Source organism: Gopherus flavomarginatus, unplaced genomic scaffold (genome assembly GCF_025201925.1).
Source record: "Gopherus flavomarginatus isolate rGopFla2 unplaced genomic scaffold, rGopFla2.mat.asm mat_scaffold_143_arrow_ctg1, whole genome shotgun sequence".
In the NCBI taxonomy this organism is placed as follows: domain Eukaryota; kingdom Metazoa; phylum Chordata; order Testudines; family Testudinidae; genus Gopherus; species Gopherus flavomarginatus.
In genome coordinates, this window is record NW_026114699.1 from 79,833 (window position 1) to 149,154 (window position 69,322).

Here is a 69,322-nt window from a genome sequence, read left to right on the forward strand (position 1 = left end):
GCCAGTGGTTCGCTGTGTTACATTCTATTGCACCTCAGGGAGACTGATCTTCATCGCACCGTCCATCGCTGCGCTGTGGGACACTTACCTTAAAGGATCCTGACATCTCCACTGCCAGGCCTGTCCTGGGAGCGTGAGTATGAGTGTGACACCCTCACCCATCCCTTCTTTTGAGCTTAGCTATCAAGCTAATAAATGTGCTGCTTTCTGCCAAACTCTGGGGGGGGGAGGGGCATTATTAGTCCTCTCTAAGCTTACTAACTGACCCACTTTTGGGTAACACAAGCAACATTGTTTGATCTGTTATTGTACCAAAGGGGGAGATGGTTGTCTATAAAGGAGGGTAAAGACTAAATGCCTCTGAGGAGAATGGGATTTGAACCCATGCAGGCAGAGTATAATGAGGTAGCAGTCCATCACCTTAACCACTCGGTCACCTCATCTAAGCTGTCAAAAAAGGGACAGGAGGAGAAATCTAAGGCCGGCAGAGATAGGGACACTAAGGAGTTTTTAAATACTAAGCATAAGCAGGGTCTGAATGAGCTCCCCTCTCTCACCTAGTGAGGAGCTGGGGAAAGACTTCAGGAACAGACCGTGTTTGCATAGACACACCTGCTCTGCCTAGCTATGCAGCATGATGGGGCCGCTTCCCCAAAATGACCAGTTTGGGATGGTCTTGGGTTACAAATCACTTTAGGATTGAGTGGAATGAAATGTTATTCTCCTTCCTGTATGAGTGAAGGGCAGCAGAACATACCTAGTCCGTCCTGATGGAGGGGTAGGTGAGTGAGGAATAGCTTTTATTGGACTGCAGAGAAGTGACTGAGAATGTCACCCTAAACCAGTGGTCCCCAAACATTTCACATTGTGCCCTCTTAGCCATGGCTGTGGCCCCTCGGAAGCCACGGTCAAGAACCGGGGCTGGGAGGAGTGGGGCTGTTGCTTGCTGGGGAGAGGGGTGCGGACAGGGGTAAAGGGGTCGATGCCGGGCTGGGAGCCAGAGTCTCAGGCTGAGGGTGGGGTTGGGGAAGAGCTGTGGCAGAGTGGTGCTCCATCCCTGCCCTCTATGTGGGCTGGCTCAGGTCCTGAGGTGCCCCCATGAATGTTCCTCTGTGTCCCCCTAGGAGTCGCACCCCACATTATGGGGACCACTGAACCCTACTCGCTAAGCCGGGGCTAGTGATGCCAAACCCCCGGGAAAGGGAGAACAAGTGTGGGGGCCCCAGCACCAGAACCATGCCCCTACCTTCTGTCTGTGGCTCTACCCCCTTCCACCCATGGCCCCATCCACTGTCACTTCTGTTCCACCCCTTCCCCCACCAGCCCCACCCTATCACTCCTTTACCCCTGCCCCGCTGTGGCCCTGAGACCAGAGAAGCTCTGTGCCCCTGCTGCAGCCCCCAGGCTGTAGCAGGGAGTGGGAGCTCCTCCAGCCCTGGGGCTGACATAGGGGAGACTTTTCCAGGAGGACCTAACTTGGCCAGGGCCCCTGATCATGGGCCCCACTGTCCCCTTGGCAGTGCAAGGTTTGGGGAGGCTGAGCCCCCTTGTCATAAACAGATAGCTAAGGGTTAATGTTCTTTTACCTATAAAGGGGTAACACCAGTAACCTAAAACACCTGACCAGAGGACCAATCAGGAAACAAGACTTTTTCAAATCTGGGTGGAGGGAAGTTTGTGTGTGAGTTCTTTGTTCTTTGTCTTGTGTCTGTGGCCTCTCGGCTATGAGAGTGATTTTTCTATCTCCTGCCTTTCTAATCTTCTGTTTCCAAGTTGTAAGTACAAAGATAATAAGACAATAAGTTTATATTGTTTTTTTTTTTGTATTTACGTGTGTGTAGTTGCTGGAATGTTTAAATTGTATTCTTTTTCGATAAGGCTGTTTATTCATTTTTTTCTTTTAAGCAAATAACCCTGTATTTGTCACCTTAATACAGAGAGACCATTTTTATGTCCTTTTCTTTCTTTTTATATAAAGCTTTCTTTTTAAGACCTGTTGGATTTTTTCTTTAATGGGGACTCCAGGGAATTGAGTCTGCAGCTCACCAGGGAATTGGTGGGAGGAAGAAGTCAGGGGGAAAATCTCGTTGTGTTAGATTTACTAGCCTGACTTTGCATACCCTCTGGGTAAGGGGGAAGAGAGATTAGCTATCTTGGTACTTCTATTTCCAGGACTGGAAACAGGGAGGGGGGAGTCCCTCTGTTTAGATTCACGGAGCTTGCTTCTGTATATCTCTCCAGGAACCCAGGGAGGGAACACCTGGAGGGGAGGAGGGGGAAGGGAAATGGTTTATTCCCCTTTGTTGTGAGACTCAAGGCATCTGAGTCTGGGGGTCCCCCGGGGAAGGTTTTGGGGAGACCACAGTGAGCCAGGCACTGTATAAATCCCTGGCTGGTGGCAGCTTTACCAGGTCCAAGCTGGTAACTAAGCTTGGAGGTTTTCATGCTAACACCCATATTTTGGACGCTAAGGTCCAAATCTGGGAAAAAATGTTATGACACCCCTCCCCCCTGAGCCTCCATTACGAGCCGCCCAGGCTACCACTGCTCAGTGTGTGGCCAGTCTCTGTGTTTTCTGCTGCTCGTTCTGGGGAGCCTGGCCGGCCTTAGGGGTGGTGCCCCCCAATAGCCGCCCAGGGCTCCAGGGGTCAAAGGGCACCGTGTGGCAGTGCAAAGGTGCTCACTGCTCTCCCCTGCCCCAATGCTCCTCCATGGGTCCATAGAGGTTTGAGGGGAGTAAGGAGCAACCCTATGTGCTCCATGCGTCCTGGTCACTTTTCCCACTTGGGCTGTGCTGTGAGGGGAGCATCAGAAGCTGCTGCTCTCTGCCCTCCCACTATGCAGCCCGGCTGAGGAAAGTGACCTGGATGCAGGGAGCTCGGATGATCTCACTTCTTGCCCCCACAGCCCCTAGGGGTGCCCAGATGAGCAGCGTTCCAGGGAGGAGTGGGGGGCAGCAATGCCAGCTGCTCCATGCACACAGGTCAGTCTCCCCATGTGGGTGCAGGAGGGGGTGCAAGGGTTTCTGTGATGCCTATTTTATCAATATCGTCACTCAATACCAGGCACTCAAATTCACCAGTCTTAATACTTAGATGTTTAGCGTTTGTATTTAAGCACTTCTAAAATGTGTCCCATTTTAGCTGTCTGCTATTACATGATGTAATTGAGGGAGACTCTTTCATTTCACTGTTTCTCATCAGAACCTACCTGTACATTATCATCTTCCATCCTCTCCACCTTACTAGGCTATAGAGAATCCCTGTGAATAGTTTCTCTCCTAACGGATGTCTCTGTCTGAACCCTGTGCTCCTCAGTGCCTGTCGGCTTTCCCCAGCTCTGAGGCTGTGTCTACACCGCGCACCTTACCACGGTGCAGCTGTGCCACTCTAACCATGCCATTGTAAGGTGCGCTGTGTGGCCGTCCTTATTGCTGGGAGAGAGCTTCCCCGGCAACAAAGCCAAACTACCTCCAATGAGGGGCAGGAGCTTCGTCACCGGGAGCACAGCTCCACCTATGAAGCGCTGTTCACACTGCCGCTTTTCATGGCTCAAATTTTGGCATTCGGGGAGTGTTTTTTCTCACCGCAGAGAGACAAAATTTTTAGCAACAAAAGCCGAAATTAAAAAAAACTCCTCTGCAACCTATTTAATTTTACCTTTATACAACCTTTATACTGCCTCCAGTTCTGGTGTCCTCATTTGAAAAAGATGTTGTGAAATTGGAGCTAGGGCAGCAAAGAGCCACCAAATGTTCTGAGGGCTGGAGAAAAATGCCTTCCAGTGAGCTATTGAAAGAGCTCAACCTGTTTAGCTTATCAAAAGAAGATTGAAAGGTGATTTCATTGAAATGTTGAAGTGCCTTAATGGAGAGAAAAGATTGGGTATTTACGGGCTCTTGAATGGAGCAGAGAAAGGCATAACAAGACCCAATGGCTGGAAAGTGAAAAGAGACAAATTCATATTACAACTGAGGCACAATAGTCAACAGCGAGGATGATTCACCACAGGAGCAAGCTACCAAGGAAAGTGGTGGATTCACCATCTCCTGATGTCATTTAATGAAGACTAGATGCCTTTCTGGAATGTGTTTGCCCCCAAAGTAGCTGTTATGTCATACAGGAGGCCTGTGATATGCAGGTTAGACGCTCTAATGGTTTCTTCTGACCATGAAGTCGACTAATTTCTGAAAAACTGAGTGTAGCATTGGGAGCAGCGTCTGATGTTTTCCTGTCTAGCCGGCTTGCTGCCTAGAACGAACGCTCCTTGAGTAGGGTGATCCACAGGAGTAGCTCAAACCTCCAAAGGTCCAGGCCAGGGGCAGGACATTAGCCCAGCAAGGGAGGGGTGTGGTAGTGACATCACAAAGGCCTTTTGCAGGACCTCAGACTATTGGTCAAAGGTGGTGGGGAGGTGGTGACCTCACAGAGAGATGCTGACATCAGCCAGGCAGGACGGGGCGAGGGGCCAGGGAAACCTCAGAGACCTCTGTGGCTTTGCTTCAGCACGTTTCCTTCTCCAGGTCTCTCTTTGAGGACTGAGAGATTATTTGGGGTCATGGACGTGAGCGCCAGGAGGAACCGCTTTCGAGTTTCCTCCTTCCCTTGTAGTGATTTTACTAGAAAACAGCCGTCCCTGTTTAGAAGGTAAGAGCCTCCTGGAGGTTTGAAACCTGTTCAGTCTGATCTATCTGGTGACAAGTGAATTCTAGGCATGGAAAACACGAGCTTAAGGAGGCAGAATTTTATTGCGCACCTGGGATTTTGTCCCTTAGAATCGCTGGGGACATTAGGGTTTGTCCTTTTTGTTTCACCTCTTCCTCCATCCCTCCCTCCTCTTCTTCTCTTGCTTCTTTTGTCCTTTCTCCTGTTCCCTTCCCAACAACAGGATGGAGGTGTGTGTGTGTGTGTTGCAGGGAAGTCCTCTGCAGCTCCCACTATGGAAGGTCCACCCAAAAATGTGGGACTGAAATAGTGCTCGGGCAGTGATCCCCACCGGTGACCTGGGCCATCCTTTGGGCTCTCTGGTGAGAACCCTCAGCCTCCCGTCCTCCGTCTCTACCCTGATTGGTTGAGCAGGGGGTTATTGACAGGGAGGAGACTCAGGTCCTTGTTGTTCTCTTTTAAGATCAAGTAAATAAGTCAGAACCAGTTCTATCTTTGATTAATTTTGCTGCTTCTCTGCATTAATTGTCTCTGAGCAGTTGATGATTCCCTCTAACATTGCAGTTCTCCTCAAATACTTGCTGAATAATTACTGTCACTGTTGTTGGTCTGGAGCTCATCTGAGCGCACAGTATTCAGGTCATTCAATGTCTGAAATTCAAGATCCGATGGTTTGTTTGAAAATCAGGGCTCTTGGGTCCTATTGCCAACACTGCCTCTGACGGGCTGTGTGACCTAAGACAAGTCAATTCTCCTTTCTCAGCCTGAGCTTCTCCCTCTTTCAAGTAGGGATAATAATGATCCGCTCTTACCTACCTCATGGTGGGTGAAGGATGCGGATCCATTTGGGAGTGTCACTAGAAGTAGTGCATAATATGAAGTTTCCCATCATGTTTACTCAGAGCAGATTATGACATAATAGATTAGCTGAAATAGTCTATTTAATTTGTATTTTTTTATTTTGAAATTGTTAATAGTAGCAACGACTTAGCTCAGATTGAAGCATCTTATCTAACGGTTGAGATGTGTCTCCTCTTTGTGTGCGAGGAGACAATTTAACACACTCTGACAAAGAGGAGATGCTTTTGTTTTGCAACAAAATATTTTTGCAAAGATCTTTCATCCCACTTGTTATGATTTTGAGAAACAAACTGGTTTAGTCTAAATGGGATTTTCGGACAGAAACGGTTTGAATGAAATTTTCCCACCATCTCGATTCCTGGGCTCTGGGGTGTTTTCATCTGTTAGAACAGGAGTCAGAACTGGTTGCTTCTCTTTCTGGCTCTGCCATCGCCTTGTTGTGTAGGCCTTGGGTAGGTCACTTCCCTTCTCCCATCTGTCCAATCGGAACAAGAACAGTTCTCGAACTATGGGCAGTTTAGAGCCCAAGTGAGATAAGGGGCGTTAAAGCCTCTGTGAATGAGAAAGGGGAGTTTCACAGTGTTTAGCACCAAGGAATTCTAAAGTTTGCTAAAATGTCTAGTCTGTGGAAACAAGAAATGGTCGGGGCCAAACTTATTAACCACTGCCTTTTTAAAGCCCATTCAAAGATGTGAGTCCCTATCTTTTAGGTACCTGTGGTTCTTTGCCAGCAGCAGAGAAGAGGTTCCTGCCTCCGTTTTTGTGGCCTTAACAAAACCAGGTGTTGTGCCCCAGTTCTTGTCTGAGACCCCTGAAAAAGAACATCTTCCCATCCATGAACAAGACAGGACCTATCTTTCAAAGGGGAACAAAAAGACCTCTGGGACTTACAGACTAGCTAGCCTGACTGCCATAGCTGGAGAGATCCTGCAATACATTCTTAAACACTCAGTTTGTCAGCAGCACCTACAGGATGATTTGGTTCTTATGACTAGTGAGCGTGGAATTGTCAAGAACAAATCATTCCAAACCAATCCTCTTTCCTTCTTTGGCAGGGTTCTGGGCCTGGTAGAGGTGAGTAAACAATAGATGGGATCTAGCTTGGTGTTACTAAAGCTTTTGACACAGTCCCGTAGGACATTCTCAGAAGCAAACGAGGGAAATGTAGTCCAGCTGCAATCAGTGTAATGTGGGTGCAGAGCTGCTTGAAAGCCAAGACTCCAGGAGCCCTTCTCCATGTTTAGCTGCCCAACGGGGAGGGTGAATCTAGTGGGTCTGGCAGGGATCAGTCCGGTGTCAGGTACTATTCTATATTTTCATGAATGATTTGGAAAATGGAGTGGAGAGCATGCTCCTAAAGTTTACAACTGACACCAAGCACTTTGGAGCACAGGATTGAAATTCAAAACACCCTTAACAAATTGGAGACTTGGTCTTCTTGAGCCAAACTCCATGGTTAGGGCTCTCTCTCTGCACTGGGCTGAAGTGAAACCCCAGAGCCAAGCACTCCTCCTGGGCAGTGAGCTCCGACCTTGATTGGTCAGATGCTGCTTAGCACTGTCAGAGCAGCTTTTGCTGGGGGATTCTCCCAGCACTTTCCAATAGCGGGAAAATATGAAATCCCCATTTGACTGCTGGGGACAGAGCCGAGAGTGGGGAGCAACTTGCCCAAAGTCCCCAGGCAAAGGAAAACAACCAGCAGAGGAACCAATAGGAAACCCAGCAATGGAACTCAGGAGTCCTGGGGGTGTGCTATGGTGACCAGATGTCCCAATTTTATAGGGACAGTCCGAATTTTGGGGTCTTTTTCTTATCTAGGATCCTATTACCCCCCACGCCGTCCCGATTTTTCACACTTGCTGTCTGGTCACCCTAGGATGTGCACATGTGTGGGTCCCAGCTGCTCCCTGCCCCCCTCATTGAAGCAGATGTGCAGGGTTACTGCCCTGGGAAGTGCAGGGCACCAGTGGATGTGGGGTTGGCTGGAGGTAGGGTCTGGCTTCAGGCAGGGCAAGGGCTGCGGGGCTGGCTGGCTTCAGGCAGGGGGGTGCATCAGGGGTTGGCTGGAGACAGGGCAGGGAGGATGCGGCTGGTGCAGGCAAAGCAGAAGGTGCAGGGCTGGCTGGAGACAGAGGCTGACTGCCGGCAGGGCAGGGCAGGGGGTGCAGGGCTGGCTGCAGGCAGGCCGTGGGGCAGGGCCGGTGCAAGGAAGTTTCATGCCCTAGGCGAAACTTCCACCTTGCACCCTCCCCCCCCCCGCACCTCTGCCCTGAGGCGCCCCACTCGTGGCAGCTCCCCCCTCCACCCTGAGGCTCCCCTCTTGTGGCAACTCTCCTGCTCTGCCCTGCGGCACCCCCCTCGCCCGAGCTCACCCCTGCTCTGAGCACGAGCACCCCGAGCACGCCATGGCCGCTTCACTTCTCCCACCTCCAAGGCTTGCAGCGCCTAAGCCTGCCAGGCAGTCAAGCACCCTCCTCTGAGCCACAGCAGCCCTGACAGTTGACAATAGAGGCACCTTAACCCCTGAGTTCCTTCAGTGTGTCCCCCTCGGGGGTCCAGCTCCGATCACCAGATACTCGGGGTATGTCTATACCACCTGCCGAATCAGTGGGCAGCGATCGATCCAGCGGGGGTTGATATATCGCGTCTAGTGTAGATGCAATACATTGAGTGCTCTCCCCTCGCCTGCTGTACTCCAGCTCGGTGAGAGGCGCAGGCAGAGTCTACGGGGAGCTGCAGCAGTCAACTCACCGTGACTGTGACATTATAAGTATAATCTGATATCTCATTGAAAGGTGACAGGGCCAGAAAGAGTTAATTAACTCACCTCTCCGACTGACCTGACCCGTGGGTGAACCTTAAAAACTGGTTAACAAGATATGTAAATGAACAGAGCTTTGAAATGCAAGTCTGCAGTGTTAGAGGTAGAAGGGGATGTGTTTGCTCAGGTCTTGTGATGTCAGCAAACAAGTCTTGTCTATTGCTATAGTTTTAATTCAAAGAGCAAAAAAAGAATATTAACATTTATGATGATACTTGAGTGAAATAGTATTATTGTCTGTGTCTCTTTGAAGGTTGTGGTAATCTGTATCTGAACTGTTTGATGGATGTACTAATTGCCAGGATGTTTGGAAGAAGAGTTAAGCCTATTGTTTTCTCAGGCTGAAAGGCTGCTGGAAATGTTTAAGAACCTGGGACACGATCCTTCTTCATCTCAGATCTGCTTTGGGTTTCAAGAGGGGGAAACCTTAAGCCACAAGGATTGAGATCCCCAGTCATTGACTGGAGCCACCCTGAATATGGACATTGGATTATAACCTATGGACTATTTCTAAAAGGACTTTTGGCAACTACAAGCTCATCTCTACTTTGTATCTGAACCTCAAAAATTGAATTCAAGTCTATATGTCTATTAATCTTTTAAGCAACACTCACTCTCTCTCTTTTCTTTTCTAATAAATTTTAGCTTAGTTAATAAGAATTGGCTATAGCATGTATTTTAGGTAAAATCTAAGTTATAATTGAACCTGGTTATGTGGCTGATCCTTTGGGATCGGAAGTATCTTTTCTTTTATATGATGAAGTAAGATTTTCAGGAATCATCATCATATCTAACAGGTGTGTCTGGACGGAGGCCTGAGGCTGGGTACTTTAAGGGAACTGCGTGGTTTAAACTTCTAAGTAACCAGTGAGATACTACAGAAGCTGTTTTGTGCTGGCTTGGTAAATCTAAGTATCGAAATAACCAGCAGCGTTTGGGATTTGTCTGCCCTGTTTTGCTGGCAATTCACTCTGATTGAGTGAGCTGAGCTGGCTCCCGCGGGCAGCACCGTCACACCTACAGCCAGGCTGCAGAGGTCCGGGGGATCTTAGGGGCCTTGGGGTGCACAGATACCTATGTCCAGGCCATAGCGGTCCCTGGGGGGCTTAGAGAGTTTGGGGGGGACACAGATACCAATCTCCATGCTCTAGGGGTCCCATGGGGGCTTAGAGGGTTCGTGGGGGGCACATATTCCTACATCCAGGCTGTAGGGTTACCAGGGGGGCTTAGGGGGTTAGTGGGGGGCAAAGATACCTACGTCCAGGCTGGAGGCATCCTGGGAGTCTTAGGGGATTTGTGGGGGCCACAGACACCTATGTCCAGGCTGTAGGGGTACCAGTGGGTTTTAGGGGTTCGAGTGGGCACAGATACGTATGTCCAGGCTGTATCGTTCCCAGGGGGGGTTAGAGGTTTTGTGAGGGGCACAGATATCTACGTCCAGATTGTAGATGTCCCGGGAGGGGGGGTTAGGGGGGTTGTGGGAGTGGAAATACCTATGTCCAGGCTGTAGGGGTTCCTGGGGGCTTAGAGGGTTTCTGAGGGGCATATATACCTACGTGCACACTGGAGTGTCGCAAGGGGCTTATGGAGTCTATATGGGGTAAAGATGCCAATGTTCTGGCTGTATAGGTCCCTCGGGGGCTTAGGGGGTTTGTGGGGCCACAGATACCTAAGTTCAGGCTGGAGGGATCTCTGAGTGTCTTAGGTATTTGGTGGGAGGCACAGATACCTACGTCCAGGCTGCAGGGGTCTCGGAGGGGCTTAGGGTCTGTCACGGAGTGTGGGGGAGTCCGGTCCTGCACCCCTCTTCCTGGGACTCACAGTGGCTCTCAGCCAGCCAGTAAAACAGAAGGTTTATTGGACAACAGGAGCGAAGGATACAGCAGAGCTTGGAGGCACAAGCAGGACCCCACAATCAAGTCCTTCTAGGGGTTCAGGAAACTTAGTTCCCAGTTTGGGAATCCCTGAATTCCAACCACCCAGACCAAAACCGAAACTGAACTAACCCAACTCCCTCCAGCTGGCCATTTCCTGTGTGCAGCTTCCCGGGCAAAGGTGCTGACCCCTCCCCCCGCCTAGCTCAGGTTACAGGCTGAGCACGTGTCCGGTCCTAAAGTCACCCCCTGCTCTCCCATCACCCACACAGACAGTCCCTACTCCATCACAGCACCGTGTGGCCACACTGGTTAATGCCCAGAACATTTCCTGCATGGAGCAACAGTGACACTGTGTGGCCATGCAGGGAAATGCACAGAGCATTTCCTGGCTGGAGCAACAGTGATTCCATGTGGCCACGCAGGGTAATGCACAGAGCATCACGCCTATGTAGAGGCTGTAGAGATACCTGGGGGGCTTAGGGGTCGTGGGGGGCACAGATAGCTACGTCCAGGCTGGAGACATTCTGGTGGGCATTAGGGGCTTCATGAGGGGCACAAATATCTACGTCAGGGCTGGAGAGGTCCCTGGATGGCTTAGGGGGTTGTGGTGAGCATAGATACATACGTCCAGGCTGTAGTGGTCCCTGGGGGTTTAAGGAGTTGGTAAGGGTCACAGAAACCTACGTACCGGTTGGAGGGGGCCCTGGGGAGCTTAGGGGGTTTGTGTGGCGTACACATAGCTATAACCAGGCTGGTGGGGTCCCTGTGGGTCTTAGAAGGCTGGTGATACCTATGTAGGGACTGGAGAAGTCCTGGGGAGGGCTTTGGGGGTTCCTGGAAGTCACAAATATCTACGTCCAGGCTGGAGGAGTTCTGGGGGTATTAGGGAGTTGTGCGGGGGCACAGATACCTATATCGAGGCTGTAGGGGTCCTGGGGTTGCTTTGGGGCATTTTGGGGTACTGATACCTACTTCCATGCTGTAGGGGTCGCTGGGAGGATCAGTGGGTTCGTGAGGGTGCACAGATATCTACGTCCGGTCTATAGGGATCCTGGGGGGGGGGCTTAGGGGTTTGTAAGGGGCACAGATACATTCATCCAGGCAAGAGGGGTCCTAGGGACCTTAGGGGGTTCATGCTGGGCACAGATACCTGCGTCTAGGCTGGAGGGGTTTTGGGGGTCTTAGGAGGGTTGTGTGGGCACAGATACCTGTGTCGATGCTGGAGGGGTCCTGTCATGTCTTAGCGGATTCGTGGGGTCAGAGATACCTACATCTAGGCTGGAGGGGTTCCGGAGGGATTAGGTGTGTTTGGGGGGGGAACAGATACCTACATCCTGATGGTAGGTGGCCCTGGGTACCTTAGGCAGTTTTTGTCGGTCACAGATACAAACATCCATGCTGTAGGGGTCCCGAGGGACTTTGTGGGGCTCTAGGGGTCACAGATACCTACCTACAGTCTGGAAGGTTCCTGTGGGTATTAAGGGGTGTGTGGGGCATACAGATGCCTACATCTGGGCTTGTGGGTTCCCTGGGGAGCTTAGAGGTTTGTGGAGAGCACAGATACCATTATCCAGGCTAGATGGGTCCTGGTGGGATTAGGGGGTTGTGGGGGGCACAGATACCTATGTAAGCAGAAGCAGGATGAACTCTACCCTCACATCTGGTGGTGAATTATGGCAAGTGTGGAAAAGGATTTCAGGGTCTGATCATGTTTGCATAGACACACCCACCGTGCGTGACATGGCCACGGCAGCCTGGGATGGTTACTTTGGCAGCTATGGTATCCCCAGTTTATTTGTTGTTGGGGTGTGAGATGTGGAGTGTTGTCACCCTGATTGTGTGGATGAGGAACTGTGAAACAGCTTTGAGACAGGGATTCTCACCATCAGTTGAGTGGCACTCACTAGACAAGGGAGTGGGCTCCTTGGATGAGCCAGAAACACCAATTACATCTTTTTCTCTTTTAACAGTTGAACAGTAGAGCTGGTTGTTGAATTTCTTAATAACTGAAGATCCAGGTTCCTGAGCTGAAGTCATTGAAGTGCTGTGTTAAATAGTGGGGGAGTTTGAAACAATATTGCAGAGCAGCTGATGGAGAAGAGCAGTTTGTGGAACACTTGGAATGGCTCACGGAGTGAAGTAAGTTAAGCAGTTTTTGGAGACAGCTGGAGCAGATCACAGGTTGGCTGGTGGAGCAGAGCAGCTGGTGGACTGAGCTGAGCAGTTTGTGGGAAAGGTAGAAGCAGAATCCCACGGAGAGGCAGGGCAGACAGCAGTGGACCACGTAAGGTGCCCCTTTCTACCCAGCCTGGCAGGGGGGAAAACCCGGCAGATAGACTCTTGAACTCTGGGGCTGCGGGACTGTGGGTGATTATGGGGTTGCTGGAGTCTTGAAATATTTGAGGTATTGTACTTTGGAGTCTTGGGGTGATTTGGAGATTGCTAGATTCTAGAGCCCAGAGAAAAGGACACGGCCTAGTTGACGTGTTTTCCAAATTTAATGCTATGTTGTTTATCTCACGTTATTAAACATTTTCTGCTATACCCAGATTCTATGATTGCGAGAGGGGAAGTATTGCCTCTTTGAGGCACCTAGGGGTGTGTATGTAAAATTTTCCCATGTCATTGGGTGAGGGCTCGATCTGGTTTGCATTACGTAATGGGGAAGGGACCCCTATGTATTGAACCCAGTCCTTGCTGCTATCAATTCAGCCTGGCAGACGGGTTCCACCTATGTCCAGGCTGAAGGGGTCCCTGGGGGTTTTAGGGGGTTCCTGGGGGGCACAGAGATCTAGGTCCAGGCTGTAGGGGTCCCTGGGGGGCTCAGGGGTTTGGTGGGGGGCACAGATACCTACGTCCCAGCTGCAGGGGTCCCAGAGAGGCTTAGGGGGTGTCATGGAGTGTGGTGGAATCTGGCCCTGCACCCCTCTTCCAGGGACACACAGTGACTCAGCCAGCCAGTAAAACAGAGGGTTGTTTTGGCCAACAGGAACGAAGGATACAGCAGGGCTTTGGGGCACAACCAGGACCCGTCAGTCGAGTCCTTCTGGGGGTTCAGGAAGCTTAGTTCCCAGTTTGGGATTCTCTGAATTCCAACTACCCAGCTCCAAACCAAAACTGAACTAACTCCCTCCAGCCGACCCCTTCCTGTGTCCAGCTTCCCGGGCAAAGGTGCTCACTCTCTCAGCCCTGCCTAGCTCGAGTTACAGGCTTAGGTCCTGTCCCTCACCGAAAGTCACCCCCTGCTCTCCCATCCCCCACACAGACAGTCCCCACTCCATCACAGTAATGCCCAGAGCATTTTGCGCATGGAGCAACAGTAACACTGTGTGGCCATGCAGGGTAATGCTCAGAGTATTTCCCCGCATGGAGCAACAGTGACACCGTGTGGACACACAGGGTAATGCACAGAGCATTTCCTGCATGGAGCAACAGTGACACCGTTTGGCCACACAGGGTAATGCACAGAGCATTTCCTGCATGGAGCAAGAGTGGCACCGTGTGGCCACGCAGGGTAATACACAGAGCATTTCCTGCATGGAGCAAGAATGGCACCGTGTGGCCACGCAGGGTAATACACAGAGCATTTCCTGCATGGAGCAAGAGTGACACCGTGTGGCCACACAGGGTACTGCACAGAGCATTTCCTGCATGGAGCAACAGTGACACCGTGTGGCCACACAGGGTAATACACAGAGCATTTCCCCGCATGGAGCAACAGTGGCACCGTGTGGACACACAGGGTAATGCACTGAGCATTTCCTGCATGGAGCAACAGTGGCACCGTGTGGCCACGCAGGGTAATGCACAGAGCATTTCCTGCATGGAGCAAGAGTGACACCGTGTGGCCATGCAGGGTAATACACAGAGCATTTCCTGCATGGAGCAACAGTGACACCATGTGGTCACGCAGGGTAATGCACAGATCATTTCCTGCATGAAGCAACAGTGACACCATGTGGTCACGCAGGGTAATGCACAGATCATTTCCTGCATGGAGCAACAGTGGCACCGTGTGGCCACACAGGGTAATGCACAGAGCATTTCCCCGCATGGAGCAACAGTGACACCGTGTGGCCACACAGGGTAATGCACCAATCATTTCGTGCATGGAGCAACAGTGACACCATGTGGTCACGCAGGGTAATGCACAGATCATTTCCTGCATGGAGCAACAGTGACACCATGTGGCCACACAGGGTAATACACAGAGCATTTCCTGCATGGAGCAAGAGTGACACCATGTGGCCACACAGGGTAATGCACAGAGCATGACATCTACTTGGAGGCTGTAGAGATCCCTCGAGGGCTTACGGGGGTTCGTAGGGTCACAGATACCTACATCCAGTATGGGCGGGACCCTGGGAGAGTTAGTGGGGTTGTGAGGGGCATAGGTACTTGTGTCCAGGCTGTAGAGGTCCTGGTGGGGATTAAAGGCTTCCTGGAGGACAGCAATATCTACGTCCAGGCTGAAGGGGTCCCTGGACGCTTAGGGGGTTGTGGTGAGCGCAGTGATCCCTGTGGGTATAGGGACTTGGTGAGGGGCACAGATACCTATGTATGTCCTGGAGGGGTCCCTGGGGGGGGTGCTTTGTGATAGTGTAGGAGACACAGATACCTACATCCAGGCTGGAGGGGTCCCGGGGGGCTTAGGTGGTTTGTGGGGAGGGGCACAGATATGTACATCCAGGCTGGAGAGGTTCCGGAGAGGATTAGGGGTTTTTGCGGATGGCAGAGATACCTATCTCCATACTCTAGGGGTCCCGGGGGGCTTAGGGTTTTTTGGGAGGCACAGATATCTATGTCCAGGTTGGAGTGGTTCCTGGGGGGTTTAGGGAGTTCCTGGGGGGCACAGATACCTAGGTCCATGCTGTAGGGGTCCCTGGGTGGATTAGGGGTTTTCTGGGTGGCAGAGATACCTACGTCTAGGCTGTAGGGGTCCCTGGGAGGCTTAGGGGGTTTGTGGGGGGCAGCGATACCTACTTCCAGGCAATAGGGCTTCCAGGGGGAATTAGTGTGTTGGGGGGGCACAGATACCTAGGTTCAGGCTGGAGGGTTCCCGGGGGGGGGGCTTAGGCCGTTTGTGTTGGGCACAGATATCTGCATCCAGGCTGGAGGGGTACCTGGGGGGGCTAAAGCGGTTTCTGGTGGGCACAGATAACTACCTCCAGGCTGGAGGGGTTTCTCGGCACTTAGAGGTTGTGGGGGGCACAGATACTTCCATCCAGGCTGGAGGGTCCCTGGGGGGCTTAGCGGGTTCATGTGGGGCACAGATACCTAAGTCCAGGCTGGATGGGTCCAGGGGGAGCTTATGGGGTTCAGGGAGCACAGATACTTATCTGTAGGCTATAGGGGTCCCTGGTGGGCTTAGGGGGTTTTGGGGGGGGCCCAGATACCCAAGTCCATGCTGTAGGCGTCCCTACAGGTGCTTATGGGTTCGTGGGGTGCACAGATACTTATGTCCAGTCTGGAGGGGACAGGGGGGGTTGGGGTTTCATGAGGGGCACAGATACGAACCTCCAGGCTGTAGGAGTCCCAGGGAGGCTGTGGGGGTACAGATACCTACATCTAGTCTGGAGGGGTCCTGGGGGTTATAGGGGGTTTGTGGGGGGCACAGATACCTAGGTACAGGCTGTCGGTGTCCCGAGGAGATTAGGCGGTTCACTGGGGGCTCAGATACATCCAGGCTGGATGTGTCCCGAGGAGCTTAGGGGGTTTGTGGGGTGCTCAGACACCTGTGTCCAGGCTGTAGGGATCCGTGGGAGGTTAGAGGTTCGTGGGGGTCACAGATAGGGACTTCCAGGCTGAAGGGGTCGCTGGGACGTTTAGGGGGTTTGTGGGAGTACAGATACCTACGTCCAGGCTAAAGGGGTAATGGGGGTGCTTAGGGAATCGGGGCGGACACAGATACCTACGTCCAGGGTCTAGGGGTCCCGAGGGGATTGGGGGTTGAGGGGGGAACAGATGCCTACGTCCTAGCTGAAGGGGTCCTGGGTGGTTTAGGAGGTTCGTTGGAGTCACAGATATCTAAGTCCAGGCTGTAGGGGTTCCTGGGGCATTCGGGGATTTCTGGGGGTCACAGATACCTACGTTCAGACTGGAAGGGTTCCAGAGGGCTTAGGAGATTTATAGGGGGACAGATACCAACATCCTGGCTGTAGGGGTTCCCATGGGGATTAGGTGGTTTATGGGGGGCACAGATTACTCATAGACTCATAGACTCTAGGACTGGAAGGGACCTCGAGAGGTCATCGAGTCCAGTCCCCTGCCCTCATGGCAGGACCAAATACTGTCTAGACCATCCCTAATAGACATTTATCTAACCTACTCTTAAATATCTCCAGAGATGGAGATTCCACAACTTCCCTAAGCAATCTATTCCAGTGTTTAACTACCCTGACAGTTAGGAACTTCTTCCTAATGTCCAACCTAAATCTCCCTTGCTGCAGTTTAAGCCCATTGCTTCTTGTTCTATCATTGGAGGCTAAGGTGAACAAGTTCTCTCCCTCCTCCTGATGACACCCTTTTAGATACCTGAAAACTGCTATCATGTCCCCTCTCAGTCTTCTCTTTTCCAAACTAAACAAACCCAATTCCTTCAGCCTTCCTTCATAGGTCATGTTCTCAAGACCTTTAATCATTCTTGTTGCTCTTCTCTGGACCCTCTCCAATTTCTCCACATCTTTCTTGAAATGTGGTGCCCAGAACTGGACACAATACTCCAGTTGAGGCCTAACCAGCGCAGAGTAAAGCAGAAGAATGACTTCTCGTGTCTTGTTTACAACACACCTGTTAATGCATCCCAGAATCATGTTTGCTTTTTTTGCAACAGTTTCACACTGTTGACTCATATTAAGCTTGTGGTCCACTATGACCCCTAGATCTCTTTGTGCCATACTCCTTCCTAGACAGTCTCTTCCCATTCTGTATGTGTGAAACTGATTGTTCCTTCCTAAGTGGAGCACTTTGCATTTATCTTTATTGAACTTCATCCTGTTTACCTCAGACCATTTCTCCAACTTGTCCAGATCATTTTGAATTTTGACCCTGTCCTCCAAAGCAGTTGCAATCCCTCCCAGTTTGGTATCATCCGCAAACTTAATAAGCGTACTTTCTATGCCAACATCTAAATCGTTGATGAAGATATTGAACAGAACCGGTCCCAAAACAGAACCCTGCGGAACCCCACTTGTTATACCTTTCCAGCAGGATTGGGAGCCATTAACAACTACTCTCTGAGTACGGTTATCCAGCCAGTTATGCACCCACCTTATAGTAGCCCCATCTAAATTGTACTTTCCTAGCTTATCTATAAGAATATCATGTGAGACCGTATCAAATGCCTTACTAAAGTCTAGGTATATCACATCCACCGCTTCTCCCTTATCCACAAGGCTCGTTATCCTATCAAAGAACGCTATCAGATTAGTTTGACACGATTTGTTCTTTACAAATCCATGCCGGCTATTCCCTATCACCTTACCACCTTCCAAGTATTTGCAGATGATTTCTTTGATTACCTGCTCCATTATCTTCCCTGGCACAGAAGTTAAACTAACTGGTCTGTAGTTTCCTGGGTTGTTTTTATTTCCCTTTTTATAGATGGGCACTATATTTGCCCCCTTCCAGTCTTCTGGAATCTCCCCCGTCTCCCATGATTTCCCAAAGATAATAGCTAGAGGCTCAGATACCTCTTCCATTAACTCCTTGAGTATTCTAGGATGCATTTCATCAGGCCCTGGTGACTTGCAGGCATCTAACTTTTCTAAGTGATTTTTTACTTGCTCTTTTCTTATTTTCTCTTCTAAACCTACCCTCTTCCTGTAAGCATTCACTATACTAGACATTCCTTCAGACTTCTCAGTGAAGACCGAAACAAAGAAGTCATTAAGCATCTCTGCGATTTCCAAGTCTCCCTGGAGTTAGGCCACTGGAGCTGGGGTCAGGGCCCCCACGGGTTGGGCCCCTGGAGCAGGGGTCAGGCAACGCACGGGTTGGGCCCCTGGAGCTGGGGTCAGGGCCCCTACGGATTGGGCGCCTGGATTTGGGGTCAGGACCCACACGAGTGGGGCCACTAGAGCTCGGGTCAGGGCCTACACTAGTTGGAGCCCTGGAGCTGTAGTCAGGGCCCCCACGAGATCGGCACCTGGAGCTGGGGTCAGGGCCCGCACGGGTTGGGCCCCTGGAGTTGCGGTTAGGGCCCAAGCGGGTTGGGCCCCTGCTGATGGGGTCAGGGCCCCCACGGGTTGGGCAACTGGAGCTGTGGTCAGGGCCCCCACGGCTTAGGCCCCTGGAGCTGGGGTCAGGACCCACTCGGGTGGGGCCCCTGGAGCTGGGGTCAGGGCACCCACGAGTTTGGCCCTTGAGGTTGGGGTCAGGGCCCCCACGAGTTCGGTGCCTGGAGCTGGGGTCAGGGCCCGCACTGGTGGGGCCTCTGGAGCTGGGGTCAGTGCCCCCACGGGTGGGGCCCCTGGAACTGGCGTCAGGGCCCCCACGGGTTGAGTTCTTGAGGGTGGCGTCAGGACCCCATGAGTTCGGCGCCTGGAGCTGGGGTCAAGGCCCCCACTGGTTTGGCCTCTGGAGCTGGGGTCATGGCCCACACGGGTTGGGCCCGGGGAGTTGGGGTGAGGGTTCGCACAGGTTGGGCCCTGGAGCTGGGAGGTAAAGGTCTGTTGAAAACTAGGGGCTTTAACTACTCTTCTTCGCTTACCATGGTTCCTGGAAGTTGTAGAGGTAGCTTTGGGTCGTTCAAAAGCGGGGGGTCTGAGCCCCTTTCCCCCCTCCCTGAAAACGAATGCTGTTTTAGGGGTAGACTTTTTGGCCTTTTTTAGTGCCGGCTGGTTTTGTGCAATAAGGGATTTGGATGCGCAGGGCTGTTCAAAATCGCTGTGCTTAATACGCTTGCTTCCAACTGCAGCTGCCCCAAAGGAAATTTCTTGGCGTCTTTAAGCGCGCTCCGCTCCAACATTTCTTATTGAGGAATAACGCTTGATGAGTCTGCCGAGATACATAAACAGAAAGTAAAAAAAAGCCGTGCTAAAAAACAAACAACAACAAAGCTGTTCCTCAAATATATATATTTTAAAAACGTTTTAGCAATAAGGGGGCTAAAATCCGCGTTTAAATACAATGTACAAAATAAAGCGCTCTTATAGTTTACACCACGCTGGGGCGGTACAACGGCACAGTAAAAGCATTAAGGGTTTTCAAGCCCCTAAAATGCACACTATTTCCAACATCAGATTTTTTTATTTTAAAAAACACATATTTAAAAAACAGTTCACACCTTCTTCTGGAATTTCAGGAAAACTATTGGGTGGTTTTGACTTCCATCTTGTTCTAAATTAAAAAAATAAAATTTTTTAAAACATTTTATCTTAAAAATAAATTAATTGTGTAGCATATTAATTACCTTACCAAAGTTTAAAGCTTGTAGCGCGGCATCTGGAATGTCAAGAAAAAAGGCCGCGTCCTATTTAAAAGAAAAAATATTGCCTTTTAACTAAGCATAAAACTGGTGTAATACCTTGGCGACCCACACAAATTAAAGTAAGGTTTCGTACCATGTTGTTGCTCCCCATAACGGTAAAAGTCTTGTATTAGCAATATTTCTTTAACAGGCTTGTTCAGTTTTTTGTTCCTCTATTTATAGGTTTAAACCTGTTTTTAAAAAAAGGTTTTGCCCTCCACCCCCCAAAATTAATATTTAAAAAGGCGTTTCTTTAAAAAAACAGGGTGTGTAAAGGGCACTTTTCTAGGAAAAAAGGCGGGTGTGGCTTGGGGAGTGCCTATATACTTTAGCTTTAATGGCTAAAAATGTTATTTTTTTATAGTAAATGTGTTTAAACAGTTAATAAAAAGCGTTTGTAAATGGTAATGTACCCATTTACACCCTTGTAACCAAAAACTTTTTAAAAACTGCAACCTGTATTTCTTTAATTTGTCTTATGGCCTTAGTTTCTAAAACAAAACTGCTAATTTAAAAATAAACCACGTTAAACTTTTACACAACTTATTTTTCATTGTTAGTAAGTTAAAAAAATTAGGTATTACTTTAAAAACACATTTTAAAACAGTATTTAGCTTTTGTTACAGGGTAAAAAAAAGCCGAAGGCTCTGGCTGTTTAGCTAAGAGCGGAGGGGGAGTTGTCTTAGTTAGTTTTTTAAAAAACGCGGGAAGGTTTTTGGCTACACACCTTAGCTTTTAAACTTTAATGGTTAAAATCTTAGTTTTGATAGTAAATTAGTATGCTTTTTAATACTGTTTTTGGCGTTCTTTTGCTTTAAAAGAAGACCTTGTTATGTTTTGTTCTTTTTATTTTTAATTTACTGACTTACAGAGGCTGTTTTTGCTAACAGCTGCTGCAAAAGCCTGCTGTTTTTACTAAAAAATGGCCCGGGTTAGCCTACAATTAAAAAAAAACAACCTTTTTTTGTTACGACACATTAGTTTTATAACCCTAAACTGTTTTTGCACACTTACATGTTATTAAAACACCTATGCCTAAATAAAGACAATGGGTCTTCAGGTTTCCTTTTCACCTTTATTTGTTAAAAAGTGGGGAAAAAAGCAATCTTCTCTCTAATCCGCAGGTTTACTAAATATGGGGACTATAAACCGCCTGTTACTAAAAAAAAATCTAGGGTGCTTCTGCATAATTTTTTATTACAACACATACAAAAGGGTTGTGTCTTAGGTTTGTCTTTTCGAGTCATTATCCCTTTGCAAAACTTAATGTAACTGTAACTTGTGTTTGTTAAAAAGTTTGGGAAAGAAGTAGCCTTTTTATCTCTGACCCACTGCTCACAGAGGCTTCTTTGCTAACAGGTGCTTTGCCCGACTTTCACATTGTTTTTACTAAAAAAAAACCAAAAAAACCTGTTAGTTTAAAACCTAGGGAAAAACTTTAAAAATGGTGTATTACAAAAAGCTTGTGGTTTTAACTTTTATAAAAACATCTTTGTAAAAGGGCTACTTGGCGGGAAAATGCTGCGGGTCTGTTTCTTTAGATAAGAAAAAACAGATAAAAGGAAGGGGGGAAAGAAGGGGGCGCTGGCTCTTGCTTAAAGTCTTGAGACAATAGGATTGGTTCAGGAAAATGAATTCTATGATGCTGTTGTAAAACCACCTCTGATTGGTCCGATCCAAAGGCGGTGATAACAAGCCTGAGAGGGTTTGTACCAGGAAAGCTGCCTCATTCTACAGAAAGACGGGAAAAGGTAACAATTCTCTCTCTTTCTCTTCAATCCTACCCTGTGCTCTCTATCTTTGCTCTTTGCAAAGTGGACTCTCTCTTCGCTTTTCTTGTCTTGTAACCCGCCCTGATTCTGAATGCTTTTTTACCCTGTGCTTACTAAACAGACTGTGCCTGCTTCTCTCTCTGTCTCATTCTGATTCCGCCATGTGCTCTCTATCTTTGCTCTTTTTTCTTAATCTGCAATGATATTGAATAGTTTAAATACTTTTTTACCCCGTGCTTACCAAACAGGCTTTGCCTTTGTCAATTTTCCTTTTAAACTTCGTTTTTTCTTAACCTACATTGGTATTAATTAGTTTTAATGTGTTTTATTTGCTAGGGTTAAACCAAAAAAGCTACCTCGTTTTACAAAAAGACTGCAAAGGTAAACTTTTTTTAAGTTTACCCTAAGCTTTATTGTGTTTTTCTTAGCCACTTTTTTATAAAGTTTTTATGCTGTGCTTACCAAACAGGCTTTGCCTTTGTCAATTTTTTTCAAACCTAGTTTATAAGTATTTCTTTATACTTTTTGGTTATGTGCTTACAAAACAGGTTTTGCTTCAGTTAATTATCCTTTTAAACTTAGTTTTTAATGTTTTTTCTTAACCTACATTGATATTGACTAGTTTCAATACCTTTTAATCCTGTGCTTACCAAACAGGTTTTGCCTTAGAAAATTCCCTTTATAAACCTAGATTACAATATTATTTAACTTTTTTATTAATCCACCCTGATATTTAATACACTTTTTATTCATGTCAATAAAAGGGCCGTGGAAACCTGTCAAAATTGCATGGTGATGAATACGATCGTGCTCATTACTACTCATGGTTCTCCAGGGCCACGGTTGGGGCCCCCAGGGGTTGGGCCCCTGGAGCTACAGTTGGGGCACCCAGGGGTTAGGCCCCTATTGCTGGGGTTGGGTATCCCAGGGGTTGGGCCCCTGGAGCTACGGTTGTAGCCCCCAGGGGCTGGGCCCCTGAAGCTGGGGTTGGGACCCCCAGGGTTGGGCCCCTGGAGCTGGGGTTCGGACCTCGAGGGGCTGGGCCCCTATTGCTTCGGTTGAGGCCCCGAGGGGTTGGGCCCCTGGAGCTATGGTTGGGGCCCCCAGGGTTGGGCCCCTGGAGCTACGGTTGGAGCCTCAGAGGTTGGGCCCATGGAGCTGGGGTTGGAGCCCCGAGGGGTTGGGCCCCTGGAGCTACGGTTGGGGCCCCAGGTGTTGGGCCCCTGGAGCTGGGGTTGGGGCAACCAGGGGCTGGGCCCCTACTGCTGGGGTTGGGGCCCCAGGGGTTGGGCCCCTGGAGCTACGGTTGGGGCCCCCAGGGCTTGGGCCCCTGAAGCTACGGTTGGGGCCCCAGGGGTTGACCCCTGGAACTGGGAATGGGGCACCCAGGGGGTTGGGCCCCGATTGCTGGGGTTGGGCCCCCAGGGGTTGGGCCCCTGGAGCTACGGTTGGGGCCCCCAGGGGTTGGGCCCCTGGTGCTGGGGTTGGGGCAACCAGGGGCTGGGCCCCTACTGCTGGGGTTGGGGCCCCAGGGGTTGGGCCCCTGGAGCTACTGTTGGGGCCCCCAGGGCTTGGGCCCCTGGAGCTACGTTTGCGCCCCATGGGTTGGAACCCTGGAGCTAGGGTTGGGACTCCCTGGGGCTGGGACCCTGGAGCCACGGTTGGGGCCCCCAGGGGTTCGGTCCCTGGAGCTGGGGTCGGGACGAGCTGGGGTTGGGACCCTGGAGCTACGGTTGGGGCCCCCAGGGGTTCGGTCCCTGGAGCTGGGGTTGAGGGCCCCAGGGTTTGGGCCCCTGGAGCTGGGGTTGTGGCCCCAAGGGGCTGGGCCCCTATTGCTAGGGTTGGGGGAAAAGCGGTTGGGCCCCTGGAGCTGGGGTTGAGGGCCCCAGAGTTTGGGCCCCTGGAGCTACGGTTGGACCTCCAGGGGTTGGGCCCCTGGAACTACGGTTGGGGCCCCAAGAGGTTAGGCCCCTGCAGCTACGGTTGGGGCCCCAGGGGTTGGGCCCCTGCCGCTGGGGTTGAGCCCTCAGGGGTTGGGCCCCTGGAACTACGGTTGGGGACCCCACGGTTTGGGCCCCTGGAGCTGGGGTTAGGGCCCCCAGGGGTTGAGTCCCTGGAACTGGGGTTGGGGCCTCGAGGGGCTGGGCCCGTATTGCTCGGGTTGGAGACCCCAGGTGTTGGGCCCCTGGAGCTGGGGTTGGGTCCCCCAGGAGTTGGGCCCCTGGAGCTACGCTTGGGGCCCCAGGGGCTGGATCGCTATTGCTGGGGTTGGGTCCCCCAGGTGTTGGGCCTCTGGAGCTGGGGTTGGGTCCCCCAGGGGTTGGGCCCCTGGAGCTACGGTTGTGGCCCCCAGGGGTTGAGCCCCTGGAGCTGGGAATGGGGCCCCCAGGGGTTGGGTCCCTGGAACTCGGGTTAAGAGCCCCAGGGTTTGGGCCCCTGGAGCGGGGGTTGGGGCCCCCAGGGGCTGGGCCCCTATTCCTGGGGTTGGGGACCCCAGGGGTTGGGCCCCTAGAGCTGGGGTTGGGGCCCCCAGGGGTTGGGCCCCTGGAGCTATGGTTGGGGCTCCCTGGGGTTGGGCCCCTATTGCTGGGGTTGAGCCCCTCAGGAGCTAGGCCCCTATTGGTGGGGGTTTGGCCCCCAGGGCTTGGGCCCCTGAAGCTACGGTTGGGGCCCCCAGGGCTTGGACCCCTGGAGCTGCGGTTGGGGCCCCAGGGGTTGGAACCCTGGAGCTGGGGTTGGGGCTCCCTGGGGTTGGGCCCCTGGAGCTACGGTTGGGGCCCACAGGGGTTGGGCCCCTGGAGCTGGGGTTGTGGCCTCTAGGGGTTGGGCCCCTGGAGCTACGGTTGTGGCACCAGGGATTGGGCCCCTGGAGCTGGGGTTGGGGCCCCCAGGGGTTGTTCCCCTGGAGTTTGGGTTGAGGCCCCCAGGGGTTGGGCCCCTATTGCTGGGGTTGTGGCCCCCAGGGGTTGGGCCCCTGGAGCTACGGTTGGGGCCCCAAGGGGTTTGGCCGCTGGAGTTGGGGTTGGGGGCCCCAGGGGTTGGGCCCCTGGAGCTACGGTTGGGGTCCCCAGGGGTTGGGTCCCTGGAGCTGGGGTTGGACCCCCCAGGGGTTGGACCCCTATTGCTGTGGTTGGGGCCCCCAGGGGTTGGGCCCCTGGAGCTGGGGTTGGGGCCCCCAGGGGCTGGGCCCCTGGAGATACGGTTCGGTCCCCAGGGGCTGGGCCCCTATTTCTGGGGTTCGGGCCCCAAGGGGTTGGGCCCCTGGAGCTACGGTTGGGGCCTAGAAGCGTTGGGCCCCTATTACTGGGGTTGGGGCATCCAGGGGTTGGGCCCCTGGAGCTACAGTTGGGGTCCAGAGGGATTGAGCCCCTGGAGCTGGGGTTGAGGGCCCCAGGGGTTGGGCCCCTGGAGCTATGGTTTGGGCCCCAGGGGCTGGGTCCCTATTGCTGGGGTTGAGCCCTCAGGGGTTGGGCCCCTGGAGATACGGTTGGGGCCCCGAGGGGTTCGGCCCCTGGAGCTGGGGTTTGGGCCCCCAGGGGTTGGGCCCCTGGAGCTACAGTTCGGGCCCCCACGGGTTGGTCCCCTAGAGCTGGGCTTGGGGCCCCCAGGGGTTGGGCCCCTGGACCTGGGCTTTTGGCCTCGAGAGGCTGGGCCACTATTGCTGGGGTTGGGGCCCCGAGGGGTTGCGCCCCTGAAGCTACGGTTGGGGCCCCCAGGGTTGGGCCCTTGGAGCTACAGTTGGGGACCCAGGGGTTGGGCCCCTGAAGCTGGGTTTGGGGCCCCCAGGGTTTGGGCCCCTGGAGCTGGGGTTCGGGCCCCAGGGGCTGGGCCCTTATTGCTGGGGTTGGGGCCCGTAGGTGTTGGGCCCTTGAAACTGGGGTTGGGGCCCCCAGGGGTTGGGCTCCAGGAGCTATGGTTTGGGCCCCGAGGGGTTGGGCCGCTGGAGCTATGGTTGGGGCCCCCAGGGTTTGGGCCCCTGGAGCTGGGGTGGGGGCCCCCAGGGGCTGGGTCCCTGGAGATACGGTTGGGGCCCCAGGGGCTGGGCCCCTATTTCTGGGGTTGGGGACCCGAGGGGTTGGACCCCTGGAGCTACGGTTGGGGCCCGCAAGCGTTGGGCCCCTATTACTGGGGTTGGGGCCCCGAGGGGTTGGGCCCCTGGAGCTACGGTTGTTATCCCGAGGGGTTCGGCCCCTGGAGTTGGGGTTGAGGGCCCCAGGGGTTGGGCCCCTGAAGCTACGGTTGGGGCCCTCAGGGCATGGGCCCCTGGAGCTATGGTTGGGGCCCCAGGGGTTGGACCTCTGGAGCTGGGGTTGGGACTCTCAGGGGTTGGGACCCTGGAGCTAACGTTGGGGGCCCCCAGGGTTTTGGGCCCCTGGAGCTGGGGGTTGGGGGCCCCCAGGGGTTGGGCCCCTGGAGCTATGGTTGGGGCCCCCAGGGGTTGGGCCCCTGGAGCTACGGTTGAGGCCCCAGGGGTTGGCTCCCTATTGCTGGGGTTGGGGCCCCAGGGGTTGGGCCCATAGAGCTACGGTTTGGGCCCCCAGGGGTTGGGCCCCTACTGCTTGGGTTGGGTCCCAGAGTTATTGCGCCCCTGGAGCTATGTTTGGGGCCCCCAGGGGTTGGGCCCCTGGAGCTGCAGTTGGGGCCCCAGGGGTTGGGCCCCTGGAGCTGGGGTTGGGGCCCCCACGGCTTAGGCCCCTGGAGCTGGGGTCAGGACCCACTCGGGTGGGGCCCCTGGAGCTGGGGGTCAGGGCACCCACGAGTTTGGCCCTTGAGGTTGGGGTCAGGGCCCCCACGAGTTCGGTGCCTGGAGCTGGGGTCAGGGCCCGCACTGGTGGGGCCTCTGGAGCTGGGGTCAGTGCCCCCACGGGTGGGGCCCCTGGAACTGGCGTCAGGGGCCCCCACGGGTTGAGTTCTTGAGGGTGGCGTCAGGACCCCATGAGTTCGGCGCCTGGAGCTGGGGTCAAGGCCCCCACTGGTTTGGCCTCTGGAGCTGGGGTCATGGCCCACACGGGTTGGGCCCGGGGAGTTGGGGTGAGGGTTCGCACAGGTTGGGCCCTGGAGCTGGGAGGTAAAGGTCTGTTGAAAACTAGGGGCTTTAACTACTCTTCTTCGCTTACCATGGTTCCTGGAAGTTGTAGAGGTAGCTTTGGGTCGTTCAAAAGCGGGGGGTCTGAGCCCCTTTCCCCCCTCCCTGAAAACGAATGCTGTTTTAGGGGTAGACTTTTTGGCCTTTTTTAGTGCCGGCTGGTTTTGTGCAATAAGGGATTTGGATGCGCAGGGCTGTTCAAAATCGCTGTGCTTAATACGCTTGCTTCCAACTGCAGCTGCCCCAAAGGAAATTTCTTGGCGTCTTTAAGCGCGCTCCGCTCCAACATTTCTTATTGAAGAATAACGCTTGATGAGTCTGCCGAGATACATAAACAGAAAGTAAAAAAAAGCCGTGCTAAAAAACAAACAACAACAAAGCTGTTCCTCAAATATATATATTTTAAAAACGTTTTAGCAATAAGGGGGCTAAAATCCGCGTTTAAATACAATGTACAAAATAAAGCGCTCTTATTGTTTACACCACGCTGGGGCGGTACAACGGCACAGTAAAAGCGTTAAGGGTTTTCAAGCCCCTAAAATGCACACTATTTCCAACATCAGATTTTTTTATTTTAAAAAACACATATTTAAAAAACAGTTCACACCTTCTTCTGGAATTTCAGGAAAACTATTGGGTGGTTTTGACTTCCATCTTGTTCTAAATTAAAAAAATAAAATTTTTTAAAACATTTTATCTTAAAAATAAATTAATTGTGTAGCATATTAATTACCTTACCAAAGTTTAAAGCTTGTAGCGCGGCATCTGGAATGTCAAGAAAAAAGGCCGCGTCCTATTTAAAAGAAAAAATATTGCCTTTTAACTAAGCATAAAACTGGTGTAATACCTTGGCGACCCACACAAATTAAAGTAAGGTTTCGTACCATGTTGTTGCTCCCCATAACGGTAAAAGTCTTGTATTAGCAATATTTCTTTAACAGGCTTGTTCAGTTTTTGTTCCTCTATTTATAGGTTTAAACCTGTTTTTAAAAAAAGGTTTTGCCCTCCACCCCCCAAAATTAATATTTAAAAAGGCGTTTCTTTAAAAAAACAGGGTGTGTAAAGGGCACTTTTCTAGGAAAAAAGGCGGGTGTGGGTTGGGGAGTGCCTATATACTTTAGCTTTAATGGCTAAAAATGTTATTTTTTATAGTAAATGTGTTTAAACAGTTAATAAAAAGCCTTTTTTAATGGTAATGTACCCATTTACACCCTTTTAAACAAAAACTTCTTAAAAACTGCAACCTGTATTTCTTTAATTTGTTTTATGGCCTAAAACAAAACTGCTAATTTAAAAATAAACCACGTTAAACTTTTACACAACTTATTTTTCATTGTTAGTAAGTTAAAAAAATTAGGTATTACTTTAAAAACACATTTTAAAACAGTATTTAGCTTTTGTTACAGGGTAAAAAAAGCCGAAGGCTCTGGCTGTTTAGCTAAGAGCGGAGGGGGAGTTGTCTTAGTTAGTTTTTTAAAAAACGCGGGAAGGTTTTTGGCTACACACCTTAGCTTTTAAACTTTAATGGTTAAAATCTTAGTTTTGATAGTAAATTAGTATGCTTTTTAATACTGTTTTTGGCGTTCTTTTGCTTTAAAAGAAGACCTTGTTATGTTTTGTTCTTTTATTTTTAATTTACTGACTTACAGAGGCTGTTTTTGCTAACAGCTGCTGCAAAAGCCTGCTGTTTTTACTAAAAAATGGCCCGGGTTAGCCTACAATTAAAAAAAAACAACCTTTTTTTGTTACGACACATTAGTTTTATAACCCTAAACTGTTTTTGCACACTTACATGTTATTAAAACACCTATGCCTAAATAAAGACAATGGGTCTTCAGGTTTCCTTTTCACCTTTATTTGTTAAAAAGTGGGGAAAAAAGCAATCTTCTCTCTAATCCGCAGGTTTACTAAATATGGGGACTATAAACCGCCTGTTACTAAAAAAAAATCTAGGGTGCTTCTGCATAATTTTTTATTACAACACATACAAAAGGGTTGTGTCTTAGGTTTGTCTTTTCGAGTCATTATCCCTTTGCAAAACTTAATGTAACTGTAACTTGTGTTTGTTAAAAAGTTTGGGAAAGAAGTAGCCTTTTTATCTCTGACCCACTGCTCACAGAGGCTTCTTTGCTAACAGGTGCTTTGCCCGACTTTCACATTGTTTTTACTAAAAAAAAACCAAAAAAAACCTGTTAGTTTAAAACCTAGGGAAAAACTTTAAAAATGGTGTATTACAAAAAGCTTGTGGTTTTAACTTTTATAAAAACATCTTTGTAAAAGGGCTACTTGGCGGGAAAATGCTGCGGGTCTGTTTCTTTAGATAAGAAAAAACAGATAAAAGGAAGGGGGGAAAGAAGGGGGCGCTGGCTCTTGCTTAAAGTCTTGAGACAATAGGATTGGTTCAGGAAAATGAATTCTATGATGCTGTTGTAAAACCACCTCTGATTGGTCCGATCCAAAGGCGGTGATAACAAGCCTGAGAGGGTTTGTACCAGGAAAGCTGCCTCATTCTACAGAAAGACGGGAAAAGGTAACAATTCTCTCTCTTTCTTTTCAATCCTACCCTGTGCTCTCTATCTTTGCTCTTTGCAAAGTGGACTCTCTCTTCGCTTTTCTTGTCTTGTAACCCGCCCTGATTCTGAATGCTTTTTTACCCTGTGCTTACTAAACAGACTGTGCCTGCTTCTCTCTCTGTCTCATTCTGATTCCGCCATGTGCTCTCTATCTTTGCTCTTTTTCTTAATCTGCAATGATATTGAATAGTTTAAATACTTTTTTACCCCGTGCTTACCAAACAGGCTTTGCCTTTGTCAATTTTCCTTTTAAACTTCGTTTTTTCTTAACCTACATTGGTATTAATTAGTTTTAATGTGTTTTATTTGCTAGGGTTAAACCAAAAAAGCTACCTCGTTTTACAAAAAGACTGCAAAGGTAAACTTTTTTTAAGTTTACCCTAAGCTTTATTGTGTTTTTCTTAGCCACTTTTTTATAAAGTTTTTATGCTGTGCTTACCAAACAGGCTTTGCCTTTGTCAATTTTTTTCAAACCTAGTTTATAAGTATTTCTTTATACTTTTTGGTTATGTGCTTACAAAACAGGTTTTGCTTCAGTTAATTATCCTTTTAAACTTAGTTTTTAATGTTTTTTCTTAACCTACATTGATATTGACTAGTTTCAATACCTTTTAATCCTGTGCTTACCAAACAGGTTTTGCCTTAGAAAATTCCCTTTATAAACCTAGATTACAATATTATTTAACTTTTTTATTAATCCACCCTGATATTTAATACACTTTTTATTCATGTCAATAAAAGGGCCGTGGAAACCTGTCAAAATTGCATGGTGATGAATACGATCGTGCTCATTACTACTCATGGTTCTCCAGGGCCACGGTTGGGGCCCCCAGGGGTTGGGCCCCTGGAGCTACAGTTGGGGCACCCAGGGGTTAGGCCCCTATTGCTGGGGTTGGGTATCCCAGGGGTTGGGCCCCTGGAGCTACGGTTGTAGCCCCCAGGGGCTGGGCCCCTGAAGCTGGGGTTGGGACCCCCAGGGTTGGGCCCCTGGAGCTGGGGTTCGGACCTCGAGGGGCTGGGCCCCTATTGCTTCGGTTGAGGCCCCGAGGGGTTGGGCCCCTGGAGCTATGGTTGGGGCCCCCAGGGTTGGGCCCCTGGAGCTACGGTTGGAGCCTCAGAGGTTGGGCCCATGGAGCTGGGGTTGGAGCCCCGAGGGGTTGGGCCCCTGGAGCTACGGTTGGGGCCCCAGGTGTTGGGCCCCTGGAGCTGGGGTTGGGGCAACCAGGGGCTGGGCCCCTACTGCTGGGGTTGGGGCCCCAGGGGTTGGGCCCCTGGAGCTACGGTTGGGGCCCCCAGGGCTTGGGCCCCTGAAGCTACGGTTGGGGCCCCAGGGGTTGACCCCTGGAACTGGGAATGGGGCACCCAGGGGTTGGGCCCCGATTGCTGGGGTTGGGCCCCCAGGGGTTGGGCCCCTGGAGCTACGGTTGGGGCCCCCAGGGGTTGGGCCCCTGGAGCTGGGGTTGGGGCAACCAGGGGCTGGGCCCCTACTGCTGGGGTTGGGGCCCCAGGGGTTGGGCCCCTGGAGCTACTGTTGGGGCCCCCAGGGCTTGGGCCCCTGGAGCTACGTTTGCGCCCCATGGGTTGGAACCCTGGAGCTAGGGTTGGGACTCCCTGGGGCTGGGACCCTGGAGCCACGGTTGGGGCCCCCAGGGGTTCGGTCCCTGGAGCTGGGGTCGGGACGAGCTGGGGTTGGGACCCTGGAGCTACGGTTGGGGCCCCCAGGGGTTCGGTCCCTGGAGCTGGGGTTGAGGGCCCCAGGGTTTGGGCCCCTGGAGCTGGGGTTGTGGCCCCAAGGGGCTGGGCCCCTATTGCTAGGGTTGGGGGAAAAGCGGTTGGGCCCCTGGAGCTGGGGTTGAGGGCCCCAGAGTTTGGGCCCCTGGAGCTACGGTTGGACCTCCAGGGGTTGGGCCCCTGGAACTACGGTTGGGGCCCCAAGAGGTTAGGCCCCTGCAGCTACGGTTGGGGCCCCAGGGGTTGGGCCCCTGCCGCTGGGGTTGAGCCCTCAGGGGTTGGGCCCCTGGAGCTACGGTTGGGGACCCCACGGTTTGGGCCCCTGGAGCTGGGGTTAGGGCCCCCAGGGGTTGAGTCCCTGGAACTGGGGTTGGGGCCTCGAGGGGCTGGGCCCGTATTGCTCGGGTTGGAGACCCCAGGTGTTGGGCCCCTGGAGCTGGGGTTGGGTCCCCCAGGAGTTGGGCCCCTGGAGCTACGCTTGGGGCCCCAGGGGCTGGATCGCTATTGCTGGGGTTGGGTCCCCCAGGTGTTGGGCCTCTGGAGCTGGGGTTGGGTCCCCCAGGGGTTGGGCCCCTGGAGCTACGGTTGTGGCCCCCAGGGGTTGAGCCCCTGGAGCTGGGAATGGGGCACCCAGGGGTTGGGTCCCTGGAACTCGGGTTAAGAGCCCCAGGGTTTGGGCCCCTGGAGCGGGGGTTGGGGCCCCCAGGGGCTGGGCCCCTATTCCTGGGGTTGGGGCCCCCAGGGGTTTGGCCCCTGGAGTTGGGGTTGGGACCCCAGGGGTTGGGCCCCTGGAGCTATGGTTGGGGCTCCCTGGGGTTGGGCCCCTATTGCTGGGGTTGAGCCCCTCAGGAGCTAGGCCCCTATTGGTGGGGGTTTGGCCCCCAGGGCTTGGGCCCCTGAAGCTACGGTTGGGGCCCCCCAGGGCTTGGACCCCTGGAGCTGGGGTTGGGGCCCCCAGGGGTTGGGCCCCTGGAGCTACGGTTGGGGCCCACAGGGGTTGGGCCCCTGGAGCTGGGGTTGGGGCCCCCAGGGGTTGGGCCCCTGGAGCTACGGTTGTGGCACCAGGGATTGGGCCCCTGGAGCTGGGGTTGGGGCCCCCAGGGGTTGTTCCCCTGGAGTTTGGGTTGAGGCCCCCAGGGGTTGGGCCCCTATTGCTGGGGTTGTGGCCCCCAGGGGTTGGGCCCCTGGAGCTACGGTTGGGGCCCCAAGGGGTTTGGCCGCTGGAGTTGGGGTTGGGGGCCCCAGGGGTTGGGCCCCTGGAGCTACGGTTGGGGTCCCCAGGGGTTGGGCCCCTGGAGCTGGGGTTATGCCCCCCAGGGGTTGGACCCCTATTGCTGTGGTTGGGGGCCCCCAGGGGTTGGGCCCCTGGAGCTGGGGTTGGGGCCCCCAGGGGCTGGGCCCCTGGAGATACGGTTCGGTCCCCAGGGGCTGGGCCCCTATTTCTGGGGTTCGGGCCCCAAGGGGTTGGGCCCCTGGAGCTACGGTTGGGGCCTAGAAGCGTTGGGCCCCTATTACTGGGGTTGGGGCATCCAGGGGTTGGGCCCCTGGAGCTACAGTTGGGGTCCAGAGGGATTGAGCCCCTGGAGCTGGGGTTGAGGGCCCCAGGGGTTGGGCCCCTGGAGCTATGGTTTGGGCCCCAGGGGCTGGGTCCCTATTGCTGGGGTTGAGCCCTCAGGGGTTGGGCCCCTGGAGATACGGTTGGGGCCCCGAGGGGTTGGGCCCCTGGAGCTGGGGTTTGGGCCCCCAGGGGTTGGGCCCCTGGAGCTACGGTTCGGGCCTCGACGGGTTGGTCCCCTAGAGCTGGGCTTGGGGCCCCCAGGGGTTGGGCCCCTGGACCTGGGCTTTTGGCCTCGAGAGGCTGGGCCACTATTGCTGGGGTTGGGGCCCCGAGGGGTTGCGACCCTGAAGCTACAGTTGGGGCCCCCAGGGTTGGGCCCTTGGAGCTACGGTTGGGGATCCAGGGGTTGGGCCCCTGGAGCTGGGCTTCGGGCCCCCAGGGTTTGGGCCCCTGGAGCTGGGGTTCGGGCCCCAGGGGCTGGGCCCTTATTGCTGGGGTTGGGGCCCGTAGGTGTTGGGCCCTTGAAACTGGGGTTGAGGCCCCCAGGGGTTGGGCTCCTGGAGCTATGGTTTGGGCCCCCAGGGGTTGGGCCGCTGGAGCTACGGTTGGGGCCCCCAGGGTTTGGGCCCCTGGAGCTGGGGTTGGGGCCCCCAGGGGCTGGGCCCCTGGAGATACGGTTGGGGCCCCAGGGGCTGGGCCCCTATTTCTGGGGTTGGGGACCCGAGGGGTTGGACCCCTGGAGCTACGGTTGGGGCCCGCAAGCGTTGGGCCCCTATTACTGGGGTTGGGGCCCCGAGGGGTTGGGCCCCTGGAGCTACGGTTGTTATCCCGAGGGGTTCGGCCCCTGGAGTTGGGGTTGAGGGCCCCAGGGGTTGGGCCCCTGAAGCTACGGTTGGGGCCCTCAGGGCATGGGCCCCTGGAGCTATGGTTGGGGCCCCAGGGGTTGGACCTCTGGAGCTGGGGTTGGGACTCTCAGGGGTTGGGACCCTGGAGCTAACGTTGGGGCCCCCAGGGTTTGGGCCCCTGGAGCTGGGGTTGGGGCCCCCAGGGGTTGGTCCCCTGGAGCTATGGTTGGGGCCCCCAGGGGTTGGGCCCCTGGAGCTACGGTTGAGGCCCCAGGGGTTGGCTCCCTATTGCTGGGGTTGGGGCCCCAGGGGTTGGGCCCATAGAGCTACGGTTTGGGCCCCCAGGGGTTGGGCCCCTACTGCTTGGGTTGGGTCCCAGAGTTATTGCGCCCCTGGAGCTATGTTTGGGGCCCCCAGGGGTTGGGCCCCTGGAGCTGCAGTTGGGGCCCCAGGGGTTGGGCCCCTGGAGCTGGGGTTGGGGCCCCCACGGCTTAGGCCCCTGGAGCTGGGGTCAGGACCCACTCGGGTGGGGCCCCTGGAGCTGGGGTCAGGGCACCCACGAGTTTGGCCCTTGAGGTTGGGGTCAGGGCCCCCACGAGTTCGGTGCCTGGAGCTGGGGTCAGGGCCCGCACTGGTGGGGCCTCTGGAGCTGGGGTCAGTGCCCCCACGGGTGGGGCCCCTGGAACTGGCGTCAGGGCCCCCACGGGTTGAGTTCTTGAGGGTGGCGTCAGGACCCCATGAGTTCGGCGCCTGGAGCTGGGGTCAAGGCCCCCACTGGTTTGGCCTCTGGAGCTGGGGTCATGGCCCACACGGGTTGGGCCCGGGGAGTTGGGGTGAGGGTTCGCACAGGTTGGGCCCTGGAGCTGGGAGGTAAAGGTCTGTTGAAAACTAGGGGCTTTAACTACTCTTCTTCGCTTACCATGGTTCCTGGAAGTTGTAGAGGTAGCTTTGGGTCGTTCAAAAGCGGGGGGTCTGAGCCCCTTTCCCCCCTCCCTGAAAACGAATGCTGTTTTAGGGGTAGACTTTTTGGCCTTTTTTAGTGCCGGCTGGTTTTGTGCAATAAGGGATTTGGATGCGCAGGGCTGTTCAAAATCGCTGTGCTTAATACGCTTGCTTCCAACTGCAGCTGCCCCAAAGGAAATTTCTTGGCGTCTTTAAGCGCGCTCCGCTCCAACATTTCTTATTGAAGAATAACGCTTGATGAGTCTGCCGAGATACATAAACAGAAAGTAAAAAAAAAGCCGTGCTAAAAAACAAACAACAACAAAGCTGTTCCTCAAATATATATATTTTAAAAACGTTTTAGCAATAAGGGGGCTAAAATCCGCGTTTAAATACAATGTACAAAATAAAGCGCTCTTATTGTTTACACCACGCTGGGGCGGTACAACGGCACAGTAAAAGCGTTAAGGGTTTTCAAGCCCCTAAAATGCACACTATTTCCAACATCAGATTTTTTATTTTAAAAAACACATATTTAAAAAACAGTTCACACCTTCTTCTGGAATTTCAGGAAAACTATTGGGTGGTTTTGACTTCCATCTTGTTCTAAATTAAAAAAATAAAATTTTTTAAAACATTTTATCTTAAAAATAAATTAATTGTGTAGCATATTAATTACCTTACCAAAGTTTAAAGCTTGTAGCGCGGCATCTGGAATGTCAAGAAAAAAGGCCGCGTCCTATTTAAAAGAAAAAATATTGCCTTTTAACTAAGCATAAAACTGGTGTAATACCTTGGCGACCCACACAAATTAAAGTAAGGTTTCGTACCATGTTGTTGCTCCCCATAACGGTAAAAGTCTTGTATTAGCAATATTTCTTTAACAGGCTTGTTCAGTTTTTTGTTCCTCTATTTATAGGTTTAAACCTGTTTTTAAAAAAAGGTTTTGCCCTCCACCCCCCAAAATTAATATTTAAAAAGGCGTTTCTTTAAAAAAACAGGGTGTGTAAAGGGCACTTTTCTAGGAAAAAAGGCGGGTGTGGCTTGGGGAGTGCCTATATACTTTAGCTTTAATGGCTAAAAATGTTATTTTTTTATAGTAAATGTGTTTAAACAGTTAATAAAAAGCGTTTGTAAATGGTAATGTACCCATTTACACCCTTGTAACCAAAAACTTTTTAAAAACTGCAACCTGTATTTCTTTAATTTGTCTTATGGCCTTAGTTTCTAAAACAAAACTGCTAATTTAAAAATAAACCACGTTAAACTTTTACACAACTTATTTTTCATTGTTAGTAAGTTAAAAAAATTAGGTATTACTTTAAAAACACATTTTAAAACAGTATTTAGCTTTTGTTACAGGGTAAAAAAAAGCCGAAGGCTCTGGCTGTTTAGCTAAGAGCGGAGGGGGAGTTGTCTTAGTTAGTTTTTTAAAAAAACGCGGGAAGGTTTTTGGCTACACACCTTAGCTTTTAAACTTTAATGGTTAAAATCTTAGTTTTGATAGTAAATTAGTATGCTTTTTAATACTGTTTTTGGCGTTCTTTTGCTTTAAAAGAAGACCTTGTTATGTTTTGTTCTTTTTATTTTTAATTTACTGACTTACAGAGGCTGTTTTTTGCTAACAGCTGCTGCAAAAGCCTGCTGTTTTTACTAAAAAATGGCCCGGGTTAGCCTACAATTAAAAAAAAACAACCTTTTTTTGTTACGACACATTAGTTTTATAACCCTAAACTGTTTTTGCACACTTACATGTTATTAAAACACCTATGCCTAAATAAAGACAATGGGTCTTCAGGTTTCCTTTTCACCTTTATTTGTTAAAAAGTGGGGAAAAAAGCAATCTTCTCTCTAATCCGCAGGTTTACTAAATATGGGGACTATAAACCGCCTGTTACTAAAAAAAAATCTAGGGTGCTTCTGCATAATTTTTTATTACAACACATACAAAAGGGTTGTGTCTTAGGTTTGTCTTTTCGAGTCATTATCCCTTTGCAAAACTTAATGTAACTGTAACTTGTGTTTGTTAAAAAGTTTGGGAAAGAAGTAGCCTTTTTATCTCTGACCCACTGCTCACAGAGGCTTCTTTGCTAACAGGTGCTTTGCCCGACTTTCACATTGTTTTTACTAAAAAAAAACCAAAAAAAACCTGTTAGTTTAAAACCTAGGGAAAAACTTTAAAAATGGTGTATTACAAAAAGCTTGTGGTTTTAACTTTTATAAAAACATCTTTGTAAAAGGGCTACTTGGCGGGAAAATGCTGCGGGTCTGTTTCTTTAGATAAGAAAAAACAGATAAAAGGAAGGGGGGAAAGAAGGGGGCGCTGGCTCTTGCTTAAAGTCTTGAGACAATAGGATTGGTTCAGGAAAATGAATTCTATGATGCTGTTGTAAAACCACCTCTGATTGGTCCGATCCAAAGGCGGTGATAACAAGCCTGAGAGGGTTTGTACCAGGAAAGCTGCCTCATTCTACAGAAAGACGGGAAAAGGTAACAATTCTCTCTCTTTCTCTTCAATCCTACCCTGTGCTCTCTATCTTTGCTCTTTGCAAAGTGGACTCTCTCTTCGCTTTTCTTGTCTTGTAACCCGCCCTGATTCTGAATGCTTTTTTACCCTGTGCTTACTAAACAGACTGTGCCTGCTTCTCTCTCTGTCTCATTCTGATTCCGCCATGTGCTCTCTATCTTTGCTCTTTTTTCTTAATCTGCAATGATATTGAATAGTTTAAATACTTTTTTACCCCGTGCTTACCAAACAGGCTTTGCCTTTGTCAATTTTCCTTTTAAACTTCGTTTTTTCTTAACCTACATTGGTATTAATTAGTTTTAATGTGTTTTATTTGCTAGGGTTAAACCAAAAAAGCTACCTCGTTTTACAAAAAGACTGCAAAGGTAAACTTTTTTTAAGTTTACCCTAAGCTTTATTGTGTTTTTCTTAGCCACTTTTTTATAAAGTTTTTATGCTGTGCTTACCAAACAGGCTTTGCCTTTGTCAATTTTTTTCAAACCTAGTTTATAAGTATTTCTTTATACTTTTTGGTTATGTGCTTACAAAACAGGTTTTGCTTCAGTTAATTATCCTTTTAAACTTAGTTTTTAATGTTTTTTCTTAACCTACATTGATATTGACTAGTTTCAATACCTTTTAATCCTGTGCTTACCAAACAGGTTTTGCCTTAGAAAATTCCCTTTATAAACCTAGATTACAATATTATTTAACTTTTTTATTAATCCACCCTGATATTTAATACACTTTTTATTCATGTCAATAAAAGGGCCGTGGAAACCTGTCAAAATTGCATGGTGATGAATACGATCGTGCTCATTACTACTCATGGTTCTCCAGGGCCACGGTTGGGGCCCCCAGGGGTTGGGCCCCTGGAGCTACAGTTGGGGCACCCAGGGGTTAGGCCCCTATTGCTGGGGTTGGGTATCCCAGGGGTTGGGCCCCTGGAGCTACGGTTGTAGCCCCCAGGGGCTGGGCCCCTGAAGCTGGGGTTGGGACCCCCAGGGTTGGGCCCCTGGAGCTGGGGTTCGGACCTCGAGGGGCTGGGCCCCTATTGCTTCGGTTGAGGCCCCGAGGGGTTGGGCCCCTGGAGCTATGGTTGGGGCCCCCAGGGTTGGGCCCCTGGAGCTACGGTTGGAGCCTCAGAGGTTGGGCCCATGGAGCTGGGGTTGGAGCCCCGAGGGGTTGGGCCCCTGGAGCTACGGTTGGGGCCCCAGGTGTTGGGCCCCTGGAGCTGGGGTTGGGGCAACCAGGGGCTGGGCCCCTACTGCTGGGGTTGGGGCCCCAGGGGTTGGGCCCCTGGAGCTACGGTTGGGGCCCCCAGGGCTTGGGCCCCTGAAGCTACGGTTGGGGCCCCAGGGGTTGACCCCTGGAACTGGGAATGGGGCACCCAGGGGTTGGGCCCCGATTGCTGGGGTTGGGCCCCCAGGGGTTGGGCCCCTGGAGCTACGGTTGGGGCCCCCAGGGGTTGGGCCCCTGGAGCTGGGGTTGGGGCAACCAGGGGCTGGGCCCCTACTGCTGGGGTTGGGGCCCCAGGGGTTGGGCCCCTGGAGCTACTGTTGGGGCCCCCAGGGCTTGGGCCCCTGGAGCTACGTTTGCGCCCCATGGGTTGGAACCCTGGAGCTAGGGTTGGGACTCCCTGGGGCTGGGACCCTGGAGCCACGGTTGGGGCCCCCAGGGGTTCGGTCCCTGGAGCTGGGGTCGGGACGAGCTGGGGTTGGGACCCTGGAGCTACGGTTGGGGCCCCCAGGGGTTCGGTCCCTGGAGCTGGGGTTGAGGGCCCCAGGGTTTGGGCCCCTGGAGCTGGGGTTGTGGCCCCAAGGGGCTGGGCCCCTATTGCTAGGGTTGGGGGAAAAGCGGTTGGGCCCCTGGAGCTGGGGTTGAGGGCCCCAGAGTTTGGGCCCCTGGAGCTACGGTTGGACCTCCAGGGGTTGGGCCCCTGGAACTACGGTTGGGGCCCCAAGAGGTTAGGCCCCTGCAGCTACGGTTGGGGCCCCAGGGGTTGGGCCCCTGCCGCTGGGGTTGAGCCCTCAGGGGTTGGGCCCCTGGAACTACGGTTGGGGACCCCACGGTTTGGGCCCCTGGAGCTGGGGTTAGGGCCCCCAGGGGTTGAGTCCCTGGAACTGGGGTTGGGGCCTCGAGGGGCTGGGCCCGTATTGCTCGGGTTGGAGACCCCAGGTGTTGGGCCCCTGGAGCTGGGGTTGGGTCCCCCAGGAGTTGGGCCCCTGGAGCTACGCTTGGGGCCCCAGGGGCTGGATCGCTATTGCTGGGGTTGGGTCCCCCAGGTGTTGGGCCTCTGGAGCTGGGGTTGGGTCCCCCAGGGGTTGGGCCCCTGGAGCTACGGTTGTGGCCCCCAGGGGTTGAGCCCCTGGAGCTGGGAATGGGGCACCCAGGGGTTGGGTCCCTGGAACTCGGGTTAAGAGCCCCAGGGTTTGGGCCCCTGGAGCGGGGGTTGGGGCCCCCAGGGGCTGGGCCCCTATTCCTGGGGTTGGGGCCCCCAGGGGTTTGGCCCCTGGAGTTGGGGTTGGGACCCCAGGGGTTGGGCCCCTGGAGCTATGGTTGGGGCTCCCTGGGGTTGGGCCCCTATTGCTGGGGTTGAGCCCCTCAGGAGCTAGGCCCCTATTGGTGGGGGTTTGGCCCCCAGGGCTTGGGCCCCTGAAGCTACGGTTGGGGCCCCCAGGGCTTGGACCCCTGGAGCTGCGGTTGGGGCCCCAGGGGTTGGAACCCTGGAGCTGGGGTTGGGGCTCCCTGGGGTTGGGCCCCTGGAGCTACGGTTGGGGCCCACAGGGGTTGGGCCCCTGGAGCTGGGGTTGTGGCCTCTAGGGGTTGGGCCCCTGGAGCTACGGTTGTGGCACCAGGGATTGGGCCCCTGGAGCTGGGGTTGGGGCCCCCAGGGGTTGTTCCCCTGGAGTTTGGGTTGAGGCCCCCAGGGGTTGGGCCCCTATTGCTGGGGTTGTGGCCCCCAGGGGTTGGGCCCCTGGAGCTACGGTTGGGGCCCCAAGGGGTTTGGCCGCTGGAGTTGGGGTTGGGGGCCCCAGGGGTTGGGCCCCTGGAGCTACGGTTGGGGTCCCCAGGGGTTGGGTCCCTGGAGCTGGGGTTGGACCCCCCAGGGGTTGGACCCCTATTGCTGTGGTTGGGGCCCCCAGGGGTTGGGCCCCTGGAGCTGGGGTTGGGGCCCCCAGGGGCTGGGCCCCTGGAGATACGGTTCGGTCCCCAGGGGCTGGGCCCCTATTTCTGGGGTTCGGGCCCCAAGGGGTTGGGCCCCTGGAGCTACGGTTGGGGCCTAGAAGCGTTGGGCCCCTATTACTGGGGTTGGGGCATCCAGGGGTTGGGCCCCTGGAGCTACAGTTGGGGTCCAGAGGGATTGAGCCCCTGGAGCTGGGGTTGAGGGCCCCAGGGGTTGGGCCCCTGGAGCTATGGTTTGGGCCCCAGGGGCTGGGTCCCTATTGCTGGGGTTGAGCCCTCAGGGGTTGGGCCCCTGGAGATACGGTTGGGGCCCCGAGGGGTTGGGCCCCTGGAGCTGGGGTTTGGGCCCCCAGGGGTTGGGCCCCTGGAGCTACGGTTCGGGCCTCGACGGGTTGGTCCCCTAGAGCTGGGCTTGGGGCCCCCAGGGGTTGGGCCCCTGGACCTGGGCTTTTGGCCTCGAGAGGCTGGGCCACTATTGCTGGGGTTGGGGCCCCGAGGGGTTGCGACCCTGAAGCTACAGTTGGGGCCCCCAGGGTTGGGCCCTTGGAGCTACGGTTGGGGATCCAGGGGTTGGGCCCCTGGAGCTGGGCTTCGGGCCCCCAGGGTTTGGGCCCCTGGAGCTGGGGTTCGGGCCCCAGGGGCTGGGCCCTTATTGCTGGGGTTGGGGCCCGTAGGTGTTGGGCCCTTGAAACTGGGGTTGAGGCCCCCAGGGGTTGGGCTCCTGGAGCTATGGTTTGGGCCCCCAGGGGTTGGGCCGCTGGAGCTACGGTTGGGGCCCCCAGGGTTTGGGCCCCTGGAGCTGGGGTTGGGGCCCCCAGGGGCTGGGCCCCTGGAGATACGGTTGGGGCCCCAGGGGCTGGGCCCCTATTTCTGGGGTTGGGGACCCGAGGGGTTGGACCCCTGGAGCTACGGTTGGGGCCCGCAAGCGTTGGGCCCCTATTACTGGGGTTGGGGCCCCGAGGGGTTGGGCCCCTGGAGCTACGGTTGTTATCCCGAGGGGTTCGGCCCCTGGAGTTGGGGTTGAGGGCCCCAGGGGTTGGGCCCCTGAAGCTACGGTTGGGGCCCTCAGGGCATGGGCCCCTGGAGCTATGGTTGGGGCCCCAGGGGTTGGACCTCTGGAGCTGGGGTTGGGACTCTCAGGGGTTGGGACCCTGGAGCTAACGTTGGGGCCCCCAGGGTTTGGGCCCCTGGAGCTGGGGTTGGGGCCCCCAGGGGTTGGTCCCCTGGAGCTATGGTTGGGGCCCCCAGGGGTTGGGCCCCTGGAGCTACGGTTGAGGCCCCAGGGGTTGGCTCCCTATTGCTGGGGTTGGGGCCCCAGGGGTTGGGCCCATAGAGCTACGGTTTGGGCCCCCAGGGGTTGGGCCCCTACTGCTTGGGTTGGGTCCCAGAGTTATTGCGCCCCTGGAGCTATGTTTGGGGCCCCCAGGGGTTGGGCCCCTGGAGCTGCAGTTGGGGCCCCAGGGGTTGGGCCCCTGGAGCTGGGGTTGGGGCCCCAAGCGGTTGGGTCCTTGGAGTTACGGTTGGGGTCCCCAGGAGTCGGGCCCCTAGAGTTGTGGTTGGGGCTCCCAGGGGTTGGGCCCCTATTCCTGGGATTGGGGCCTCCAGGGGTTGGGCCCCTGGAGCTACGGTTGGGGCCCCTAGGGGTTGGCCTCCTAGAGCTGGGTTTTAGGGCCCCAGGGGTTGGGCCCCTGGTGATCGGGTTGGGGCCCCCAGGGGTTGGGCGGCTGGAGCTATGATTGGGGCCCCAAAGGGGTTGGGCCCCTGGAGCTGGGGTTGGGGCCCCCAGGGGTTGGACCGTCATAGCTGGGGTTGGGACCCCCATGGGTTGGGCCCCTTGAGCTACGGTTGGGGCCCCCAGGAGTTGGGCCCCTGGAGCTGTGATTTGGAACCCCAGGGGTTGGGCCCTGGAGCTGGGGTTGAGGGCCCCAGGGTTTGGGCCCCTGGAGCTGGGGTTGAGGGCCCCAGGGGTTGGGCCCCTGGAGCTACGGTTGGGGCCCGAAAGGGGTTGGGCTCCTGGAGCTTGGGTTGGGGCCCCTGAGGTTGGGCCCGGGAGCTGGGGTTGGGACTAACAGGGTTTGGTCCCTGGAGCTACGGTTGCTCTCCCCACGGGTTGGGCCCCTTTAGCTGGGGTTGAGGGCCCCAGAGGTTGGGCCCGTAGAGCTGCGGTTGGGGCCACCAGGGGTTGGGCCTCTGGAGCTGGGATTGGGGCCCCCGGGGTAGGGCCCCGGAAGCTGGGGTTGGGGCTAACAGGTCCCTGGAGCTACGGTTGCTGTCCCGACGGGTCGGGCCCCTTTAGCTGGGGTTGAGGGCCGCAGGGTTTGGGCCCCTGGAGCTGGGGTTGGGGCCCCCAGGGGCTGGGCCCCTATTGCTGGGGTTGCAGCCCCCAGGGGTTGGGTCCCGGGAGCTGGGTTTGGGGCTCCCAGAGGTTGGTCCCTGGAGCTACGGTTGGTGCCCCCAGGGGTTGGGCTCCTACTGCTGGGGCTGGGGCTCCCAGGAGTTGATCCCTGGAGCTACGGTTGGGGCCCCCAGGGGTTGGTCCCCTGGAGCTATGGATGGAGCCCCCAGAGGTTGGGCCCCTGGAGCTACGGTTGGAGTCTCCAGGGGTTGGGTCCCTGGAGCTACGCTTGGGGCCCCCAGGGGTTGGGCTCCTATTGCTGGGGCTGAGGCTCCCAGGAGTTGACCCCTGGAGCTACGGTTGGGGCCCCCAGGGGTTGGGACCCTGGAGCTGGGGTTGGGGCCCCCAGGGTCTGGGCCCGTATTGCTGGGGTTGGGGCCCCCAGGGGTTGGGACCCTGGAGCTGGGGTTGAGGCCCCCAGTGGTTGGGCCGCTGGAGCTACAGTTGGGGCCCCCAGGGGTTGGGCACCTTGAGCTGGGGTTAAGGACCCCAGGGGTTGGGCCTCTGGAGGTGGGGTTGGGGCTCCAGGGGTTGGGTCCCTGGAGTTACGGTTTGGGCCCCAGGGGTTCGACCCTTGGAGTTCGGGTTGAGGCCCCAAGGGGTTGGGCCCCTGGAGCTACGGTTGGGATCCCTAGGGGTTGGGCCATTGGAGCTGGGGTTGGGGCCCCCAGGGGTTGGGCCCCAGGAGCTACGGTTGGGGCCCCAGGGGTTGGGCCCCTGGATCTGGGGTTGGGGCCCCCAGGGGTTGGGCCCCTGGAGCTACGGTAGGGGCCCCCATGGGTTGGGCCCCTGGAGGTGGGGTTGGGGCCCCCAGGGATTGTGCCAATATTGCTGGGGTTGGGGCCCTCAGGGGTTTGGACTCTGGAGCTGGGGTTGGGGCCCCCAGGGGCTGGGCCCCTATTGTTGGGGTTGTGGCCCCCTGGGGTTGGGCCCCTGGAGCTGTGGTTGAGGGCCCCAGGGTTTAGACCCCTGGAGCTGGGGATGAGGCCTCAGGGGTTGGGCCCCTGGAGCTACGGTTGGGGCCCCCAGGGGCTGAGCCCCTGGAGCTGGGAATGGGGCCCCCAGGGGTTGGGACCCTGGAGCTACGTTTGAGGCCCCAGGAGTTGGACCCCTGGAGCTACGGTTGGGGCCCCTAGGGATTGGGACCCTGGACCTGGGGTTAGGGCCCTCAGGGGTTGGGCTCCTATTGCTGGGGTTGGGGCCCCCAGGACTTGGGCTCCTGGAGCTACGGTTGGGGCCCCCAGGGGTTGGGCCCCTGGAGCTGGAGTTGAGAGCCCCAGGGGTTGGGCCCCTAGAGTTGGGATTGGGGCCACGAAGGGTTGGGCCGCTGGAGCTGGGGTTGTGGCCCCCAGGGTTTGGGGCCCTATTGCTGGGGTTGTGGCCCCAAGGGGTTGGGCTCCTGGATTTACGATTTGGACCCCCAGGGGTTGGGCCCCTGGAGCTGGGGTTGGGGCTCCCCGGGGTTTGGCCCCTATTGCTGGGGCTGAGGCCCCCAGGTGTTTTGTCCCTGGAGCTGGGGTTGTGGCCCCCAGGGTTTGGGGCCCTATTGCTGGGGTTGTGACCCCCAGGGTTTGAGCCCCTGGAACTACGGTTGGGGCTCCCATGGGTTGGGCCCCTGGAGCAGGGGTTGGGGCCCCCAGGGTCTGGGCCCCTATTGCTGGGGTTGAGGCCCTCCGGGGTTGGGACGTGGAGCTACGGTTGGGGCCCCAGGGGTTGGGCCCCAGGAGCTGGGGTTTGGGACCCCAGGGGTTGGGCCCCTATTGCTGGGGTTGGGCCCTCAGGGGTTGGGCCCCTGAAGCCACAGTTGGGGCCCCCAGTGGTTGGGCCCCTGGAGCTACGGTTGGGGCCCCAGGGGTTGGGCCCGTGGAGCTGGGGTTGGGGCCCCCAGGGGTTGGGCCCCTATTGCTGGTGTTTGGCCCCCAGGGGTTGGGCCTCTGAAGCCACAGTTGGGGCCCCCAGGGGTTGGGCCCCTGGAGCTACTTTTGGGGCCTCCAGGGGTTGGGCCCCTGGAGCTGGGCTTGGGGTCTCCAGGGGTTGGGCCTTTTGAACTACTTTTGGGGCCACCAGGTGTTGTGCCCCTGGAGCTGGGGTTGGCGCCCCCAGGCGTTGGGCCCCTATTGCTGGGTTTGGGATCCCCAGGGTTTGGGCCCCTGAAGCTACAGTTGGGACCACCAGAGGTTGGGCCCCTAGAGCTACGGCTCGGGCCCCCAGGAGTTGGGCCCCTGGAGCTGGAGTTGGGGCCCCCAGGGTTTGGGCCCCTATTGCTGGGGTTGGGGCCCCCGTGGACTGGACCCCTGGAACTATGGTTTGGGCCCCCAGGGGTTGGGCCCCTGGAGCTGGGGTTTGGGCCCCTAGGGGTTGGTCCTCTATTGCTCGGGTTGGGGCCCCCAGGAGTTGGGCCCCTTGAGCTATTGGTGGGACCCCAGGGGTTGGGCCCCTGGAGCTGGGGTTGGGGCCCCCAGGGGTTGGGCCCATATTGCTGGGGTTGGGTCCACCAGGGGTTGGGCCCTTGGAGCTACAGTTGGGGCCTCCAGGGGTTGGGCCCCTGGAGCTGGGGTTGGGGCCCGAAGGGACTGAGCCCCTATTGCTGGGGTTGGGGTTCCCAGGGGTTGGGCCCCTGGAGCTATGGTTGGGGCCCCCAGAGGTTGGGCCCCTGGATCTACGGTTGGGACCCCCAGGGGTTGGGCCCCTGGAGCTACGGTTGGGGCCCCCAGGGGTTGGGCCCGTGGAGCTATGGTTGGGGTCCCAGGGGTTGGGCCCCTGGAGCTGGGGTTGGGCCCCTGGAGGTGGGGTTGGGGCCCCCAGTGGTTGAGACCCTATTGCTGGTGTTGGGGCCCCTCAGGGGTTGGGCCCCTGGAGCTGGGAATGGGACCCCCAGGATTTGGACCCCTGGAGCTGGGGTTGGGGCCCCCAGGCGTTGGGCCCCTGGAGCTGGGGTTGGGGCCCCGAAGGGTAGGGCCCCTGGAGCAATGGTTGGCGTCCCCAGAGGTTGGGACCCTGGAGCGGGGGTTGAGTCCCCCAGGGTTTGGGACCCTGGAGCTACGGTTAGGGCTCCCAGGGGTTGGACCCCAATTGCTGGGGTTGGGGCCCCCAGGAGTTGGGCCCCTGGAGCTGGGGTTGTGGCCTCCAGGGGTTGGGCCCCTATTGCTGGGGTTCGGACCCCCAGGGGTTGGGCCCCTGGAGCTGGGGTTGTGGCCTCCAGGGGTTGGCCCCTATTGCTGGGGTTCGGACCCCCAGAGGTTGGGCCCCTGGAGCTACGGTTGTGGCCCCCAGGGTTTGGGTCCCTGGACCTGGGGTTGGGGCCACCAGGGGTTAGGCCCCTGGACCTGGGGTTCGGGCCCCCAGGGGTTGGGCCTTGGAGCTGTGGTTGGGGCCTCCAGGGGTTGGGACCCTGGACCTGGGGTTGAGGGCCCCAGGGATTGGGCCCCTGGACCTGGGGTTGGGGCCCTAGGGGCTGGGCCCCTATTGCTGCGGTTGGGGCCCCCAGGGATTCGGCTCCTGGAGCTTGGGTTGGGGCCCCTAGGGGTTGGGCCCCTGCAGCTACGGTTGGGGCCCCCAGGGGTTGCGATCCCGGAGCTGGGGTTGGGGCCGCCAGGTCCTGGGCCCCTTTTGCTGCGGCTGGGGCCCCCAGGGGTTGGGCACCTGGAGCTGGGGTTGGGACCCCCAGGGGTTGGGTTCCTGCAGCTACGGTTGGGTCCCCCAGGGGATGGGCACATGGAGCTGGGGTTGGGGCCCCCAGGGGTTGGGCCCCTATTGCTGCGGTTCGGGCCCCCAGGAGTTGGGCCTCTGAAGCTACGGTTGGGGCCCCCAGGGGTTGGGCCCCTGGAGCTGAGGTTAGGGCCCCCAAGGGTTGGGGCCCTGGAGCTACGGTTGTTGCCTCCAGGGGTTGGACCCCTGGAGCTGGGATTGGGGCCCCCAGGGGTAGGGCCCCTATTGCTGACGTTGGGGCCCGCAGGGTTTGGGCCCCTGGCGCTGGGGTTGTGGCCCCAGGGGTTGGGCCCCTGGAGCTACGGTTGGGGCCCCCAGGGGTTGGGCCCCTGGAACTGGGGTTGGGGTCTCCAGGGGCTGCGCCCCTATTGCTGGGGTTTTTGCTCTGAGGGGTTAGGCCCCTCGAGCTACGGTTGGGGCCCACGGGGCTGGGACCCTATTGCTGGGGTTGGAGCCCCAGGGCTTGGGCCCCTGGAGCTACAGTTGGGGCCCCCAGGGGTTGGGCCCCTGGAGCTGGGGTTGGGGCCTCCAGGGGTTGGGCCCCTGGAGCTTCGGTTGGGGCCCTGAGGGGTTGGGCCCCTGGAGCTTGGGTTGAGGGCCCTAGGGGTTGGGCCCCTGGAGCAGAGGTGAGGGCACGCACGGGTTGTGCCCGTGGAGCAGGAGTGACGGCCCGCACAGGATGGGCCACTGGAGCTAGGGTCAGGGCCCGAACGGGTTGGGCCCCTGCAGATGGGGTCAGGGTCCACCCGGGTGGAGCTCATGGAGCTGGGGTCACAGCCCCCACGGATTGGGCCCCTGGAGCTGCGGTCAGGGCCCGCATGGGTGGGGCCCCTGGAGCTGGGGACAGGGCCAACACGGGTTGGGCCCCTGCATATGGGGTCAGGCTCCCCACGGGTGTGGCCCCTGGAGCTCGGGTCACGACCCGTACGGGTTGGGCCCCTGGACCTGGGCTCTGGGCCCCCCCGGGTTGGGCCCCTCGAGCTGGGGTAAGGGCCCGCGCGGGTCAGACCCCTGGAGCTGGGGTTAGGGCCCCCACGGGTTGGGCCCCAGGAGCTCGGGTCAGAGCCCGCACTGGTGGGGCCCCTGGAGCTGGGGTCAGGGCCCTCACGGATTTGGCCCCTGGAGCTGGGGTCAGGGCCCGCACGGGTTGGGCCCCTGGAGCTGGGGTCAGGGCCGCCACGGGAGTTGCCCCTGGAGCTGGGGTCAGGACCCACACGGGTTGGGGCTCTTGAGCAGGGTTCCAGACCCCCATGGATTGGGCCCCTGGATCTGTGGTCAGGGCCGAGACGGGTGGGGTCTCTGGAGCTGGGGTCAGAGCCTCCACGGTTGTGGCCCCTGGATTTGGGTTCACGTCCTCCACGGGTTGGGCCCCTGGAACTGGGGTTAGGGGACGCACGGGTCTGGTCCCTGGAGGTGGGGTCAGGGCACGAACGGGTTGTGCCCCTGCAGATAGGGTCAGGGCCCCCACGGGTTGGGTAACTGCAGCTGGGGCCAGGGCCCCCACGGGTTGAGCCTCTGGAGCTGGGGTCAGGGCCCGCAGGGGTTGGGCACCTGGAACTGGGGTCAGGACCCCCACAGGTTGGGCCCCTGGAGCTGCGGTTACGGCCTGCTTGGATTGGGCCCCTGTAGCTGCGGTCAGGACCCGCACGGGTTTGGGCCCTGGAGCTGGTGTCAGGGCACCTACAGGTTGGGCCCCTGGAGCTGGGGTCAGGACCAACACAGGTTGGGCCCCTGGAGCTGGGGTCAAGGATCCCACGAGTTCGGCCCCTGGAGCTAGGGTCAGGGCCCGCACGGGTGAGGCCCCTGGAGCTGGGGTCAGGGCCCCCATGGGTGGGGCCACTGGAGCTGGGGTCAGGGCCTGCACGGGTGGGGCCCCTGGAACTGCGGTCAGGGCGAGCAAGGGTGGGACCCCTGGAGCTAGGGTCAGGGCCCCCATGGGTGGGGCCTCTGCAGTTGGGATCAGGGCCCCCACGGGTTGGGCCCCTGGAGCTTGGGTCAGGGCCCCCAAGGGTGGAGCCCCTGGAGGTCGGGTCAGGGACCGCACGGGTTGGGCCCTTGGAGCTGGTCTCAGGGCCCCCACTGTTGGGGCACCTAGAGTGGGGGTCAGGGCCCACACTGGTTAGGCCCCTGGAGCTGGGGTCAGGGCCCCCACGGGTGTGGCCCCTGGAGCTGGGGGGAGGGCCCGCATGGTCTGGGCCCCTGGAGCTGGGGTCAGGGCCCCCACGGGTTTACCACTGGAGCTGGGGTCTGGGTCCACACGGATTGTGCCCCTGGAGCTTGGGTAAGGGCCCGCACGGTTGGGGCCCTGGAGCTGGGTTCATCGCCCGCAAGGGTTGGGCCCCAGGAACTGGGGTCAGGGCCCCCACAGGTTTGGCCCTGGAGCTGGGGTCAGGGCCCACACGAGTTCGGCCCCGGGAGATGGGGTGAGGGACGCATCGGTTGGGCCTCTGGAACTGGGGTGAGGCCCCGCACGGGTTGGGCCCCTGGAGCTGGGGTCAGGGCCGCCACGGGAGTTGCCCCTGGAGCTGGGGTCAGGACCCACACGGGTTGGGGCTCTGGAGCAGGGTTCCAGACCCCCATGGATTGGGCCCCTGGATCTGTGGTCAGGGCCGAGACGGGTGGGGTCTCTGGAGCTGGGGTCAGAGCCTCCACGGTTGTGGCCCCTGGATTTGGGTTCACGTCCTCCACGGGTTGGGCCCCTGGAACTGGGGTTAGGGGACGCACGGGTCTGGTCCCTGGAGGTGGGGTCAGGGCACGAAAGGGTTGTGCCCCTGCAGATAGGGTCAGGGCCCCCACGGGTTGGGTAACTGCAGCTGGGGCCAGGGCCCCCACGGGTTGAGCCTCTGGAGCTGGGGTCAGGGCCCGCAGGGGTTGGGCACCTGGAACTGGGGTCAGGACCCCCACAGGTTGGGCCCCTGGAGCTGCGGTTACGGCCTGCTTGGATTGGGCCCCTGTAGCTGCGGTCAGGACCCGCACGGGTTTGGGCCCTGGAGCTGGTGTCAGGGCACCTACAGGTTGGGCCCCTGGAGCTGGGGTCAGGACCAACACAGGTTGGGCCCCTGGAGCTGGGGTCAAGGATCCCACGAGTTCGGCCCCTGGAGCTAGGGTCAGGGCCCGCACGGGTGAGGCCCCTGGAGCTGGGGTCAGGGCCCCCATGGGTGGGGCCACTGGAGCTGGGGTCAGGGCCTGCACGGGTGGGGCCCCTGGAACTGCGGTCAGGGCGAGCAAGGGTGGGACCCCTGGAGCTAGGGTCAGGGCCCCCATGGGTGGGGCCTCTGCAGTTGGGATCAGGGCCCCCACGGGTTGGGCCCCTGGAGCTTGGGTCAGGGCCCCCAAGGGTGGAGCCCCTGGAGGTCGGGTCAGGGACCGCACGGGTTGGGCCCTTGGAGCTGGTCTCAGGGCCCCCACTGTTGGGGCACCTAGAGCGGGGGTCAGGGCCCACACTGGTTAGGCCCCTGGAGCTGGGGTCAGGGCCCCCACGGGTGTGGCCCCTGGAGCTGGGGGGAGGGCCCGCATGGTCTGGGCCCCTGGAGCTGGGGTCAGGGCCCCCACGGGTTTACCACTGGAGCTGGGGTCTGGGTCCACACGGATTGTGCCCCTGGAGCTTGGGTAAGGGCCCGCACGGTTGGGGCCCTGGAGCTGGGTTCATCGCCCGCAAGGGTTGGGCCCCAGGAACTGGGGTCAGGGCCCCCACAGGTTTGGCCCTGGAGCTGGGGTCAGGGCCCACACGAGTTCGGCCCCGGGAGATGGGGTGAGGGACGCATCGGTTGGGCCTCTGGAACTGGGGTGAGGCCCCGCACGGGTTGGACCCCTGGAGCTGGGGTTAGGGGACTCGCTGGTTGTGCCCCTGGAGCTGAGGTCAGGGCTCGCAGGGGTTGAGCACCTGGACCTGGGGTCAGGACCCCAACAGTTTGGGCCCCTGGAGCTGGGGTCAGGGCCACCACGGGTTGGGCCCCTGGAGCAGGAGTCAGGCCCCGCACGGGTTGTTCCCCTGGAGCTGGGGTCAGGGCCCCCACGGATTGGGCCCCTGGAGCTGCGGTCAGGGACACCACGGGTTTGGGCCCTAGACCTGGGGTCAGGGCGCCTACAGGTTGGGCCTCTGGAGCTGGGTTCAGGACCCAAACGTGTTGGGTTTCTGGAGGTGGGATCAGGGTCCGCATGGGATGGGCCCCTGGAGCTGGGATCAGGACCCGCACGGGTTGGGCCCTTGAGGTTGGGCTCAGGGCTCCCACGATTTCGGCCCCTTGAGCTGGGGGCAGGGCCCGCATGGTCTGCGCCCCTGGAGCTGGGGTCAGGGCCCCCACGGGTTGGGCCCCTGGAGCTGGGGTCTGGGTCCACACGGATTGTGCCCCTGGAGCTTGGGTAAGGGCCCGCACGGTTGGGCCCCTGGAGCTGGGTTCATGGCCCGCACGGGTTGGGCCCCTGGAGCTGGGGTCAGGACCCCGACGGGTTGGGCCCCTGGAGTTGGGGTCAGGGCACGCACGGGTTGGGCCTCTGGAGCTGGGGTCAGGGCCCCCACGGGTGGGGTCCGGGAGCTGGGGTCAGGGCCCGCACAGGTGGGGCATCTGGAGCTGGGCTTAGGGCGCGCACGGGTTGGGCCTCTGGAGCTGGAGTCATGGCCCCCACGGGTTAGGCCGTCCAGCTGGCGTCAGGGCCCCCACGGGTTGAGTTCTTGAGGGTGGCGTCAGGACCCCACGAGTTCGGCGCCTGGAGCTGGGGTCAAGGCCCCCACTGGTTTGGTCTCTGGAGCTGGGGTCATGGCCCACACGGGTTGGGCCCGGGGAGTTGGGGTCAGGCCCTCCTCCAGGGGCCCAACCCGTGAGTGTCCTGACCCCAGCTCCAGGGGCCCAACCCGTGGGGGCAATGACCCCAGCTACAGTGGCCCAACCCGTACGCGCCCTAACCCCAGCTCCAGGGGCCTAACCCGTGCGGGCCCTGACCCCAACTCCAGGGGCCCAACACATGGGGGCCTTGACCCCAGCTCCAGGGGCCTAACCCGTGGGGGCCCTTAAGCCAGCTCCAAGGGCCCAACCCGTGGGGACCATCACCTCAGCTCCAGGGGCCCAACCCGTTCGTGCCCTAACCCCAGCTCCAGGGGCCCCACAAGTGCTTGCCCTGACCCCAGCTCCAAGGGCCCAACCCGTGGGGACCATCACCCCAGCTCCAGGGGCCCAACCCGTTCGGGCCCTAACAAGAGCTCCAGGGGCCCCACAAGTGCTTGCTCTGACCCCAGCTCCACGGGCCCAACCCGTGCGTGCCCTGACCCCAGCTCCAGGGGCCCCACCCGTGGGGGCACTGACCCCAGCTCCAGAGTCTCAACCCGTGCGGGCCCTGACCCCAGCAACAGGCGCCGAACTCGTAGGGGCCCTAAACCCAGCTCCAGAGGCCCCACCAGTGCGGGTCCTGACCTCAGCTCCAGGCGCCGAACTCGTGGGGGCCCTGACCTCAACCTCATGGGCCAAACTCGTGGGTGCCCTGACCCCAGCTCCAGGGGCCCCACCCGAGTGGGTCCTGACCCCAGCTCCAGGGGCCCAACCCGTGGGGGCCCTGACCCCAGCTCCAGGGCCCCAACCCGTGGGGGCCCTTACCCCAGCTCCAGGGTCCTAACCCGTGCGGGCTCTGACCACAGCTCCAGTGGCCCAACCCATGGAGGTGCTGACCCCAGGTCAGGGGCCCAACCCGTGGGGGCCATGACCCCAGCTCCAGGGACCCAAACCGTGTGGGTCCTGACCCCAACTCCAGGGGCCCAACCCATGGGGGCCTTTACCCCAGCTTCAGGGGCCTAACCCGTGGGGGCCATGACCCCAGCTCCAGGGGCCCAACCCGTTCGACCCCTAACCCCAGCCCCAGGGGCCCCACAAGTGCTTGCCCTGACCCCAACTCCACGGGCCCAACACGTGCAGGCCCTGACCCCAGCTCCAGGGGCCAAACCCGTGGGGGCGCTGACCTCAGCTCCAGGGGCCCAACCCGTTCGGGCCCTAACCCCAGCTCCAGTGGCCCCACAAGTGCTTGCCCTGACCCCAGCTCCACGGGCCCAACCTGTGCGGGCCCTGACCCCAGCTCCAGGGGCCCTACCCATGCGGGCCCTGACCCGAGCTCCAGAGGCCCCATCCGTGGGGGCCCTGACCCCTGCTCCAGAGGCCCAACCCGTGTGGGCCCTGACCCCAGCTCCAGGGGCCCAACCCGTGTGGATCCTGACGCCAGCACCGGGGGCCTAACCCGTGGGGGCCCTGACCACAGCTCCAGTTGCCCAACCCGTGGGGGCCCTAACCGCAACTCCAGGGGCCCAACCCGTGCGGGCCCTGACTACAGCTCCAGGGCTCCAACTAGTGTAGGCCCTGACCCGAGCTCTAGTGGCCCCACTCGTGTGGGTCCTGACCCCAAATCCAGGCGCCCAATCCTTAGGGGCCCTGACCCCAGCTCCAGGGGCCCAACCCGTGCGTTGCCTGACGCCTGCTCCAGGGGCCCAACCCGTGGGGGCCCTGACCCCAGCTCCAGTGGCCTAACTCCAGGGAGACTTGGAAATCGCAGAGATGCTTAATGACTTCTTTGTTTCGGTCTTCACTGAGAAGTCTGAAGGAATGTTTAGTATAGTGAATGCTTACGGGAAGAGGGTAGGTTTAGAAGAGAAAATAAGGAAAGAGCAAGTAAAAAATCACTTAGAAAAGTTAGATGCCTGCAAGTCACCAGGGCCTGATGAAATGCATCCTAGAATACTCAAGGAGTTAATGGAAGAGGTATCTGAGCCTCTAGCTATTATCTTTGGGAAATCATGGGAGACGGGGGAGATTCCAGAAGACTGGAAGGGGGCAAATATAGTGCCCATCTATAAAAAGGGAAATAAAAACAACCCAGGAAACTACAGACCAGTTAGTTTAACTTCTGTGCCAGGGAAGACAATGGAGCAGGTAATCAAAGAAATCATCTGCAAACACTTGGAAGGTGGTAAGGTGATAGGGAATAGCCGGCATGGATTTGTAAAGAACAAATCGTGTCAAACTAATCTGATAGCGTTCTTTGATAGGATAACGAGCCTTGTGGATAAGGGAGAAGCGGTGGATATGATATACCTAGACTTTAGTAAGGCATTTGATACGGTCTCACATGATATTCTTATAGATAAGCTAGGAAAGTACAATTTAGATGGGGCTACTATAAGGTGGGTGCATAACTGGCTGGATAACCGTTCTCAGAGAGTAGTTGTTAATGGCTCCCAATCCTGCTGGAAAGGTATAACAAGTGGGGTTCCGCAGGGGTCTGTTTTGGGACCGGTTCTGTTCAATATCTTCATCAACGATTTAGATGTTGGCATAGAAAGTACGCTTATTAAGTTTGCGGACGATACCAAATTGGGAGGGATTGCAACTGCTTTGGAGGACAGGGTCAAAATTCAAAATCATCTGGACAAGTTGGAGAAATGGTCTGAGGTAAACAGGATGAAGTTCAATAAAGATAAATGCAAAGTGCTCCACTTAGGAAGGAACAATCAGTTTCACACATACAGAATGGGAAGAGACTGTCTAGGAAGGAGTATGGCAGAAAGAGATCTAGGGGTCATAGTGGACCACAAGCTTAATATGAGTCAACAGTGTGATACTGTTGCAAAAAAAGCAAACATGAGTCTGGGATGCATTAACAGGTGTGTTGTAAACAAGACACGAGAAGTCATTCTTCTGCTTTACTCTGCGCTGGTTAGGCCTCAACTGGAGTATTGTGTCCAGTTCTGGGCACCACATTTCAAGAAAGATGTGGAGAAATTGGAGAGGGTCCAGAGAAGAGCAACAAGAATGATTAAAGGTCTTGAGAACATGACCTATGAAGGAAGGCTGAAGGAATTGGGTTTGTTTAGTTTGGAAAAGAGAAGACTGAGAGGGGACATGATAGCAGTTTTCAGGTATCTAAAAGGGTGTCATCAGGAGGAGGGAGAAAACTTGTTCACCTTAGCCTCCAATGATAGAACAAGAAGCAATGGGCTTAAACTGCAGCAAGGGAGATTTAGGTTGGACATTAGGAAGAAGTTCCTAACTGTCAGGGTAGTTAAACACTGGAATAGATTGCTTAGGGAAGTTGTGGAATCTCCATCTCTGGAGATATTTAAGAGTAGGTTAGATAAATGTCTATTAGGGATGGTCTAGACAGTATTTGGTCCTCCCATGAGGGCAGGGGACTGGACTCGATGACCTCTCGAGGTCCCTTCCAGTCCTAGAGTCTATGAGTCTATGAGTAATCTGTGCCCCCCATAAACCACCTAATCCCCATGGGAACCCCTACAGCCAGGATGTTGGTATCTGTCCCCCTATAAATCTCCTAAGCCCTCTGGAACCCTTCCAGTCTGAACGTAGGTATCTGTGACCCCCAGAAATCCCCGAATGCCCCAGGAACCCCTACAGCCTGGACTTAGGTATCTGTGACTCCAACGAACCTCCTAAACCACCCAGGACCCCTTCAGCTAGGACGTAGGCATCTGTTCCCCCCTCAACCCCCAATCCCCTCGGGACCCCTAGACCCTGGACGTAGGTATCTGTGTCCGCCCCGATTCCCTAAGCACCCCCATTACCCCTTTAGCCTGGACGTAGGTATCTGTACTCCCACAAACCCCCTAAACATCCCAGCGACCCCTTCAGCCTGGAAGTCCCTATCTGTGACCCCCACGAACCTCTAACCTCCCAGGGATCCCTACAGCCTGGACACAGGTGTCTGAGCACCCCACAAACCCCCTAAGCTCCTCGGGACACATCCAGCCTGGATGTATCTGAGCCCCCAGTGAACCGCCTAATCTCCTCGGGACACCGACAGCCTGTACCTAGGTATCTGTGCCCCCCACAAACAACCTATAACCCCCAGGACCCCTCCAGACTAGATGTAGGTATCTGTACTCCCACAGCCTCCCTGGGACTCCTACAGCCTGGAGGTTCGTATCTGTGCCCCTCATGAAACCCCAAACCCCCCGTCCCCTCCAGACTGGACATAAGTATCTGTGCACCCCACGAACCCATAAGCACCTGTAGGGACGCCTACAGCATGGACTTAGGTATCTGGGCCCCCCCCAAAACCCCCTAAACCCACCAGGGACCCCTATAGCCTACAGATAAGCATCTGTGCTCCCTGAACCCCATAAGCCCCTCCTGGACCCATCCAGCCTGGACTTAGGTATCTGTGCCCCACATGAACCCGCTAAGCCCCCCAGGGACCCTCCAGCCTGGATGGAAGTATCTGTGCCCCCCACAACCTCTAAGTGCCGAGAAACCCCTCCAGCCTGGAGGTAGTTATCTGTGACCACCAGAAACGGCTTTAGTCCCCCCAGGGACCCCTCCAGCCTGGATGCAGTTATCTGTGCCCAACACAAACGGCCTAAGCCCCCCCCCGGGAACCCTCCAGCCTGAACCTAGGTATCTGTGCCCCTCCAACACACTAATTCCCCCTGGAAGCCCTATTGCCTGGAAGTAGGTATCGCTGCCCCCCACAAACCCCATAAGCCTCCCAGGGACCCCTACAGCCTAGACGTAGGTATCTCTCCCACCCAGAAAACCCCTAATCCACCCAGGGACCCCTACAGCATGGACCTAGGTATCTGTGCCCCCCAGGAACTCCCTAAACCCCCCAGGAACCACTCCAACCTGGACATAGATATCTGTGCCTCCCAAAAAACCCTAAGCCCCCAGGGACCCCTAGAGTATGGAGATAAGTATCTCTGCCATCCGCAAAAACCCCTAATCCTCTCCGGAACCTCTCCAGCCTGGATGTACATATCTGTGCCTCTCCCCACAAACCACCTAAGCCCCCCGGGACCCCTCCAGCTTGGATGTAGGTATCTGTGCCCCCCCAAAGCCCTAAGCCCCCCCAGAATGCCTATAGCCTGGACGTAGGTATCTGTGTCTCCTACACTATCACTAAGCCCCCCCCCAGGGGCCCCTCCAGGACATACATAGGTATCTGTGCCCCTCACCAAGTCCCTATACCCCCAGGGATCACTGCGCTCACCACAACCCCCTAAGCGTCCAGGGACCCCTTCAGCCTGGACGTAGATATTGCTGTCCTCCAGGAAGCCTTTAATCCCCACCAGGACCTCTACAGCCTGGACACAAGTACCTATGCCCCTCACAACCCCCCTAACTCTCCCAGGGTCCCGCCCATACTGGATGTAGATATCTGTGACCCTACGAACCCCCTTAAGCCCTCGAGGGATCTCTACAGCCTCCACGTAGGTGTCATGCTCTGTGCATTACCCTGTGTGGCCACATGGTGACACTGTTGCTCCATGCAGGAAATGCTCTGTGCATTACCCTGTGTGGCCACACGGTGCCACTGTTGCTCCATGCAGGAAATGCTCTGTGCATTACCCTGTGTGGCCACACGGTGTCACTGTTGCTCCATGCAGGAAATGCTCTGTGCATTACCCTGTGTGGCCACATGTTGTCACTGTTGCTCCATGCAGGAAATGCTCTGTGTATTACCCTGCATGGCCACACGCTGTCACTCTTGCTCCATGCAGGAAATGCTCTGTGTATTACCCTGCATGGCCACACGCTGTCACTCTTCCTCCATGCAGGAAATGTTCTGTGCATTACCCTGTGTGGCCACACGGTGTCACTGTTGCTCCATGCGGGGAAATGCTCTATGCATTACCCTGTGTGGCTACACAGTGTCACTGTTGCTCCATGCAGGAAATGCTCTGTGCATTACCCTGTGTGGCCACACGGTGTCACTGTTGCTCCATGCGGGGAAATGCTCTGTGCATTACCCTGTGTGGCCACACAGTGTCACTGTTGCTCCATGCAGGAAATGCTCTGTGCATTACCCTGTGTGGCCACACGGTGTCACTCTTGCTCCATGCGGGGAAATGCTCTGTGCATTACCCTGTGTGTCCACACGGTGTCACTGTTGCTCCATGCGGGGAAATGCTCTGTGCATTACCCTGTGTGTCCACACGGTGTCACTGTTGCTCCATGTGGGGAAATGCTCTGTGCATTACCCTGCGTGGCCACATGGTGTCACTGTTGCTCCACGGGGGAAATGCTCTGGGCATTACCCTGCATGGCCACACAGTGTTACTGTTGCTCCATGCGCAAAATGCTCTGGGCATTACTGTGATGGAGTGGGGACTGTCTGTGTGGGGGATGGGAGAGCAGGGGGTGACTTTCGGTGAGGGACAGGACCTAAGCCTGTAACTCGAGCTAGGCAGGGCTGAGAGAGTGAGCACCTTTGCCCGGGAAGCTGGACACAGGAAGGGGTCGGCTGGAGGGAGTTAGTTCAGTTTTGGTTTGGAGCTGGGTAGTTGGAATTCAGAGAATCCCAAACTGGGAACTAAGCTTCCTGAACCCCCAGAAGGACTTGACTGACGGGTCCTGGTTGTGCCCCAAAGCCCTGCTGTATCCTTCGTTCCTGTTGGCCAAAACAACCCTCTGTTTTACTGGCTGGCTGAGTCACTGTGTGTCCCTGGAAGAGGGGTGCAGGGCCAGATTCCACCACACTCCATGACACCCCCTAAGCCCCTCTGGGACCCCTGCAGCTGGGACGTAGGTATCTGTGCCCCCCACCAAACCCCTGAGCCCCCCAGGGACCCCTACAGCCTGGACATAGATCTGTGTGCCCCCCAGGAACCCCCTAAAACCCCCAGGGACCCCTTCAGCCTGGACATAGGTGGAACCCGTCTGCCAGGCTGAATTGATAGCAGCAAGGACTGGGTTCAATACATAGGGGTCCCTTCCCCATTACGTAATGCAAACCAGATCGAGCCCTCACCCAGTGACATGGGACAATTTTACATACACACCCCTAGGTGCCTCAAAGAGGCAATACTTCCCCTCTCGCAATCATAGAATCTGGGTATAGCAGAAAATGTTTAATAACGTGAGATAAACAACATAGCATTAAATTTGGAAAACACGTCAACTCGGCCGTGTCCTTTTCTCTGGGCTCTAGAATCTAGCAATCTCCAAATCACCCCAAGACTCCAAAGTACAATACCTCAAATATTTCAAGACTCCCGCAACCCCATAATCACCCACAGTCCCGCAGCCCCAGAGTTCAAGAGTCTATCTGCCGGGTTTTCCCCCCTGCCAGGCTGGGTAGAAAGGGGCACCTTACGTGGTCCACTGCTGTCTGCCCTGCCTCTCCGTGGGATTCTGCTTCTACCTTTCCCACAAACTGCTCAGCTCAGTCCACCAGCTGCTCTGCTCCACCAGCCAACCTGTGATCTGCTCCAGCTGTCTCCAAAAACTGCTTAACTTACTTCACTCCGTGAGCCATTCCAAGTGTTCCACAAACTGCTCTTCTCCATCAGCTGCTCTGCAATATTGTTTCAAACTCCCCCACTATTTAACACAGCACTTCAATAACTTCAGCTCAGGAACCTGGATTTTCAGTTATTAAGAAACTCAACAATCAGCTCTACTGTTCAACTGTTAAAAAAGAAAAAGATGTAATTGGTGTTTCTGGCTCATCCAAGGAGCCCACTCCCTTGTCTAGTGAGTGCCACTCAACTGATGGTGAGAATCCCTGTCTCAAAGCTGTTTCACAGTTCCTCATCCACACAATCAGGGTGACAACACTCCACATCTCACACCCCAACAACAAATAAACTGGGGATACCATAGCTGCCAAAGTAACCATCCCAGGCTGCCGTGGCCATGTCACGCACGGTGGGTGTGTCTATGCAAACATGATCAGACCCTGAAATCCTTTTCCACACTTGCCATAATTCACCACCAGATGTGAGGGTAGAGTTCATCCTGCTTCTGCTTACATAGGTATCTGTGCCCCCCACAACCCCCTAATCCCACCAGGACCCATCTAGCCTGGATAATGGTATCTGTGCTCTCCACAAACCTCTAAGATCCCCAGGGAACCCACAAGCCCAGATGTAGGCATCTGTATGCCCCACACACCCCTTAATACCCACAGGAACCTTCCAGACTGTAGGTAGGTATCTGTGACCCCTAGAGCCCCACAAAGTCCCTCGGGACCCCTACAGCATGGATGTTTGTATCTGTGACCGACAAAAACTGCCTAAGCTACCCAGGGCCACCTACCATCAGGATGTAGGTATCTGTTCCCCCCCCCAAACACACCTAATCCCCCCGGAACCCCTCCAGCCTAGATGTAGGTATCTCTGACCCCACGAATCCGCTAAGACATGACAGGACCCCTCCAGCATCGACATAGGTATCTGTGCCTACACAACCCTCCTAAGACCCCCAAAACCCCTCCAGCCTAGACGCAGGTATCTGTGCCCAGCATGAACCCCCTAAGGTCCCTAGGACCCCTCTTGCCTGGATGAATGTATCTGTGCCCCTTACAAACCCCTAAGCCCCCCCCAGTATCCCTATAGACCGGACGTAGATATCTGTGCACCCTCACGAACCCACTGATCCTCCCAGCGACCCCTACAGCATGGAAGTAGGTATCTGTACCCCAAAATGCCCCAAAGCAACCCCAGGACCCCTACAGCCTCGATATAGGTATCTGTGCCCCCGCACAACTCCCTAATACCCCCAGAACTCCTCCAGCCTGGACGTAGATATTTGTGACTTCCAGGAACCCCCAAAGCCCTCCCCAGGACTTCTCCAGTCCCTACATAGGTATCACCAGCCTTCTAAGACCCATAGGGCCCCCACCAGCCTGGTTATAGCTCTGTGTACGCCACACAAACCCCCTAAGCTCCCCAGGGCCCCCTCCAACCGGTACGTAGGTATCTGCGCAACCACAAACCCTTAAGTCCCCCAGGGACTCCTCCAGACCATACGTAGGTTTCTGTGACCCTTACCAACTCCTTAAACCCCCAGGGACCACTACAGCCTGGACGTATGTATCTATGCTCACCACAACCCCCTAAGCCATCCAGGGACCTCTCCAGCCCTGACGTAGATATTTGTGCCCCTCATGAAGCCCCTAATGCCCACCAGAATGTCTCCAGCCTGGACGTAGCTATCTGTGCCCCCCACGACCCCTAAGCCCCCCAGGTATCTCTACAGCCTCTACATAGGCGTGATGCTCTGTGCATTACCCTGCGTGGCCACATGGAATCACTGTTGCTCCAGCCAGGAAATGCTCTGTGCATTTCCCTGCATGGCCACACAGTGTCACTGTTGCTCCATGCAGGAAATGTTCTGGGCATTAACCAGTGTGGCCACACGGTGCTGTGATGGAGTAGGGACTGTCTGTGTGGGGGATGGGAGAGCAGGGGGTGACTTTAGGACCGGACACGTGCTCAGCCTGTAACCTGAGCTAGGCGGGGGGAGGGGTCAGCACCTTTGCCCGGGAAGCTGGACACAGGAAATGGCCAGCTGGAGGGAGTTGGGTTAGTTCAGTTTCGGTTTTGGTCTGGGTGGTTGGAATTCAGGGATTCCCAAACTGGGAACTAAGTTTCCTGAACCCCTAGAAGGACTTGATTGTGGGGTCCTGCTTGTGCCTCCAAGCTCTGCTGTATCCTTTGCTCCTGTTCTCCAATAAACCTTCTGTTTTACTGGCTGGCTGAGAGCCACTGTGAGTCCCAGGAAGAGGGGTGCAGGACCGGACTCCCCCACACTCCGTGACAGACCCTAAGCCCCTCCGAGACCCCTGCAGCCTGGACGTAGGTATCTGTGCCTCCCACCAAACACCTAAGACACTCAGAGATCCCTCCAGCCTGAACTTAGGTATCTGTGGCCCCACAAACCCCCTAAGCCCCCGAGGGACCTATACAGCCAGAACATTGGTATCTTTACCCCATATAGACTCCATAAGCCCCTTGCGACACTCCAGTGCGCACGTAGGTATATGTGCCCCTCAGAAACCCTCTAAGCCCCCAGGAACCCCTACAGCCTGGACATAGGTATTTCCACTCCCACAACCCCCCTAACCCCCCCCTCCCGGGACATCTACAATCTGGACGTAGATATCTGTGCCCCTCACAAAACCTCTAACCCCCCCTGGGAACGATACAGCCTGGACATACGTATCTGTGCCCACTCGAACCCCTAAAACCCACTGGTACCCCTACAGCCTGGACATAGGTGTCTTTGGCCCCCACAAATCCCCTAAGACTCCGAGGATGCCTCCAGCCTGGACGTAGGTATCTTTGCCCCCCACTAACCCCCTAAGCCCCCCTGGTAACCCTACAGCCTGGATGTAGGAATATGTGCCCCCCACGAACCCTCTAAGCCCCCATGGGACCGCTAGAGCATGGAGATTGGTATCTGTGTCCCCCCCAAACTCTCTAAGCCCCCCAGGGACCGCTATGGCCTGGACATAGGTATCTGTGCACCCCAAGGCCCCTAAGATCCCCCGGACCTCTGCAGCCTGGCTGTAGGTGTGACGGTGCTGCCCGCGGGAGCCAGCTCAGCTCACTCAATCAGAGTGAATTGCAAACAAAACAGGGCAGACAAATCCCAAACGCTGCTGGTTATTTCGATACTTAGATTTACCAAGCCAGCACAAAACAGCTTCTGTAGTATCTCACTGGTTACTTAGAAGTTTAAACCACGCAGTTCCCTTAAAGTACCCAGCCTCAGGCCTCCGTCCAGACACACCTGTTAGATATGATGATGATTCCTGAAAATCTTACTTCATCATATAAAAGAAAAGATACTTCCGATCTCAAAGGATCAGCCACATAACCAGGTTCAATTATAACTTAGATTTTACCTAAAATACACGCTATAGCCAATTCTTATTAACTAAGCTAAAATTTATTAGAAACGAAAAGAGAGAGAGTGAGTGTTGGTTAAAAGATTAATAGACATATAGACTTGAATTCAATTTTTGAGGTTCAGATACAAAGTAGAGATGAGCTTGTAGTTGCCAAAAGTCCTTTTAGAAATAGTCCATAGGTTATAATCCAATGTCCATATTCAGGGTGGCTCCAGTCAATGACTGGGGATCTCAATCCTTGTGGCTTAAGGTTTCCCCCTCTTGAAACCCAAAGCAGATCTGAGATGAAGAAGGATCGTGTCCCAGGTTCTTAAACATTTCCAGCAGCCTTTCAGCCTGAGAAAACAATAGGCTTACCTCTTCTTCCAAACATCCTGGCAATTAGTACATCCATCAAACAGTTCAGATACAGATTACCACAACCTTCAAAGACACACAGACAATAATACTATTTCACTCAAGTATCATCATAAATGTTAATATTCTTTTTTTGCTCTTTGAATTAAAACTATAGCAATAGACAAGACTTGTTTGCTGACATCACAAGACCTGAGCAAACACCTCCCCTTCTACCTCTAACACTGCAGACTTGCATTTCAAAGCTCTGTTCATTTACATATCTTGTTAACCAGTTTTTAAGGTTCACCCACGGGTCAGGTCAGTCGGAGAGGTGAGTTAATTAACTCTTTCTGGCCCTGTCACCTTTCAATGAGATATTAGATTATACTTATAATGTCACAGTCACGGTGAGTTGACTGCTGCAGCTCCCCGTAGACTCTGCCTGCGCCTCTCACCGAGCTGGAGTACAGCAGGCGAGGGGAGAGCACTCAATGTATTGCATCTACACTAGACACGATATATCGACCCCCGCTGGATCGACCGCTGCCCACCGATTCGGCAGGTGGTATAGACATACCCCGAGTATCTGGTGATCGGAGCTGGACCCCGGAGGGGGACACATTGAAGGAACTCAGGGGTTAAGGTGCCTCTATTGTCAACTGTCAGGGCTGCTGTGGCTCAGAGGAGGGTGCTTGACTGCCTGGCAGGCTTAGGCGCCGCAAGCCTTGGAGGTGGGAGAAGTGAAGCGGCCATGGCGTGCTCGGGGTGCTCGTGCTCAGAGCAGGGGTGAGCTCGGGCGAGGGGGGTGCCGCAGGGCAGAGCAGGAGAGTTGCCACAAGAGGGGAGCCTCAGGGTGGAGGGGGGAGCTGCCACGGGTGGGGCGCCTCAGGGCAGGGGTGCGGGGGGGGAGGGTGCAAGGTGGAAGTTTCGCCTAGGGCATGAAACTTCCTTGCACCGGCCCTGCCCCACGCCCTGCCTGCAGCCAGCCCTGCACCCCCTGCCCTGCCCTGCCGGCAGTCAGCCTCTGTCTCCAGCCAGCCCTGCACCTTCTGCTTTGCCTGCACCAGCCGCATCCTCCCTGCCCTGTCTCTAGCCAACCCGATGCACCCCCCTGCCTGAAGCCAGCCAGCCCCGCAGCCCTTGCCCTGCCTGAAGCCAGACCCTACCTCCAGCCAACCCCACATCCACTGGTGCCCTGCACTTCCCAGGGCAGTAACCCTGCACATCTGCTTCAATGAGGGGGGCAGGGAGCAGCTGGGACCCACACATGTGCACATCCTAGGGTGACCAGACAGCAAGTGTGAAAAATCGGGACGGCGTGGGGGGTAATAGGATCCTAGATAAGAAAAAGACCCCAAAATTCGGAATGTCCCTATAAAATTGGGACATCTGGTCACCATAGCACACCCCCAGGACTCCTGAGTTCCATTGCTGGGTTTCCTATTGGTTCCTCTGCTGGTTGTTTTCCTTTGCCTGGGGACTTTGGGCAAGTTGCTCCCCACTCTCGGGCTCTGTCCCCAGCAGTCAAATGGGGATTTCATACTTTCCCGCTATTGGAAAGTGCTGGGAGAATCCCCCAGCAAAAGCTTCTCTGACAGTGCTAGGCAGCATCTGACCAATCAAGGTCGGAGCTCACTGCCCAGGAGGAGTGCTTGGCTCTGGGGTTTCACTTCAGCCCAGTGCAGAGAGAGAGCCCTAACCATGGAGTTTGGCTCAAGAAGACCAAGTCTCCAATTTGTTAAGGGTGTTTTGAATTTCAATCCTGTGCTCCAAAGTGCTTGGTGTCAGTTGTAAACTTTAGGAGCATGCTCTCCACTCCATTTTCCAAATCATTCATGAAAATATAGAATAGTACCTGACACCGGACTGATCCCTGCCAGACCCACTAGATTCACCCTCCCCGTTGGGCAGCTAAACATGGAGAAGGGCTCCTGGAGTCTTGGCTTTCAAGCAGCTCTGCACCCACATTACACTGATTGCAGCTGGACTACATTTCCCTCGTTTGCTTCTGAGAATGTCCTACGGGACTGTGTCAAAAGCCTTAGTAACACCAAGCTAGATCCCATCTATTGTTTACTCACCTCTACCAGGCCCAGAACCCTGCCAAAGAAGGAAAGAGGATTGGTTTGGAATGATTTGTTCTTGACAATTCCACGCTCACTAGTCATAAGAACCAAATCATCCTGTAGGTGCTGCTGACAAACTGAGTGTTTAAGAATGTATTGCAGGATCTCTCCAGCTATGGCAGTCAGGCTAGCTAGTCTGTAAGTCCCAGAGGTCTTTTTGTTCCCCTTTGAAAGATAGGTCCTGTCTTGTTCATGGATGGGAAGATGTTCTTTTTCAGGGGTCTCAGACAAAAACTGGGGCACAACACCTGGTTTGTTAAGGCCACAAAAACGGAGGCAGGAACCTCTTCTCTGCTGCTGGCAAAGAACCACAGGTACCTAAAAGATAGGGACTCACATCTTTGAATGGGCTTTAAAAAGGCAGTGGTTAATAAGTTTGGCCCCGACCATTTCTTGTTTCCACAGACTAGACATTTTAGCAAACTTTAGAATTCCTTGGTGCTAAACACTGTGAAACTCCCCTTTCTCCTTCACAGAGGGCTTTAACGCCCCTTATCTCACTTGGGCTCTAAACTGCCCATAGTTCGAGAACTGTTCTTGTTCCGATTGGACAGATGGGAGAAGGGAAGTGACCTACCCAAGGCCTACACAACAAGGCGATGGCAGAGCCAGAAAGAGAAGCAACCAGTTCTGACTCCTGTTCTAACAGATGAAAACACCCCAGAGCCCAGGAATCGAGATGGTGGGAAAATTTCATTCAAACCGTTTCTGTCTGAAAATCCCATTTAGACTAAACCAGTTTGTTTCTCAAAATCATAACAAGTGGGCTGAAAGATCTTTGCAAAAATATTTTGTTGCAAAACAAAAGCATCTCCTCTTTGTCAGAGTGTGTTAAATTGTCTCCTCGCACACAAAGAGGAGACACTTACATCTCAACCCTTAGATACGATGCTTCAATCTGAGCTAAGTCGTTGCTACTATTAACAATTTCAAAATAAAAAAATACAAATAAAATAGACTGTTTCAGCTAATCTATTATGTCATAATCTGCTCTGAGTAAACATGATGGGAAACTTCATATTATACACTACTTCTAGTGACACTCCCAAATGGATCCGCATCCTTCACCCACCATGAGGTAGGTAAGAGCGGATCATTATTATCCCTACTTGAAAGAGGGAGAAGCTAAGGCTGAGAAAGGAGAATTGACTTGTCTTAGGTCACACAGCCTGTCAGAGGCAGTGTTGGGAATAGGACCCAAGAGCCCTGATTCACCCACGACAGCTCATGCTCCAATACGTCTGTTAGTCTATAAGGTGCCACCAGATTCTTGGCTGCTATTATTACTACAACTCAGGCCTTGGCTACACTGGAGAGTTACAGTGCAGGTGGTGGCTTTACAGCGCTGTAACTTACTCCCCGTCCACACTGGCAAGGCACATACAGCGCTGTATCTCCCTGGCTACAGTGCTGCATGTGCTCCACCTCGACGAGAGGAATAAAGAGAACAGAGCTGGTGATGCAGCGCTGGGGTGCCAGTGTAAACAGTGATTAATCTTACTACGCTGTCACTGACCTCCGGAACCTTCCCATAATGCTTTTAAGTAGAGATAACGCTCTTTGTTTTGGTGTGATGCCTCTGTTTGTTTTGGTGTGAGCTCAAGGCTCCCGGAGCTGCTTATCTAAAAACCAAACACAGTTACTGTTTGCAGTGAATGAGCAGAGGCAGGGGGATCCCTTTGGAACACCCACAGCTGGTGTTTGCTTCAGGAGAGAAGCAGCCGGGTGGGCACGGGGGGGGGTCTGTTTTGGATCAGCGGCTTATCTGGTCTGTGAGGAAAAAAACAAAGGCGGCTATTTGCATTTAGTGAATGAGAGAGGGGTGGGGGAGGAGGCTTGAACTTGCCAGGCAGGGAGCTGACACAGTGTCAGCTCCAAAAATCCACTCGCTCTGTCTCCCCCACGCTCTCTGTCACACTCCACCCCACCCTCCTCTTTTGAAAAGCACATTGCAGCCACTTGAATGCTGGGATAGCTGCCCATAATGCACCACTCCCAACAGCGCTGCAAATGTGGCCATGACAGAGTGCTGGTAGCTGTCAGTGTGTCCACACTGCAGCGCTTTCCCTAAACAGCTGTAGGAAGACAGCTTTAACTCCCAGCGCTGGACAGCTGCAAGTGTAGCCAAACCCTCTCTAAGCCGACCCCTTATGAGAACAGCAGGGACTAGCATGACTAGATGTCCCGATTTTTGGGTCTTTTTCTTATATAGGTGCCTATTAACCCCACCCCCATCCCAATTTTTCACATTTCCTGTCGGATCACCCTAGCAGGGGTTGCACACAGGGCTGCATTAACCTTCAGGTGCTGAGGTTTCCCTCTCTCCATTCCCAGAGCCTGTCATCAGGAAACAGACATCAAGGCTCCCAGGTGCTGCACAGACCATGACTGAGATCAGACTCCATATTATGCAAGGTGCTGTACAAACCCTGGGCAACACTGAGACACCCAGGAGGTTCCCCTCAATTTCCCTGAGCCTCTGCTGCCCAACTTCTTCTGAATCCCTCTGGCTCACCCCCCCGCCCACAAAAAACCCACCTTTCCAAACAGTCCTTCTTTCCTTGCCCCCTGATTCTGGTTTCACACCCTGGGACCATCTCCTCTCTTTGTCTCTCCTCCTCCAGGTGAAGCAGAGATGGAGGCAACTTCAGCCACTGGAGTCAGCCTCAGCGAGCACTGCAGCCGGCCCCGGGGGAGGGGGGGTGTTTGCAGACACAGGAAGGGAGCAGGGGGTGCTGGGAAGAAGACGGCAGGAGAACAAAGCTCAGAGACCCAACATGGGGAAATTCCAGGGGGCGGGGCTCTGACATCCCAGGTGCGGGCAGCTCCTGGGGGCGGGGCTCTGGCTCAGCTCGGGGGCGGGGCAGCTCCTCGGAGCGTGGCTCCAGCACAGCCCATGGGCAGGGCAGCTCCTGGGGGTGGGGCTCTGGCACAGCCCGGAGGCGGGGCAGCTCCTGGGGGCGGGGCTCTGGCTCAGCTCAGGGGCGGGGCAGCTCCTGGGGGCGGGGCTCTGACACAACCCAGGTGCGGGCAGCTCCTGGGGGCGGGCTCTGGCTCAGCTCGGGGGGGGGGGGGCGGCTCCTGGGGGCGGGGCTCTGGCACAGCCCGGAGGCGGGAAAGCTCCTGGGGGGCGGGGCTCTGGCTCAGCTCAGGGGCGCGGCAGCTCCTGGGGGCGGGGCTCTGGCTCAGCTCAGGGGCGGGGCAGCTCCTGGGGGCGGGGCTCTGGCACATTATGACGCGGAGCCCGGGCTGAACAGCTGCTTCCTGGTTCTCCACGTGCTGCCAGCAGCGCTGGAGCTGCCCGAGCCGGAGCGGAGCCGCTGTTCTCAGCTGCAGCCAGGATCTGCCCCCGGCCCCGCTGGGATCCAGGTGGGGACAGAAACTGGGGCCCGGGGGTTCCCCTTGGTGTGGCTGGCGGGGGCGGGAGGAGAGAAGCCGGAGCTGCAGGCGGGGGAAGGGCAGTGGGACATTGTGACCCGGAGCCCCCGGGGAATGACAGGCGCTGGGGGGGCGGGAAAGTGATTCTGCCCCAGGGAGCCTGGGAGAAGCCTTGGAGGCGCCTCGGCCCCAGTGGAGCTGCAGGAGGATCCGCCCGACCGCTGGCATGGGGGGGCCGGGGCCCGGCCGTCGTGTGGGGGGGAGGGGCGGACCCCGGGCCCGGCGGGGGGGGGGGGCGGTGTACTAAATCACTCCCCATACCAGTGTGCTACTCCCGGGCACTGCGCATGCCCAGTAACAGCCGCTAAAGCCGCTGCCCATCCCCCTGCCCGGACCAGCCGTAACGTTCCGCCGGGCGCTGGGGGCGGGGCTGGAGCGGGGCGGGGGAGTAACAGGGAGCGTGGGAGGGGCGGGCGCAGAGGTGGGAGGGAGGTGAGTTAATTGGATCCTGTCCCTGTTTTTACCACTTCCTCCCACACACACATTCTCTCAAGATTTCCCCTTTTCTCTCTCATTATCACACGTGGCTATAAAATCCAGGGAGATTCTCCTCCCCCCCCAATGATCAGCTCTCTAATTGCCTCTGATTTTCCCTTTTCTCTCCATACTTCTCAAATGTCAATTTAAAATCTCTCCGATGGGGGGTGGATTTTCCCACCCATTTTATCTGCAGCGATTTGTCCTTGTTTGGGTGGGAAATTGTTGCCCTGGGTCATTCCCCAGAACATGGCTCCCCCTGGAGTGGGGATGGGATGAGGATCCCGTTCTCTGCCTATGAGTCTATAACCCGTGCGGGCCCTGACCCCAGCTCCAGGGGCCTCACCCGTGGTGGTCCTGACCACAGCTTCAGGGTCCCAACCAATGCGGGGCCTGACTCCTGCTCCAGGGGCCCAACCCGTGGGGGCCCTGACCCCAGCTCCAGGGGCCCCACCAGTGCAGGCCCTGACCCTAGCTCCAGGGGCCTAACCCGTATTGGTTCTGACCCCAGCTCCAGGGGCCCAACCCGTAGGCGCCCTGACCCCAGCTCCAGGGCCCAAATCCGTGGATACCCTGTCCGCAGCAACAGGGGCCCAATCCGTGCGGGCCCTGACCGCAGCTTCAGGGGCCAAACCCATGGGGCCCTGACCCCAGCTCCAGAAGACCCAATCGTGCGGATCCTGAAAACAGCTCCAGGGGCCCAACCCGTGGGGGGCCCTGACCCCATCTCCAGGGGCCCAACCCGTGGGGCCCTGACCCTAGCTCCATGGGCCCCACCCATAGAGGACCTGACCCCAGCTCCAGAGGCCCAACATATGCGGATCCTGACCCCAGCTCCTGCGACCTCACCCGTGGGGGCCCTAACTCTAGCTCCAGAGGCCCCACCCGTGGGGGCCCTCACCTCAGCTCCAGGGGCCCAACCCGTTTGGGCCCTAACCTCAGCTCCAGGGGCCCAACCCGTGCGGGCCCTGACCCGAGCTCCAGGGACCCAAAACGTGTCGATCCTGACCCCAACTCCAGGGGCCTAACCTGTGCGGGTGCTGACCTCAGCTCCAGGGGCCCAACCCGTTCGGGCCCTAACCCCAGCTGCAGTGGCCCCACAAGTGCTTCCCTGACCCCAGCTCCACGGGCCCAACCCGTGCGGGCCCTGACTCCAGCTCCAGGGGCCCAACCCGTGGAGCTACTTACCCCAGCTCCAGGGGCCCCACCTGAGGAGGCCCTGACCCCAGCTCCAGGGCCCCAACCCGTGCGGGCCCTAACCCCAGCTCCAGAGGACCCACCAGTGCGGGCCCTGACCCCAGCTCGAGGCGCCAAACTC

The 69,322-nt window shown here is 56.0% G+C and overlaps 3 long non-coding RNA genes across 5 annotated transcripts; 1 reads left to right on the top strand and 2 right to left on the bottom strand.

Moving 5' to 3' along the window:
• Positions 1–19,415: 19,415 nt before the first annotated feature.
• LOC127041993 (uncharacterized) lies at positions 19,416–19,986 on the bottom strand. The gene is made up of 3 exons (XR_007771802.1): positions 19,787–19,986; positions 19,641–19,695; positions 19,416–19,562 (listed from the first exon to the last, which is right to left on the bottom strand). It is a non-coding gene; the product is annotated as an uncharacterized LOC127041993 (long non-coding RNA).
• Positions 19,987–21,375: 1,389 nt separating this feature from the next.
• LOC127041995 (uncharacterized) lies at positions 21,376–37,163 on the top strand. Its single transcript, XR_007771806.1, has 4 exons — positions 21,376–21,443; positions 21,801–21,845; positions 29,437–29,481; positions 37,047–37,163. It is a non-coding gene; the product is annotated as an uncharacterized LOC127041995 (long non-coding RNA).
• Positions 27,079–35,207, bottom strand: LOC127041994 (uncharacterized). 3 transcript variants are annotated; one of them, XR_007771804.1, is made up of 3 exons: positions 35,030–35,207; positions 27,289–27,343; positions 27,079–27,210 (listed from the first exon to the last, which is right to left on the bottom strand). It is a non-coding gene; the product is annotated as an uncharacterized LOC127041994 (long non-coding RNA). The 3 variants fall into 3 exon arrangements; XR_007771805.1 differs by lacking the exon at positions 27,289–27,343 and adding an exon at positions 34,884–34,938; XR_007771803.1 differs by lacking the exons at positions 27,079–27,210; positions 27,289–27,343 and adding exons at positions 34,687–34,805; positions 34,884–34,938.
• Positions 37,164–69,322: the final 32,159 nt, after the last annotated feature.